This window comes from Medicago truncatula, chromosome 5 (assembly GCF_003473485.1).
Source record: "Medicago truncatula cultivar Jemalong A17 chromosome 5, MtrunA17r5.0-ANR, whole genome shotgun sequence".
NCBI classification, from domain to species: domain Eukaryota; kingdom Viridiplantae; phylum Streptophyta; class Magnoliopsida; order Fabales; family Fabaceae; genus Medicago; species Medicago truncatula.
The window spans coordinates 14,125,193-14,197,281 of record NC_053046.1 but is presented as its reverse complement, the minus strand read 5'-3'; the positions used below and the strand labels follow the sequence as shown (position 1 = coordinate 14,197,281).

The following is a 72,089-nucleotide window of genomic DNA, read 5'->3' as shown; positions in this document are numbered from 1 at the left end:
CAGAAATTGGCATGAGGGATACACACTACATTTTGATGAAAATCGCAAAGAATGACAAAAAATTGCATATCAGATGGAGAAACAAAAAAATATGAAGGAAATAAATTCCTAAATTCACACTATATAGGTCAGAGTACTTTTGTGTAGAGATTGTTGTGGTATGTGAATTGGATGAAAGAGTTATGTTGATCAACATATAAATGAGAATGACCCATAACTTAATGTCTTAAATTTTGGGTGAAGATATGGTGTTCAATCTCAATTGTGTTGTTGATCTTAACTCAATAGAATGATTCAACCTCTTCCATTTTCTTCCAATATTTTAAACCGCAAAAAAAAAGTTTATTAAAAACTCCTTACTCTGTTCCGGGTGCTTCATTTCACATAATCCCAATGTTTATTACCTATGGCTATGGAAATTTGTTGCTAACAAAACGATTTTTTATTAAGATTTTCCTTTTATTAATGAATTTGGGATAATGGGGGCTGAAAATTGTCACCTAAACGTAAAATTGGAGAAAAATATATGTGGATTACAAAATTAGGAAGGGAGTAAATGTGAGGCTAAAATCCCTAAATAAAAATAGGCGACTAAAATTGCACAATTGAAAATCTTAGAAGATAAAAAATGCAATTTAGGTCTAACCTTAATATTTGAACAATATTGGAGAATGTTGAGTAAAGAAAGATAAAAAATAAAAAAAAATAAAAAATAAAAAAGTCTAGCCATGCAAGTCACCCCGTCAAACTATGTCCACTTCAGCAAAAATTCTATTGAGAGACCAAGCTAATGTTTTATTAGGAAACAAGGAACACTAAAGAGTAGCTAAGTAAAACTAAAGCTAAGTAGCTTGGGCAACAAGTAAAGACTTATCCTTAGCACAATTCTCTTCTTTCTCTTGATTATGTAATATGTCCATTTGTAAGACATTTTGCATATTAAAGCCTAAAATAAACTACCACATAAGACATTCAAGTTAAGTACCACATTGTATTAGTTACAAAATAACTCAATAGTAAAATAGAACTCAAATCCAATCAACAGTTATGAAAGACACAACCTTGATGAATCTTTCCTCTATCAACTTCAGAACAAACTTCTCTTCACCTGATTTGTTTCTCTTTGCCTGCATCATGGTAGGGAAACAATTATATCATTTTAACTCAAATATATCATATACACCACAAGTACAAAAAAATAACTGATGCATGTGAAAAATTTACTCTGGTAAGGAACCACTTTCCATACTAATTAACACAATAATAAGGAGCAAGATCAAAGTAGCATACACAGAATAGGACAAACATTCATTAAAATATAAAATGATTAAGTACCAAAAATTCATCATTGACATTTATGCGTGAACTAAAATAAATTTCTAGTTTAAAGGAGTATGCAAAATTCAAAAAGGAAAGAGAACCATTATAGCTTGAAACTTTTTTTTTTTTTTTTGAAGAGGCTAAACTAACTAACCCCCTCAAATTGGCACCAGAGAGAATCGAACCTGAGACCTTGAGGAGGAGCACACTCCCAGGTTCCAAGCCAATTCCACTCGGCCAACCCAAGTGGGTTTCTAGCTTGAAACTTGAAACCAGAAAAGTCTCAATCCAGCACTAGTTTCAGGAACCCAACAAAGAAGAATAGAAAATATGGAGCAATGGTTTCTACTAAGTTAAAGAATATAATTACAAGCTCATATAATAACAAAAGGCAAAAGAGATAAACCCTGCAAACCATGCACAAAGTAGAGAATCAACTATGATATAAATAACTAAACAAATTATTGGTTATTTAGCTGTTAGCACAAATGAAACCTTTGTAATGTATTTTTCCCTTTTTCAATTTATATGTGATTCATATGCATATATGCTTCATGGATAGAATGTGAAGACCAAAGAGAATCACGTATCTCACCCTCAAGTAAATGGCAATAGTAGAAATCATGAAACTAGTGGGAAAGAAGATGAAAAATAAGTAAATAAGCAACAATGCCTCAAAAAAAAGTATACATGCAACAAGATCTTGTCAATTAAAAACTTGTAGACATAACTTACATGGAGTATATGCCGGCAAGGAGAAAGACTCCCATTCATGGGTGACTCTCCGGATCATTAACTGCAGTAGAGATTTTCAATTTTAGCATTAATAAAATATAATGGAAGAGAAGTTATTGGAGCAAACATTATACATAAACAACTACATGTAAAAATAGAGCAAGTATGCCAAAGATTATTCCTTACGCAGCTCTTCATTATATGTCATATGTTAGTGTACTCAGGATCGAGTAATGGTTTGTAGGATCGTACGATCCCACGTCCCACGGCACCTTAATCGTGCTTTGACTTTACTTGGGTTTGTTTCTGCTCTGTTTTCTTCTGTTTTTCCTCTATTTTCTCTGCTTATTTCCTCTGTTTTTCCTCTATTTTCTGTGTTTTTTTTGCTTGGTTCCTATGTTTTTCCACTATTTTTTGTTTTTTTCTCTCAACTCTATCAACCTACCATTCCTACTTCCAAATCGTGTTACAACCCACGTGTTTATGAACTTTGACCAGCCTACCAATCTAACTTAAAAACTCGAACCTGACTACATTGCTAAAATAATAAACAAATTAGGCGTGTTACCATTTCTAAAATTATATAGGTAAAATATAAATGAAAACAAACTCCACTCCAGCTATAGGATGCAAATGTCGTATAAATTCTTCTAGGCTAATTCAGAAAAGTGACAGAGCACAATACTAACAGTGGATACAAACTAATTCCAGAGGACACAATAAACATAATGCAGCATACAAAACGTTTTTAGATATAATTTTACCATAGTGTAATACTTGTTTGAATCATCATGGTATCAACACTTGTGTAAGTTAATAAATAAGCTAAGGAATGAACCATATTCCCGTTTCAAAATGACATTCAATTCCACTGTCTGCTCAACACCTCATGAATTGTCAAAGGTGTCAACCATATTCCTTATTCTTAGTCTTGTTGTTGTTTCCCATTTTCTCTGAACTTATGATGATATTTTCTCTTCACCTCCCAATATAAATACTTACAAGTTTTGAACCTTTTTTTTCATTCATTCATTTCTATTATACATTTGCTCTCTTCTTCACGCAACACAACAGAGATGATTAATTAATACATAGTAACAACAAGAAGCAGGATACAAAAGATTCATAGCATCAAACTAATTTATTTTCATCTTTTTGCATATTGTATAGTGAAGGCTGAACCAAACAACAACAACATTAATACCAACAGCAACAACATTAATACCAACAACAACATAGACAACAACATCATCATCAGTTTAGTTATTTGTTCAAGATCGATAATCAACTCCAGTTAGAAAAATGGCACAGTAAAAGACTCATGCAACAGAGCATTATAATCACACATACAGTGTACCTTTAAGTTATGAACAGCAAAAGGGTACATGTTTATATTGCCATTTTCTAGAATTTCTGGAGTCGAATAACAAGTAATTGAAACACTTCCCTTTTGCAAGTTTTCTTAAAGGGATCCAAACTTTCTTCCTTAAAGGGATCCAAATCTGCACCTCAACGCCACAAAGAAAAGCAATTAAAAAAAACAGGATGTGCAAATACCAGTAGATCCAGTGCTTGAAACGTCAGATGTGCCTTCCTCATTGTGCTCTACTTCCTGCAGTTGGCAGATTCATTGGACAAAACAAAATTCAAAGGGTTACTCAGTACACCAGTCTGTTGAATGACATAAAGTGAAGGTCAATTTGTATAATTGGCACATTCAATGGACAATACTAGATCCAAAAGGTAGAAGAATTACAGACTATATTTGTTTTACTAGGACTTTTCTCATTTCTCTCCTGCAACACTTCACAAAAGGGAAAAATTTGGTGAAACCGGGCTTAATTCCCTTTGCAACATAGTACTTAACTTTAAGGTTTTTTCATGAGAACAAGGGGTCTTTGATTACAATGTTCACAAGTGACCAATGGAAGACCAGCATGTTTACAAGGTCAGGGGAGGGAAAATTGGTTGAGGATGTGGTTTTGGACAAGGATTTATGGAAGGGTATACTGTAATTTGTTTGAAGGGTGCAAGTCAGCTATTCGAAGTGCTTCGAATGGTGATTCATATGAGAAACCAGTCATGGAGTTTATTTATGAATTTATGAGGCCATGAATGGAGCTAAGCAGAATATACAAAAAGAGTTTGACGGGTTCAAAAAGAGGTACCTAACTATCCATGTTTATGGCATCAATCAAATTTTAACTTAAGTTTTAAAATTACACACTAATTCAATTTATCCTATACTTAGTTAGTTGCCTATATGGAATATCATAAAGACTTTGCATGATGCAGGCTATTTTGTTAACCCTGAACTGTATTATGCTCCTAATTTGAAGTTAAAAAGGGTCTAATGGGTTGTATAGAGAGGATGGTGAGTGATCCAAAAGAACAAAATATTATTGATCTTGAACTTGAACATTTCAGGTTGCAACCAAACCAGTACATTACATGGCATTGGTCGCATAGCCACTCAACCACACTTTGTTTCTATAAGCCTGCTATTCAAAACACTTGCTCAAAGAACCAAAATCAAGCCCGTGTTGGTTCAACCACGCATGGCCGCATAGCTTTTGCTCAGGTTTATAGCAACTTAACACGGGTTGGCAAGTCATGAGCTAACAAGCTAGTATTGTAAGGTCGGAAGACCAAATGTATAGTGTTTAGACGTGCACACACATAAAGAGACACTTATCCTCGAAATGTTAAATCAAATTTTATTTATTATGACAAAAAAGGGTAGCACTTGGGTGACATGGTTTTGGTGACATTAGTGACATTGTTCCTATCTTTCTCATAATCAATCATTCTCGTTAATCTAAATAATTTATTTTAATACATTCATCTATCATTCTCTCTCATCTAAAATAGATTAATGTCACCCAAGTAGCTCTGAGCTAACAAGAAGCAGTTTGTTACCTCAAAAGCAACATTGGTAAAGAAGATGACAGCATGTCGGGGATGTCCAGCATGCCGAGAAGATAGCAATCTTCTGTTCCACCCCTAAGACCGAAAAAACAAAGATAATAAAGAAATAACACCGTTAGTTCAGAAAAGAAAAGAAAAAATGTTAACACCAAAATTGTAAGGTGAGAAATGAATGAAAAGGAATAATGTGAAACTCTAATACCCGGTAAATGAAGAAGCAACTTAGGAGTGTGAGGCCAAAGCAACCTAAAAAAAAAAGAGATGAGATGAGATGAGCTTAACAAACATAAAATGGATGAAGAAAGAGCAATGAGTGTGAAGTTACCGGCAAAAAACATGGCCAAGTAAGGAGCGATTTGTTCAGTGATGCCGGCGAAAAGCTCGGAAACGCCGGCGTTGAGGATGCGGTTGATCTCAGGTTCAGGGAGTTGAGAGATGAGGTTATTTATCTCGGCGGTGGTGAGGCGAGCTATCTCGACTTCGGTGAGGGAAGAGGTTTTTGTAGCAATGTAGTTGGCGAGGAAACGGTAGAGTGGGTGAGTTATTTTGTCGGGGTCGGAGAGATAGTCGGTGAGAGGGCGGGAGAGTTCGATGCCGGGCCAGCCGTCGGAGTCGTACGGACGCATTTCGTACTGTATGTATTGCTGTGCTGTGCTGTGCTGTGCTGCTTGCTTTGTTTAGCTTGGGGTGAGTGGTAGCTTTTTCAAATTTGAGTATTGCTGTTCCCACATGTTGTTTGGCTGTGTCACACGAGTAAAATACCAAAATACCCTTCGGCAGTTTGCTACCGAGGTTTTTAGGAAACCGGCGGCAGTTAACTGCCGAGGAAAACCTCGGTAGTTAACGGCCGAGGAAATTTAATTATGCAGACAGCAGGTTCTGCATAATTCTAAGTATTTCCAAGCCATTTTTTCGGCCAGTTTTTACCTGTAATTAAACCAGAGCATTTCCAAATGTAATATAATTCATATGTATGATTGAAACAGACGTTTGAAATTCATCAAAACATTACAAAGTGTCCATAATTAAACTACTCATTACACATCATTAAATTAAATCCCTACTTACATTCAATGCAATTACATATGGAACGAACATACATATATAATATATTGTCTTCCACCATATTCCGAAACATAAATCCGACGTCGCCGTCGTCGCGAATAAGCAAAGGCATATAGCTTGCCGTTTTCCATGCGTATTCATCTCTATCTTCTCCTAGGTCTATGCATGGCATTTGACCAAACAAGTGACGTGTATATTGATTTTCACCAAGATGCTCAAAATAAGTGTTAAGTTGTGCTTTCGAATTGTCAAGAGAGTCCGTCGGCGTTATCATAACCTTAACCGTCTTTTTAAACGCGGAGTACCTAACCCGCCCTTCAATTTGTGCAACCTCAGACATGTCTCACTTGAAAAATTTTGTAACAAAAGAATCATATATTAGAACAAAATTAAATGGAATGTAATAACGAATAAATGAAATGCGGAAAACATTAAAAAGCTATAAATTAGTATTGCATTATTTTCTCCACATAAAAATCATATTATCATATATATATATATATATATATATATATATCAATATAAATTACATAATGTTAGTTATATATTGGCCACCAAAAAATTGACGTTACAATTTCGACCCAAAAAAATACATCGGTGTAATTTCTACCAAAAAAAAAAGAACTAGTGTGTTGATACCTCCTATGCTTGATGCTTGAATGATTTTGGATCAAAAATTGATTATAGAAAAAATGGATTTTGGGATTGAAATGAGGTTGGAAATGAAGGTGATGAAAAATAGTGTGTAGGGGGAGCAGGTAGCTGTTTCATCGGATGAAACATTTTCCTCGGGAGTTAACTGCCGCCGGTTTCCTAAAAACCTCGGTAGTTAACTGCCGAGAGGGTATTTGCGTAAATTACTGGTGTGGCACAGCCATACTATATGTGGGAACAGCAAAACTCTTCAAATTTAGATATCCAACATTTGACTATTTGACCCTAATATTTTGGATTATGTAAGAGACTAAGAGTAGAGTAGTATACTTAATTCTTAGGAGAGTGAATTGGCGAAATCCTCAAAATCGTAACTTTCGTAAAAAATCTTATGATATTTAAGAAACTTCAAACGTTAGACCATGTGCAATGGGATAGTTGACAACCATGCTATACATGTTGAATCATTGTAGGAGGGTGTTGAAAATGATAGAAAAATGATGTGAATGTGAGAGGAGATGAAAGAAGTAAACATGTTGAAGTCTGACACGCAGAGGACACGTGGCGCGTTGCAATTTGCTGAAGCTGGTGCGTGAGACGCACTCGCCAACAGGGCGTGTGTGGTGACAAAAACTCGGAGAGAGAAAGATAATTAAATAAAGAGGGGACACTTAGTAGATTTCGATTAGCTGTTTGAATTTTTATCATCTTAATAATTTGAACTCAATTATTTCATTGCAAATAATTTTTTTTAACACAAATTAATGATTTTTTTTGTCTATAAATAGAGACTTGGTTCATTTGATTTGGACACAGAAAAAAAAACCAAATTTTTCACTATCTTAATATTATTATTAGCTTTCTATTGTTGTCTTGCATTATAAGTTACTTGTGTGTTGCGTGCTTGGTTTGTTGTATTGCATTTTAAGTTAAGAAAATAAAAATAAATTATTTAAATAATTTTTGTTTTTACTAAAAACAAAAATAAATTGTTATATGTTTTTTATTTTAATTTAATTATAATCGATAATTGTAATTTTATGTAATTATAAAAACAAAAATACAAAATTAAATATGAATAAGAAATAAAAGGTGATGGGGTAGAGTGTTGAATGAAAAACCATTGGAGAGGGTAAAAGTTGAATGAATGTTGAATAAGAGAGAGAAAATGATGTGGAGTGTTGGGAATTGAAAAAATGGGTGTTGAGTGTTGTTGAATGTTTTTCACCATTGTAAATGGTCTTACTCTTAGTCAATTACTCATCTCTATTTGTTTTGATCGTTAAACTCTATGATGTTGCAATTAACGATACATATGACACCTCCACATGGATTGAAACTTATGCCACATCATAGGGGTAGATGACTTTCCACTTCTTCATCATCTCCAACACCACCTTCATCAATATTAATAAAAAATCCAAAAAATAATTTAAGAAACAACAATCATCAACAACATCATCATCATCTCATTACTACACTTCCACCATCATCAACAATAACACCGCCTAAGCTAATCAACAAAAATCCATAAACCCATAAACAACAAAATTACACACCACCTAAGCTAATCAACAAAAATTCATCATCTCATTAATGTTAGAGAGACTACATAGTCAAAAAGTCTTGTTCATACAAAAAGGGTCATTGGCACAACAAATCAATAAGTGAAAGAAAAAAAAAACATCACATCAATAAAAACTTGAAAAGGGTCATTGTAAAGTTTCTGTTTATAATATTATAACAGAAATTTACATATTTGTTATAAATTGATTTTGATGTTAGAGATTTTGTTGTGTTATTGGTTGATGAATTTTTGTTGATTAGTTTGAGTGGTGTTATTGTTGTTGATGGAGGTGTAGTAATGACATGATGATGATGATGTTGTTGTTGATTGTTGTTGTTTCTTACATTATTTTCTGGATTTTTATGAATATTGATGAAGGTGGTGTTGAAGAAGTGGAAGGAAGAAGATGAAGAAAACAAAATAAAAAAATAAAGTCATTTACCCCCTGTGACGTGGCATAAGGTTCAACCCATATGGAGGCGTCACGTGTACATTTAATTGTCATGTCACAGAGTTTAAAATGCAAAACAAACGAAGGGGGATAATTGACTAACTTTTGGTGATTTAGGGGGGGTTTGAAATTTCTTAAATATCTAAGGCTTTTTGGCGAAAGTTACAATTTCAAAAGGGTTTTTGCCAATTCACTCATACTTAGGAGTATAGGTATGTTATTTCAACAACAACTATTTGTATGATAACTACATATTTACAAAGAAAAATAAGTATTAGCATGTAAACCAAAGCAACAGAGAGAATGTAAAAATATAATACGAGTATGAGAGAGAAAGTTGTCAATCTTGGAGTGCTTGTTCCCTATCTCGAGCTGGGAAAAAAGTTTTGATTAAATCGGTTGCCCAAGCCATTCCAACTTATTGTATGGGGACCCTTCTCATTCTTAGTTCATTATGTGAGGAATTAGAGAGGATGATGAATTCTTTATATAAGGGGCTCTAAGAAGAATGGTATGTGGTATTAACTAGATGAGATAGGAAAAGTTAACCCTCCACAAAAGTCTTAGAGGCCTAGGCTTTCGCAATACGGAAGTTTTCAACCTCTCAATGCTCGGTAAGCAAAGCTGGAAATTCATGACAGACTCTAACTCCTTACTCGCTTGTATTCTCAAAGCCAAATACTTCCCTTGTCGGGACTTCTTGGATGTCCCTCTTGGTCATAATCCAAGCTACATCCGGAGGAGTCTTTGGAGTACTCAATCTCTGTATACATTGGGTCATAGATGGAAGATTGGAGGCGGTTCAAAAATAAATTTATGGTATATGCCATGGATTCAAAGCCTTCCCCATCTTCAAGAGCTTACAGTTAGTCAACTCTTGAATACAGACTCCCTCTCATGGAATTACATGCTGATTCTATCTATTTTTAATCCCCAAGATGTTGTTATCGTGAATTTTATTCCCTTACATGTCTGCTAAATGGAAGATACTTGTTTGTGGAATGCTTCGATTGACGTAAACTATACAGTAAAGTCAGCCTACCGCATACGCCTCGATCTCCTTCATTCAACTATTAATAGCAATCGGTTACCTCCTTTATTCCATTCATTCACCACTTTACTGATACACTTTGAAGAAAATGGAGAGAAACTTAGAGAGATATAGAATCTTAGAGGAAATCTTGAAGAGAAAAGGAGAAAGAACAAACCATCAACTTAGGTAAGCAAGTAAGAATCTTATTTTTACTTCTATGTATTCATGAACAATCAAAAGTCTCTCGGGATTTTCAATGTTATTATTTTATTAATCGGTAGTTCTGTGTTTATATTGCTGAGACTTTTGAACATTGTTTAGGTGTTATTGTCTTTTAAAATAGTTATAAAAAAAATTGGAGAAAAAAAAAAAGGGGTTAATCAATCAGTGTTGTCTTTTTCATGCGTTATTCCAATTTCTTTTAGTTTTAAAGTTATGCTTGGATCTTTCCCTATATTCTATGGGATATATACTCCTTTTAACAGGACATACTTTTATATGAGTTTAATCATGAGCAACACTAGTCCATTGTTGTTGTAATATTGAGTAAGTTCGAATGGTTATTGAAATTGACTAGTTTATGTATTGAGCAACACTAGGACATATATAAACATGTTAGAATGCTTGGATCTTTCCCTATGTATTTACTTGTTGTTAAAATGATGATGTTTTTAACATGTTTATGTATTGTACCATGCTTACATACTATGTGAACTTGCTTTTGTATTGGCTGTGAGCATAATTTGTTGTTTTCATATCTGAATTGCGGACTTGCATATTTGTAAGTCAGAGTTATTGTCGATGTAATCTGTGTCTCTGGCAGGTGGTTAAGACAATGATTAATTTGGTTGGTCGGATACTCATTGTGTGTGATCTATTTTTTGGAGTTAATAATCATGTGTCGCATGCATACATTCATTGTCGCGTGGTGCCTATAATTGGTTGGGACCTGAAGTCTTGAGTGCCCATAATTGGTTGGGGCTTATCGTTTCTTGGTTGAGTGCTCATAATTGGTTGAGGCTCGTTGTTTTCTTTTGGTGCCCATAATTAGTTGGGACCCGTGGGGTATGTGGTGTCCCTAATTGGTTGGAGCCACAGTGGAGTGTTCATAATTGGTTGAAACCCACACATATCTACGAAGAACTTTTTGTTGCCCTATAAGGGAGGTGATATCCAAATCATTTGTGTCGCATATAGGTCAATCCTTAGGGTGTCGTGCATTTGTCGAGTCCACTGGTGTTTGGGGTGTTGATATTTTATGTACCTTATATTAATAATTATACTATTTTAATGGTTTAAAATACATGTTAAATATCAATGTGTAACTTGTATGTTTGTTGTTGTTTGGGAGTTGACCCTTTTTCCGTATTTGAAAATCAGATAATGATATCAATTTACAGTTAGAAGCTTCGAGAAATGTGGACCTTCGGTGCGCCTTAGCGAGAGTTCTCGCAAGCGTCCAAAGTTTTGACCAACTAGGATGTGTACTTGGGTAGTAAAAGGCTGAAAGCCTTGTTCTTAGGAATTTTATATTTGATGTAAAACAACTCTGATTTACTATTTTGAAAATTTAAGAGAAACCTGTTTATTCGTGTATTTTGAAGCCTATGAGTTTTCAGTTTCTCCTATTATTTATAAGAAGAAAAAAAAATATTCATCTTTTTCACTAAGAAATATATAAGTTAATGTCTCAAAAATTTGGGTCGTTACAAAAACCCTATGTTCTGAATGTGGAGTATCCTACCTCTTGGTTAACACCATCAGCTGGTGTGATCAAATGTAATGTAGACACCATAATATTCCACAATAACACATTAGGATATGGAATGTGCTTCTGGAACTCTGTGGGCCACTTCTTGATGGGAAAATCTGCCCACCTACACACCTATATATTTGTCCTAGAAGCATAAGCTATCACATTTTTTTGAAGCAATCAACACGGTTATTTCACGATCGGTTTCCACAATGTTATGTTTGAAAAGGACAACAAGTCGCTTGCAGAAGCCATAAGCTCTTCTTCAACAATCCACAATGAGCTCGGGGGCCTGATAGCTCAGTGTAGGGGTCTCTTGGCAACCAATTTCGACTTTGTAGTGTCGTTCATTCGAAAGCAAGCAAATAGAGTTGCACATAGGATAGTTAGAGCATCCTTATCTCATCCTAGTTCTCATATCTATTATATTGTACCACATGATTTGTACTCTATAATTATTAATGAAATGTATTAATTTTAATTTTACTCAAAAAATATTTAATAGAAAAGTATCAAGGATGATATGTGCAGGGCTATGTTACAAAGTCCAAACACTCCACTTATTTTCAAAGACAATTTGACAAAATTTAAAAAGTGATGGTGAAATAACTTCATTCTTCAAAAGCAAAAATAATACATTTGATCAAGAGTTGTGACATTCCCCACACCCACGATTTGAGGTCAAGAATAACAATGAAGATAGTCAAATACATCCAAACGATACATATATAAAGTTTAGAAAGCAAATGGGCGAGAACATAAAATGTCTGTACAAAAAAAATCAAAAACTCCAAAAAAATTCATCAAACTCATAAACAAACTCAAATCTTCATCATACAAACCTTAAAAACTCAAATTTCGTTGAAAAATCTCATAAAAAATAATAAGATATTGTCATTTTATAACATAAAGGACTAAATCAAGACAAAAAAAATAAAGGACGAAAGTGTTACTCTCTCCGTTTTAAAATATAAGCAAAATTCACTTTTTAGGTTCATTCATTTAATGATGTATGTAGTTTATAATATGGACCACATACATCATTAAATGAATGAATTTAAAATGTAAATTTTGCTTATATTTTCAAACGGAAGGAGTATATGAAATTGAGATAAATGACTAATTGTGTAATTTTGTATAGAAAGGTAGTCAAAAACAATAAATGTAAACTACTTTTTATTACAAAATTTTTTGACCAAAATTAATGTTATATATATATATATATATATATTTTTTTTTTTGGTACAAATCTTTTAGCTATCACTTTATAGTAAATTGTGGAAATGACCGTCTTTTAGCTATTACCGATAATGGCAATGGTTTTGCTTTAGGAAATTACAAAGGTAAAACATATGTACAAGGGTTTGGAACAGGTCAGATTTGTTTAGGTTTGGTCTATTTATTAAAAAGTTTATTTAAATAAATAGGTTAAATTTAGACAATCAAAAAAAGCCTACAAATTAGTTTGATAGACTGATATGTTTATGCATATTATTAAAAAAAAAATTATTTATATTAAACATACCAATCAAGAAGCAAACTCTTCCTTAAAAAGAAAAAAGAAACAGCTAAAATAATTGACTTTTTAAATTGGCTTTAAGACCTTATAATGAAATAGACTTTTAAGGCCTTATAGTGATAGACAAGTCTTGCAGTGAAATATTTTTTAAGGTCGATATAGCTTGTTTATAAGTAAATAATATAGATTATTTAATGATTTTAATATGTAGTAGGTCTATAATAAGCTTTCATGTGAGGCCAACCTTTTAAATAAGCCAAATAAAAAAAAAAGCTTACAAAAGGTCATAAACCAGACCAAGACTTGCAAATTTTTAAGTATTGGGGTCGCAGTACCATGTGACCTTATTTTATACTTTAATGCTATTAACTAATAATGTACCATGTGACCTTATTTTATATTGAACGCTGGTAACATTTATTAACAAAAGTTTGCTTTTCTTAAATAAAATAAAAAAGTTTTGCTAAGAATCCCACGTCATTAGATTCTAAAATTATACTCGTAAAAAAATATGCTTCCTAAGAAAAAGTTTTTTTATTTAATTAAAACTAGTTTTTTAATGTCATTTTCTCGTTAATTTCTGTGACAATTTTATTAATATCATTTTCTTATAATTTTTATGACAATTTTCTCTCACATACGCACATTATATTTTTACTTTCTCTTAATTTCCCTGTAACATACATATGTAATATATATGCACTGCAATCTATTCTACATTTCTACCAAGTTTTTATAAGCACCAAACTCTCTTCCTTCTTGTGCAACATTCATGGACGACTCAACACAGCCACTGCTCACACCTAAACCAAAAGAACAACGCCATGGAATCAACACAAACTTTCCCTCACCACCATCTAACACCGCAATATTCACGGCTGCAGCCCCCGACATGGACTTGATCACAAGCCCCAAAGACTTCTTCAAACAATTCATCGTTGAGTCGAAGAAGCTGTGGTACCTTGCTGGGCCTGCCATCTTCTCCTTCGTCTCCAAATATTCCCTTGGAGCTGTCACTCAAATCTTCGCCGGTCATGTTAGTACCATCGATCTCGCTGCTGTCTCCGTCGAAAACTCCCTCATCGCTGGCTTCTCCTTTGGCTTGATGGTAAAATAATAAAATCCAAACGCAAAACCGCTAATAGTTTTTTTACATTGAGTATATATATTCTCTTCTTCATCGTTTGAGTTTTTCAAGAAAAAATGTTTATTGCGAGAAAGCGTCAATATATGATTGTTTCTAGCATGTAGTATCATAGAAGAGAAAATAGGAAAAGATTAGAAGAAGAAAAATTAGCAAAGAAAATTTGAAGAAAAAAGTTCCTCAATCATTTTTTTTGTCACTACTTTGGAAAAGGATTTCATAATTTTTCTCTCAATTATTCTCGTTCTTTTGCTGTGTTTGTTGGAATTGAAAAAAAAAGCCGTTTGCACATAAGCTACAATCTCTAGAATTTAGCTTTTGCGCTAAAATTTGTATTGGAAGATGTGTTTAAACGTGATTCTTGAGTGCAAACTGTATACCAAACACATACTTTTTTAACTTTTTTATAGTAGTGTTTTGTAGCCAATCAAGTAAAAATAAAGTTATTTGATTTCGGTCAAAGATAGTATTCAATGATGATTCTCTCTATAAAAATTGTATAGCTATTGCTTTGTGGACTTTGTGATTAAATTTCTTTGTATCAAATAACATAATTTTTTTTAATCGCAAATGTTAGTAATAATAATGTAAAATTCGAGCTCGCTTCACCTTCCTTGATTTGATTTTCAAACAGCTTGGGATGGGAAGCGCGCTCGAAACACTATGTGGACAAGCAGTAGGAGCAGGAAAACTCGACATGTTAGGAATATACATGCAAAGATCATGGGTGATACTATTTTCCATGGCATTTCCACTATGCCTTTTATACATCTTCGCCGGATCCATTCTAAAATTCATAGGACAAACAACTGAAATATCCGAGGCCGCAGGAACATTCGCTTTATATATGATTCCACAATTATTTGCTTACGCGCTGAATTTTCCTGTCGCGAAATTTCTACAAGCGCAAAGCATGGTGATTGTCATCGCGGTTATATCGGGAGTGGCAATGGTGTTGCATCCGGTGTTTAGTTGGTTGCTGATGGTTAAATTTGGGTGGGGATTGGTGGGTGCTGCGGTGAGTCTTAATGGCTCATGGTGGTTCATTGTGGTGGCTCAATTGGGGTATGTGTTTAGTGGGAAATGTGGTATAGCTTGGAATGGATTTTCTTTTGAAGCGTTTAGGAACCTTTGGGGATTCTTTCGTCTTTCTTTGGCTTCTGCTGTGATGCTATGGTTAGTTAACTCCAAAACTTGAAACTCCTTTTTTTTTTCTTTTGAATTTTTTTATAATTTTTCATGAGTTTAATTAAAATGTCGGTATAGAATTATAAGTTTTATTTGTATCTAATAAAAAAAATGTTATGCTTGACCAAAAAAAATTGTTATGACAATTAATATGATGGAGATTGGAGACATCGATTCAGGTTCAAAGCTCTTCATTTCCCGGTATTTATTGTGCATGAATTTGCATTTAATTTTTTAGAACAAAAAAAGTACAATTTTTTTAATTATATTATCAATATTAAAAGGTAGTAGATGATTAAACTGATTTGAGTGAGTTGTAAGTTGTAAAAAAAAAACTGATTTGAGTTCAGTATCAAAAGGGATAAAAATTCTAAATCAAACTCTAATGAGAGAAAAAATATTAAACTAACAAATAATTATCAACATTGACGGTTTAAAAAATGTAGTATTAAAGTATTTTAAAAAAATAAAGTGATGTGACAAGGATTTGGATCCTCTCCAACCATTTCTTTCATGTTGTTTGTCCTGCCATAATCTAAGCTATTTATTCACCTATTTTCTCTCTCTTTAATGCTGTTTTTTGTTCATTTATGAACCAATCAACCATTGGATCCGTAAAGGAGAGGGGGCTGCACAAAAAAGGCAGGAGATGATCCAAATCTAAAATCATAAACTAAAATTATTTTATTCTAACCATAGATATCATGGAAATCCGTCTTTTTTTGTCTTAGATGAAGTGATAATCCACTGAAAATAAACTTAAACACAACTATGAGATCTCGGGTTGGAATACGGGTCACGACGTCCGATTTTTCAATTTCGGCATTTGTCAGTTGAGCTAGAAAATCTGTATTTTATTCTAGTGTTATTATGTTTTTCAAATCATACTACTTATCTTTTTTTGGTCAAAACCATACTACTTATTTGGAATTATAAAATGAATGAAAAGAATAAATAATTGTGTCTCTCTTAGGAAAATAAAATATAATACCTAACTATCATGTACTTTATTCTTGTAAAACAAAATCATTTACTTTATTGAATGGGTTGGTGGGTGAGAAAAAACAATTATAAAATTTCACCTAATCCCGTAGATAGATCATAGATGTTCGTGCAACTTCTTTTTCTTGAATATATAATGGAGTAGTTTTATGGTTTGAATAGTGACAGTGAGAACGTGAGTTTTGAACTTAACTCAATTTTTATGGATAATGTATAATATAGGTAAGGTTTAAAATTCAAATTCCGACCACCAAAAAAAAGTGAGGACGTGAGTTGTTATCAACGTATATTTTCCTAATAGGTTTTTTATTTTTTATTTTTATTTTTTATCTTGTACTATGGTTTAGAGTCACAGTTGTTTCTGGTGTGGTATTTGTAATTGTTATCCTTGTATTTTTCCGATCCTTGTGTTTTTTAATTTATTATCTTTTTGTCTTTAAAAAAATAAAATAGTGTTATTTTTTGTCTTTTTGTAATCTAATTTCAATACGTACCGACAAATTTTTGTTTTGATACTCTTAGCATTTAAGATTCTCTCACTTTTAATTCTTAGATGAAATCTGATACCTTTTTAGAATTTTTTTTAGTTATCAAACATGTTTTATGTTTATCATTTTTGCTTTCATATTGAAGATCGATAGTGTTGTTGTAAGCTATTCAATCGAGTTTTTACTTTTTAGATTTGGATAATTTTTGCAGAAAAATATGTTTTTTAGATAAATAAAATGACAATTGACAACCATCACTAAAAACTTACAATAAATAGAAGATTTGTGGTTTGAACTTTAGTTACAATATGCGGTCTAGTAATTTTGACAATTTTTACTAGTTTTATGTCTTTTGGTTCTATCTTTTCATTTTTTTTAATTTAATTATTTTGAAAGATTATATGTTCCATGCAACTTGGAGAGGACAAAAGGCTAATAAAATATGTTGAATTGTGGATCTTGAACTAATTAGTTATGGGTTAGTAATTTTGGAGTCTCGAATTTGTGAGTTGGAGAGGGAAACACTCTAGAGTCGAATTATGATTTGATTGTTGTAAGTTTATGTGAGGATAATGATCTCAGAGTTGATGAATGAACATAAAGGGGAAATGAAGTGATTATTTTTTTTTACATGAAATGAATCATTTTATTTAATTAATGATGATATTATTTAAAACCATCATATAATCAAAAAAATTAATCTTGTCAATTATTTAGACACATCAACATTTCACATCATTGGTTCTTAAATTAAAGGTGGGAGAACCTCATTCAAAAAAAGCGTGGAAGAACCTTAAATGTGAGAACCTCATTCAAACAAGTGGAAGACCCTCTTTCAAAAAAAGTGGGAGAACCATAAATGATAGGGGTGAATCCTAAGAAGAAAAAAAATTATGCAAGGATTATAATCATATTGTTTCAATTTTATAGAAACAAAAAACACTAACATATTTTTTTTTTCACTAATTAAAATAAGTAACGTTACAACGTGAATCATAAACTTTACTCTTAAATTGTTTATCAGACGAAATTTAGGCTTTCTAAAGTCTTGAGATGCCCAATTTATACCGACCACTAGTTGGGATAAGGTAACAGCATCTAACTAAATATAGTTTATTTCCCCTCAAATTCTATTAACATGTCACAATCCTTAAAAAATAGATAAATTAACATGTCACAAATTAACTATATTTTAAATTACTAGATTTGATTGCCAACTAATTTAATATCTAATATCATCATAATGCACCGACAATTAACAAACACAAACATTAATAATTAATATAGTGTGAAATTGAAGAGTTTGGATTTGCCGAGTAAATGGAGCAAAACTGAACTGAAAATTAAAAGGTTTTTGTATTATTTTGTATAATGTTCAGACATGTTTGATATGTTAAACAATAAATATTAGACAAAACAAACACGCGATAGAATAACACATGACAAATTTTTATATAATTTTTAGTGGACAAATAACTATTTTAATATTTTAGATAATTTATATTTAAGACAAAAAATTGTGACGTGATTTAATAAGAGACAAAAATTTCAATACATCCAAAATTATCATGTCTTGTCATTAATTTTTTAACACATCAAACATACCCTATATTAATTAGGTGTTTCTTTATACCCAAAAAGTAGTTAGGTGTTTCTATCATTTTTAAATTAGTTTTGATTTTGCACATCCATTTTCTATCTATTTATATCTCTTAGGAATATTTTACTTATCGATCAATTATTGTTTGTTAGGTTTTTTTTTTTTTTTACAAGATTGTTAGTGAGGTTATATGTAACTACTTAAGAATATTTCAACTACTCATACAAATAATTGAGACTTTTTCCTCCGAGCATAACTCAGTTGATAAGGATAATATATTAGACAATAAAGAGGTTATGTTCTATATCAAATTCTTCATTTATTCATCTTAAGATGAAATTCTAACCACTAAACAATCTGACTAAAGAAAATATTTAAAATTAATTTTGATAACCGTTAGTGCAAAACTGTTTACACAATCAACCAGTAACACATTATCATTTCTATGACTATTAAAATAGATATGATTACAATTTCTTGATCATGTAAGAAAACTTTACATTGTGAATTATATCCTAAGTATATTGCGCATATTCTCACTGTATGTAGGGAATTCATAACTCTTTTATTTATTTATTTTAAAGAAAAATTTAGATTAATCAAGTCACACTCTCATACAAGTAAGCATGGCAAAATAATTTGCATCCGCTCGAACCCATTCGACTCCGTCCCAACTTTAACATAGAAATTCCGCTTTGATCGATTGTTAGCGAGTTTTCTCTAATATTCAAAGTCGGAGTTAGAACGGGGTTCAAATTTCAACACTGATTGGAAACAAGTGTTTTTCGTGAGGATCCAAAGGTGAGGATAAGAGAGGAAAAACTTGTCTTCACACCGTTGCCATACTTACATACATACAGGATCATAGAGAGTCATTCACCTCATTTTGGGTTTATAGTATAAATTTATGCATAACTTGTTACATGGAAAAGTTGTGATGCCTTTCGATCTCTCTTTTAATTTTCACATGTGTAATAATATATTCTTAACATTTACGATGAGATATTTTGATAATAAATATTAGTGTTAGTTTGTCAGTGATGAGAGTTAAACTCACAACCTCTTTTACCACTTCAATCCTTAATATATCCCTCTCCCAAAGCACCAATTCACCTAACTATATAAGTCCATATTCGGGCCTAATAATTTTCAATAAATTAGGAAAAATACTTAGTTAGGTACAACTATTTAGGCATTTCTCTTTTGACACACACATATAGTATTTGATAAATTATAGATTTTTTTTAAAAACAATATGTATTTTTCAAATAATTAATTGATATGTGTTTTTATGTGTAAGTGTAAAGTGATGTGCTAAATACTTGTGACAATGTAAGATTTTCTGAATAAAGTATGGTAAAGAATAATGAGTGTTTAACACTAAAACATTCATCACTCTTAATTTTTTCGTTGATATCTTTCTTTATGATGCTATAGTCAAGTTTGAGTATTTGAGTCAATAACTCCTGCAATCTATTTTAAAGTTTATAAAGTCAAGTTCTTGCCACTAAAATTTCATGAACACATTCCGTTGTATTCGATGCTAAAACGAAGAAATATTTCTACATTTTATTTCATGCAGCTTGGAAACATGGTACTTTATGGCATTGATTCTGTTTGCTGGATATCTCAAGAATGCAGAAATCTCAGTAGATGCCTTCTCTATCTGGTAAGGTACTTAAATGTGTAAGTAACAACAAAGAAGAATTTGGATTCACTACATTGAAAATTGAGAAAGAAAAAAAAACAAACACATATTCATATTTTTATTAATTTTCTTTGCAGCATGAATATATTGGGTTGGACCGTCATGGTGTCATTAGGAATGAACGTTGCCGTAAGGTTTGCTTCTGCATTATATAAAAGATTCATCTGAAATTTTTTCTAAACCATGCTTATGTTAAATGTTAAATTCGATGGATTAAATTTTTGCAGTGTGAGAGTTTCAAATGAACTAGGAGCAGTTCACCCAAGAACAGCAAGATTTTCATTGGTGGTAGCCGTGATTACGTCAATTTTAATCGGATTATTATTGGCTCTTGTTTTGATTATCTCACGAGACAAGTACCCTGCCTATTTTACCACTGACAAAGAAGTGCAAGATTTAGTCAAGGATCTCACACCTTTGTTGGCATTATGTGTTGTCATTAATAATGTTCAACCTGTTCTTTCAGGTAACACAATTTTGTGTTACCATGATTAAAATATTCAAGTTGATCAATCTAGCTCATCTTCACTAGGAAAATTTGAATTATTGACAAAAATATGAAACTAATTATAATTTCATGCAAATTTTAATTTTATGCAGGGGTGGCCATTGGGGCAGGATGGCAAGCTGCAGTGGCCTATGTTAACATTGCATGCTACTACCTATTTGGAATTCCAGTGGGTCTTATATTAGGTTACAAGGTTAACTTGGGAGTCAAGGTAAGTCATTGTCCCCTTCATGTCTATTTTTTTTTGCTTTTTTTGAAGGGTCTTATAAATTTATAATATCTCTTACTTCTTAGAAATTTACTACAATGATGAAAATGAGATAACCCCGTCATAATTCTAAATTGTTGAAAGCAATTGTCATTGTTATATTTTTCAGGGAATTTGGTGTGGAATGATGTCAGGGACTATATTGCAGACATGTGTTCTTTTGATAATGGTTTACAAAACTAACTGGAACAAAGAGGTAAAAAGATTATTTAATATATTCATTCATTTTTATTCACAAAATTCAAGTCAATGTATTTTTCAAACATGCATAAAATTCTATTATGTGATGCTTGACATTTCACATAATTGCAGGCCTCCCTAGCTGAAGATAGAATAAGGAATTGGGGTGGACCCCGACAAGTGGTTGAAGCCAAAGAAGAAAACATACAAGAGACATGAAATTAAAGTAGAAGAAAATAGAAACATCTCTTGACAAAAAAAAATAAAAAATCGTGATATTTGAATTGTGGAAAAATATACTCTGTTCTTTTAAGAGACATTTTTGTGGGAAATTGAGCCTTAAAATTGAAATTGCATATTGTAATTTGCATTATGTTGATTAGCATCAATTATCATTATTGAAATTCAGATTGAGGCAAATTAATTATGATATGATTAATTTTATGAGTTTTTTGATGGATCTTCTTCATGACTAAACAACTGGTCCACCGTAATTTAGTAATTCAAACTATTAAAAATTTCAACGATGGTAGACAATATTATTCAAGCTAAACATTTGAACCATGATTTTTACTTTTAGCTCTAGGAATTTAGTCAAGAGTTATCAGTAGATTGTTCTGTAAGCAAATGAAGATACTAGGGAGTTCCTTATGGCAAATGTAACTTCTAGAGGTCACCATGTATGTAAGGACATGCTTTGTCAAATAAAAAACATAACATATAATCTCACATAGTAAACACCGCCCTGAGAATACAGTACTGCTCTTCTCATTCACTTTAGTTGAGCAAATGACCTAAGTTAGAAACATATATGTTGGTGAATCCTACCATTCACGAAATTAAGCGATTAAACATTCTCAAAACAAAAACAATTCTTTTCCACTCCTTTTATTTTCTAAGCTCTATTGATTGTGTTGAGCACAAGATCAACAAAGAGATTAGTAAATTTTGTTGAATATATAGGCTTTTGTGCACTGGACACAACATAAATTGTCCAAGCTAATTCAAGAAAGGAAAAAAAAATCACCCTAAATATATGTTGACTTGGATCATGACTATCTTTTAGCACTTGTTTATCACATAAAGAATTTGTGACAAGGGGTTGAAAGTTATCTAAGGCAACCATTAGGTCGTGACTGCTAAGCATGAGTTCCTAGCTTAGACTTCATGTTGCTCTATCCAAATTGGGTCGATGACGATGACCTGTGAAAGGTCAAGTTGGAGCCAATCAACCATAAGGGGTTAATAACTTCCACAAACAACTTTGAAAACAGTTAGTGGCCAACATAAAACATTATAACTGGGAAAATCTTATCAGGGAACACGGCTGCTAAAAATACCAACATCAAAGACATATGAGCAAATACCAGGTCTAGTTTGAATATGATGTTATTCATATTGTTTGATTTTGCGTTCATTTGATTATTCTGACATTCCAAACTCGCTTACTATGCAATATGCACTATATTAAACCTACATTCTCTCTTCCACGATAGACCGTTCCTTTCATCTCCCTCAGTATTTCTTATTCTTTGCTCAAGACCGCCACCATTGAGAATTTCTGGTCACAATTTTCACGCCACCAACACCCTTGAACTCATTTCTTTCTCCTATACGAAATCAATTAATTTAATTTACCCAAAGAACAGTTTGAAATTTTTAGACAATGGTCTTCAAAGGCCAGTTTCCAGCCATCTTGAACTTACACAAGGAAAACAAACGTTGAATCTTGTTCCTCATCACAAGATCTCTCTGTCGTTCTACTACTTCATACATTCTGGGCACTTTACATATGCTAAATTAGTTACTTAATGAAGGGAGTTTATATATGAAAAATTTCGAGTTGGACCTCCACTGGCTGTTAACATTGGCACTCTTCTCATTCGCTTGAGTAAAACAAATAAACATATATGTCAATGACTCTTATTATTATGAAATTAAGTGATAAAAAATTCTCAAAACAAACACAATTTTTTCAAATCCCTTTTATTTTCTAAGTTCTATTATTGAGCACAACAACAATCGTTTTATTCTCTAAGCTCAATTGAGTGTGTTGAGCACAACAACAAAGACCATTAGTAAATTTTGGTGATTATATAGGCTTTTGGGCACGAGTATTACTAACTAGCAACATAAATTGTTAGATAAGTCAAGCATAAAAAATAAAGAATCACACTAAAATATTTGGGACAAGGCCAACCATTAGCTCCGGATTGCTAAGCGTGAGTTCCTAGTTTAGACTTCATGTTGCTCCATCCCAATTAGGTCGTTGAACCGATGAAATGAAGGTAAAGTTGGAGTCTATCAGAGCAAATGGAGTACAACAGTAGGGTCAAGGTCATGAACAAACGTTCATATTGACATGGCACTTCTTTTGTTTATGCAGCTAACAACAATGTCACTACTATTTGGTGCTCTAGAAAGCACGTACAGTGCAAACATGAGATCAAGAGTGGCCATAACACCCGTAAACAAACATGACATTGGCTACTCTTTGCCAGTAGTAAAATGCAACATGAAAAACAGACACCCACAAATCTAAAAGGGAGGAGACCTCACTACTGTCTTATTCAAGGAGGTAAGTAAACTCAACCTTTGACATACAACATTGACAATTGAACTACCTCGGTCATAGTTGAGCTCTTTTAATAGAAGTATAAAAATTATAACATTGAAAATCATATCAGGTAACAATATTGGTAAAAACACCAGCATCAAGGACAAAACCTCAATATTATGTTCCAGTGACCCAAGTCTAGTAAAAATGTTCTTTATATTTTAATATTTTAATTGGAGCATAAATGACAAGCCTCTTGCTGAATTTTACAAGCCTCTTTTGCTGAAGAAAAGGCAAAGAAGTGGTGCGGATGTAAAGATTCTGAAGTGAGTTGAAGATAATGATCAAGAAACATGAAAATGCTTATAACTCAAGAATGAAATTTATGCATGATATGCTTTCTACAAATATTAAATTTCTTATAAATTCAATAAAACAATAAAATTAATAGTTCAAAACTTAAACTTCATTTTGCTCCATCCCAAAAAGGTTGTTGTATCTCAAAAATAGGTGAGATTGAAGCCTGACAACAGGCAAATGGAGTGCCACACATGGTAAAAGACATGAACCAAAATGCTGAGACTAAATTGAACCTACCAACCTATCACAGCTCAACAAAAATTGGCAAGGAGAATAGCATCACATCATAAAACCAAACATGACACTAGTTTCTCTTTGCCCATGATGACATGCAACAAAACACTAACTACATTATTGAACCTAAAGGAGGACTTTAAACAGTATTGACAATTGAAACCCCACACTCAACATTGAACTCTGTTAATAGGCAATATAAAACATTATAACAGTGAAAATCATATCAGGGATCAAGGCTGCTAAAATCAACAGCATCAAAGACAAACACATCAGTATTATTTTTCCGATGCCAAGGCAAACAATAGTGTAATTCCACATCAATCAGTATAGCGTGAAACAATAGTGTAATCCCATATCAATCAGTATAGCATGAAACAGAGTAAAATGCAATGATACAAACACATTGTTTGAAATCTGACCAACCTATCACATTTGATTTAACTATATTCCACTCCCTACCTTCAATAATTTTTTTATTATCATAAAACACATGTTTTCCCAAAAATATTGATAAAACTAAAAGCATAATGGTTATCTAAGGACATAACTCAAGATTATTTTCCAAGGCCACTGGTAACAATTATTTAATCCCCCACCAAAGTAGATGGTATAGTATGAAACAAATTAAAATAAAATGAAATAACAATATTCTATTCAATTTCATTTCAACCTATACCATCATCTCTTATCCAAAAATAAAAAACCTATACCATCAATCCAAACATATCCTAAAGACATATGTTCCCAACACTAACAACACACATTGCACAAATCATAAAAACTAAAACAGGACAAAAAAATTTGATACCAAAAAACAATACCATAAACAAACACCTGGACAACAAAAGCATATAACAACAATTCAGCATTTCAACCAAAACAAAATCAACATGCTCTAAAACACGTAATTTCCCAACACTTAATCTCACAATGCATAATTGTTAAACTAGGATCAAAAGCATAATATATCATTATCACTGGAATATGTAGTTTTTCATAATTAAACCAAAACAAAACCAACATAATCTCAAGTTCAAATCTAGGAAAACAAATAACATAAAATTGTTCAAAAGCAACAAAACAAAAAACCTAAGCAGTAAGAACAACAGCACCACCAGCTTCCTTAATCTTCTTCTCCGCAATCTTCGAAATCAGCTTCGTCTTCACAACAAAAGGCTGATTCTGCGGCAAAACACCTTTCCCTAAAAGCTTAAAAAACCCAAACTGAGTAACATCAATCACCGGCGCTTTGTTCTCCTTCAAAGCTTTCTCCTTAACATCTTGAGGAATCAAAGAAGCGATCTTGTCGATGTTGACAATGGGGTTATAGAATTTGTTACGGAGCTTGTGAAAGTAACGCATACCAACTTTACCGAAGTAACCTGGATGGTACTTGTCGAAGAGGATGCGATGGTGATGCATACCTCCGGCGTTACCACGACCTCCGGGATGCTTGCGGTGTTTTCCGATACGACCGTGACCGGCACTGACGTGGCCGCGCTTCTTCCTGTTCTTCTTGAATCGGGTTGTCATTGTTGTGTGTTGGGTTGTGATCTCTTTCTGGTTTCGCCGCAGAAACGAGAAATGAAAATTAGGGTTTTGGTGTATTTGTAGGTGATGATGTGAATAAGTTTACGTTTTTGTCCTTAGGGTTTGGGGTTTTCAGAAATGGAGGTGAGGGTATTTATGGGAAAATGGATTTTATTTGGGCTTTTTGTGTGTTTGAAAACCAAATGGGTATGCTATTGATTCTATGGGCTATGACAAAGGGAATGAGTCAGTTGATAATTTCTCTTCCAACCCCGCACTTAACAATGTTTTCTTATTTGTTCTAACTTTCCATTTTAACCGACAAAACTTGCACAATGTGTGTCAAGAATAGCCATGTTAAAAAATAACTTCAATCATTGTAAAAACAAAACTACCATCAATAAATAAAGTCGAGCACAAAAACATTAAAACCAGGAACAAAGTCCAATTGTTAAACAGTAGCAAGACAATAAAAGGGTTGTTCTGCCATTGCTTTAAACCACATCCAAAATATTTGGTATTCACCTTTAAATCACAACGATGCAACGAACCCTATCAAAAATGCTATTATTGCACACTTTCCGAATGCTCTAGTCTAGAGATGCAAGCCGGTCATGTGACATGAAGTTTTCCTCTTAACTTATCTGTCAAATGACGACCACTAAAATATAAAACCTGATCCACATATGAAAAATAGTGCACTATAAAGATCCAACCACTAAAAAAAACTCACCATAAAATAATGAACGGTGTAAATTTTCCATTACTTTCAAATATTTTCATCGTAAATTTTCCATCACTTATATTGGAAATGTAGAATGAAGAGACACTTGATTATAAATTATCAAATAATTTTATCATCAATTTATACTAAAATATTTTCATCGTCAAGAAGGTAAAGCGCTGCAAACCGCCGCAGGTTAAGACAAACATTAAAGTAGGAAAACACAATTTTGCTGCGTAGAAACAGTTCACATAGCACAACCAGTTAATCACCACCAAAAAAAAAACAACCAGTTATGGAAGCATTTAGCCCTTTGCCATGTTCAATCAAGTAATGTAACATAACATAAATCTTGAACCCTCTTACCACCGGAATATAGTGTAAATAAGTTCACTTTGCATAAAAATACTAGATGATATAAATAGTACTTCCTCCTTTCCGGATTTTAAGTGCTTTTGTTAAATACATATGCATTCTACACTGTTATAAATGCAAAGTATAATATGTTAAATTGGGAGTAATGAAATTAATATTAATTAGAATTATAAAAGGAAAAAAGTAATTAATATTATATTGAAAAATGAAATGAATCAGTTATTTTGAAATATTTTTTTTTATTCAAATGACTCAGTTATTATGAGACATATGTAGTACCATACAAGTGGACACAAAAGTAAAATGATTGGTCAAACAAGCTATTACAAGGGTAATTTTGAGGTGAATAAGTGGCGAATTTAAAGTCCGAACTTCGATATTTGCATACATTATACAATGTTCATATTAATTGAGTTATGTTCACGAATGTATTTTACAAATTTTATATTCTTCATGGTTTATATTATTCCTCTCATTGTTGCTTTAACTTGTGTGAAAAATACTCTCCCACACATACTCAAATTGAGAAAAAATGAAAAAGAAAATAATTAAATAATTACAATTTTTTAAATAATTAAATGTAATTTTGTGTGTAAGGTTAAATGAAGTGTTCAAATGATTATTAAAATAATGGTGCATTTGTTCAAATGTAAAAAGAAATTGTGTTAATTTTTTTTTATAGATTTTTAAAAAAAATCTAAAGCTGTTTGTTGTTTATAAAAATCACTTTAGAGAAAAGGATTTTCATCAGGTTTATATAGGTTCTCTGAAGGATTTTTAACATGTGATATTTATCTCATCCGTTATGTAATCAAATTATATTTGTCATTTGAGATAAATTACCCTCGATTCATCTAGGAATAACGTAGGTCTTACCATTTTAATTTTTTATTATAATTATTTATCATTTTCATCTCAAAAACATCAAACTTTTTCACTTTTTTCATTCAACATGAATGAATAATGTAAGCCACACCTTACAAGAGGTAGGCTTTTCATTTTAAAAACAAAAAATAGATTATAGGGAAAACAAATCATCATAACTTTTTCCTTTTAAAAAAAATCATTATAGCTTTTCATTTTAAAATCAATGAGTTTTTTCTTATAAACAAACATGATAAATGTGATTTTTTTTCTTCTTCTAAGAAACTCTAAAACAAACACATCCCCAATGTAATGAAAAGAAATCCAACCAAAACTCAAAATGCACATGTGATGTAATAATTGTGTGGTAGGAGAAAGAACAAGAGTACAAACAGGGTAGCACTTCCATTGCCGCTTCTAATACACATGAACCACATAACACTCTTCTCTAACTCCCACCTCAAAAACCCATCATCATCATCATCATCTTCTTCGTTACTTCGCCACAACCACCATGCCTCCACTACTCACAAACACACATCACTATCATTACTTACTTCCTCCTTCAACCTCTCACAACCGCCATCACCACCGTCACCGCCACTGCCACCAACCTCTTATCACATTCTCCTCCGTCAACCGCCACCATTTCACCCTCTCTTCTTCCAAACGCATTCTCTTATCCTCTTCAATAAAATCATCTTCCATCAATGAAGTTTCAATCCACAACAATTCAGAATCAGCTTCCAATGCTTCTGACGAGTTTCTTGACAGAATACGCAAATTGGTTTCTTTCCTTCCTTCTATTTTCCCTGGAGGAACATGGTGGAACTTCTCCGATGATGTCGAGGTTTCCATGTTCAATCAACCCGTTACCGTTTGGTATGCTTTGGGTAAAATGTGGAACCTTGTGGCGAAAGATAGATGGGTTATTTTCGCTGCTTTTTCTGCTCTTATCATTGCAGCAGTATGTAGCATAACTATTTTTTCTTGGATTTGTTTGGTGCCCATTTTGTGGTTTTTGATGATGAGATTAAAGTTGTGTGTTTTTGTTTGTTCAGGTTTCGGAGATTTCTATACCACATTTTTTGACAGCATCGATATTCTCGGCGCAAGGTGGTGATATTAAAGTTTTTCATGGGAATGTGCGTTTGCTGATTCTCATGTGTGTTACTTCTGGAATTTGCAGGTCAAAATCTTGTATGGTCAATTCTCCCTTCTACTTCTTCAAACTTATATTTTTCTCAATTTCTTAATTGTTGTTTGGTTTAGGCCTCTTTTTTAGTTTTTGATGTGGCATTTGCTTTACCTTAAGTAGATAGCTCTCGTTGCGTTTTTGACGGTGTTTGGTAGATAATATATTATGTTTATGATATGTTTGGATTGACTTATTTGAACTTATCTACTAACATTTTGTGAGAGCTTATGGAAACCGCTTATGACATGCCCACAATATGTTTTAAGCTTTTTTCCACAAGCTCTCCAAGATAGTTTATGAAAACACCTTATAACTTATATGGAAACATTTTGAATTTATTTTGTCTTTCGACATAGAAATATCTTATGCTCAAGCACTTATATGTTTAGTGCTTATGTTATAAGTGCTTAATTAAGTTGTTTATCCAAACAAAGTATGTCCTATATGTAGAATAGACGAGACATAAAGGAAATAATTGATACATTTTGGTTGAACTAATAAATGATGTCACAACATTTTGTCAAAAAAAAAAATGATGTCACAACATGTCCAAACACTAATTTGGGCTCCCTGCACCTGGAAAATGATTTGCAACTGTCATCCAACTTGGGATTGGACGACTCATGTTTCAACTCGGTGAATTGGATTCAAAATATGCAGTTGAAACACGAGCCTTCTAATCTTGATGGGACGGTACAAGATGCATGACTGTGGAAAATTAGGGATTTGTCAACTTCAGAGGAAAATATGCAGTTGAAACACGAGCCTTCTAATCTTGTCCACTTTTTTCCTTACCTTTCTGTTTTCCCTCTGTTAAGAGTCTCACATTGATTGAGATATGACCTGAAAATGTGTTTATAAGTGAGAGAAATCTCTAAATTTACAAGTCTGTTTTGTAGGGATGAATTAGGCCAAATTCAATTTTTCCTGTCAATCCCTATTGCATTCAATTACATCAACCATATTTAGAATTTTATATGCTTTGCGGTTTTTCTCTTAATATACACGTTAGTAATTGATGACTTTTGAAACGGATATGTGCATTAACTTCAAAAATCTTACAATGGATCTCCACAGTTAGTGGTCTGAACAACAACTTCAGAAATATAGTAGGTCAGAATTATTTGAAAAATAATTAAACAGTGAAGAGGAATTTAATCTGTATGAACTGTAAGTCAGTAATTTTTTATTCTTCTCTATTTTTCTACAATTATCATCAATTTTTAGAAGTCTTTTGAGGATGTGATTTTGCTATCTTTCATTCTATAATTTTGTTAATAGAAATTAGTGGTATGAAGCAAAATCACCAATGGTTCTGCTTTATTTCTCCACTTCATGAATTGTCTGTTATCCAAAAGGTTTTCCTCAAGCAATAAGTATGAAATCCAAATCTGTTCAAACACTTAATTTGTGTGTTTTTCCTGTTGCAAATAATGTGTTATGGTTTATGAGATTCTAAGGATATCTAGTAGTATTTATTTGGCTAAAACCAATCATATAGAAGTTACTTGGCCTGCTTAGTTCTTTTAGTTTGAAACCTTTTTTTTCATGATTCATGCACATGAAATGCGAGGTTTCCTGACAAGTGTTTTCCTGTGCTTCAGTGGGATACGAGGTTGCTTTTTTGGCATTGCAAACATGATTCTGGTGAGTGTTCTGCCGATATTTGTTGTTGTTAATTTAGATGGTTCATAATCAAATCAAATGGACTCGATTACCATAAGGAATTAAGAATTATAGTTATCAAATTAAGACTATTGTACTTGAGCAAATGCCATTCTATAGACCCCTGTCCCCAATGCTCGTTGAACTTGACTAAAATAATTTATATGTGCAGGTTAAGAGAATGAGAGAAACATTATACTCTTCCCTTCTTCTTCAGGTTCAACTTCACTTAATAACTGATTTCTCTTGTTGCATTTATTATTTTATTTTCTTCTTTTGGTGTATGGTTTAACTCATTTGCTAGTGCCCTTATTGTAGGATATATCATTTTTTGACAATGAAACAGTAGGTGATTTGACAAGTAGACTTGGGGCAGATTGTCAGCAAGTTTCAAGAGTTATTGGAAATGATCTTAATTTGATACTGCGCAATGTCCTTCAGGTTGATTTATTTACAGAAGACATAATAATGCTAATAGAAGTTATCCCACACAATGGAGACTTTAACTGGAGTGTTTTTTTCGTCTTCTTAGGGGGGAGGTTCATTAATCTACTTGTTGATTTTGTCTTGGCCACTTGGTTTATGTACGCTGGTGATATGCTCCATATTAGCAGCGGTCATGTTACGTTATGGATGGTACTTCTTTGTTGATTTTCTTCAAATCTGTCATTTAACAATTTGATATTGCATTTCTAGTTGCTTACAGTTGCCTAGTGTAAAGCTTTGTCCTATACAATGTGTTTTCGAAATGTTCATATATTGCATACTGAAAATGAAAAGTTGTTGTTTTTAAGTTCCTTTCCTGGCTTCTACCTCTTTTCCTGTCACCGGTGTTAATTTGATTATATCTTTCTGCATAGGTACCAGAAGAAGGCAGCAAGGTTGATCCAAGAAGTCACTGCTTCTGCTAATAATGTAGAATAAGATGCCTTATACTATAATAATTTGTTTTATTTTTTTCCCAATTGTCATGATAATAACAATTTTCTCAATATTAAATCATAGGTAGCTCAAGAGACATTCTCTCTTATTAGAACTGTTCGAGTTTATGGAACTGAAGAAGAAGAACACGGAAGGTAATAATATAATACTATTACAATTATAACATTTGTTATCCATTTGTTCCCATTGTTTATGTTGTATTCACATGTCTTGTCCATCTCTATCTACAGGTACAAATGGTGGCTTGAAAAATTAGCTGACATAAGCTTGCGACAAAGCGCTGCATATGGATTTTGGAATTTCAGCTTCAACACTCTTTATCATTCAACTCAGGTATGGCTAAGGGTTTCAAAAGTCATGACGTTTTCTGTTGTTGATTTACTTTTTCCTTTTAAACCTATGATCTTACATATTTAATAAAAAAATTCTAGAATTAAAGTCAATAATTTTTTCAGTTCTTTTAAACCTTTGTACTTGACTTTTGCTTTTATTGAAACATTTGATGATATAGATTATTGCTGTGCTGTTTGGAGGAATGTCTATTCTATCGGGTCATATTACAGCAGAGAAACTTACTAAGTTTATACTATATAGTGAATGGTTAATTTATTCAACCTGGTGGGTGGGGGATAATGTATCCAATTTAATGCAATCAGTTGGAGCTAGTGAAAAGGTGTTCAACTTGATGGATCTCTCACCTAGCAACCAATTTATAACAGAAGGTAAGCATTTTTAAGAGCTATGTTCAATTCAGCTATTTCATTAGTAAACAACATGTTGATTTAATCCTTTTCATGTTTCATTTGATTTTACTAAGTTACCACCTATATACAAACTAGGATTTGCTTCTATTCTCCCTCGTCCACCTGTAGTATCATATAATATAACTTAATAAATAATAGAAAAGATAAAGTTCATATGACAGACAAGACGAATTACCACATAACGTTTTGTATGTGTTGTATTTCAAATATATTTGAAGGTTGGATGTAATTTTTGTTACAGGAGTGAAGTTGCAGAGTTTAACAGGGCATATTGAGTTTGTAAATGTATCTTTTCACTATCCTTCAAGACCAACGGTAAACCTTGTAAAACTAATATCTTCACTTGACTCATAGTGTTGAAAGCTTGTATATCTGATACTCTTTTTTTAAATCATTGTCTTTTATAGAAGCTCAATTAATGACCCATTCAATTGTAACAGGTACATGTAGTGCAGCATGTAAACTTTGTTGTCAATCCTAGTGAGGTGGTTGCCATTGTAAGCAATTGCTTCTAGTCTCTTCAATTCCATCCTTCCTTCCCTGCATTATGCTTAATAGGCTGATCTGCTGAATCTTTTTATTTGCATAGGTTGGTCTTAGTGGTAGCGGGAAAAGCACTTTGGTGAATCTATTACTCCGTCTCTACGAGCCTACAAGTGGTCAGGTAGAGTTTGTTTATTTCGTTAAAACTGATATTGGACTAAGATAATTTTAGTTAAACATATTGAATTTTAATGAAAAGTCTAAGTGGGGAATAAAGCAACGTTTTTTTGATGTATGTTATTGTTATGGGAGGAGGGGTTCTCTGGTTTTACCAAATCTATGCAAGCGGTCAAAAGGAATTATCCTCTATCTTTTGCAAAAATGACCGTTCTCTCTTCCATTGGATGTTTCATATCTCATGAGAGTGTTAACCTCTATAGTTGAACTAGAAGTGCAGAGATATGAGATTATTTTTATCTTTGCTTCTTTTTAATAGTCTTAATTACACTTTTGATCCCTCTAGTTGAGTTATGTAATATTTTGATCCTTGAATAATTTTTTTGGCGACCTTAGTCTCAATTTTTCTATTGTTACAAACTTACAATTAAGTTCCCCCATCCCTTTCTATTTATTCAAAACTGTTAAACTTCTCGTAATATATTAAAATTTTCATAAAGTTAAATTGATTACATGGCTCTAAACATTCTTTCACTTAATTATTTGAAATCTTAAATCCATCAACAAGCCTCAATTATTTTATTGAAAAATTAGACTTCTAGTGTTTAGGTGAAACAAAATTGACAGCAGGACAATTCCTAAACGAGATATTGAAAAATCAATATATGCTTAATTTTAAAAATTGAGATATTGAAATAGCTCAAAAAATGAATGAAGGACCAAAATCACAAATATCCTAAACGAGAGACCAAAGATACAATTAAACACTTTTAATGATCAGGTTAGAGAACTTCATGTGTTCTGAATCCAGGTGCTTATACCTTCGATTCTAGATTCTTTACCGGTAAGTTATTGATTTTCTCGTACTTGATTGTATTACTTTCGCCTAAAATCAACTTTGGCTGATTATATTTAGTTTTGTACTATTTGTTTTTGTAATTCGAACTTGTTAAGCTTAAATCAGTGTTTTCCATAATTGCAGACGTTGATCTAAGATTGCTCTCTCATAATTAGATATACAGTACATATGTCATGCGGGTGATAGTTTTAGGGAAGATACCATTTTATCTTGAATATTAATAAATTGTTTTATTGCAGATTTTGATAGACGGTGTCCCTCACAAAGACTTGGATGTCATGTGGTGGAGAGAGAGGATCGGATATGTGGGACAGGTACTTAGGAAAACTAACAGCGACAAAATTCATTGAATCGACATAGCTCCTTTCTTATAACGGAATTTTTTTATTTGTACAGGAACCGAAGTTATTCCGGATGGATATTAGCTCGAACATCAGATATGGATGTACCCGCGATGTAAATCAGGAGGATATTGAGTGGGCTGCAAAGCAGGCCTATGCTCATGACTTTATCTCAGCACTTCCTAGTGGTTATGAGACACTTGTTGATGACGATCTTTTAAGTGGCGGACAAAAGCAACGAATTGCTATCGCTAGGGCCATTCTTAGGGACCCGAAAATATTGATTCTTGATGAAGCCACTAGTGCATTGGATGCTGAAAGTGAACATAATGTGAAGGTATGATTATGGAAGATGATAATTACTAGAAGCCAGATGAAAATTAGAGACACTAAATGTGAAGTGTGATAAACTAAATAATAACACCGACCCTTCCGATTGAAGGTGTGTCCGGTGTTCGACACGAGTCAATGTCTGACTCCGACACAACATTGACTCATGCGATTACATAAAATAAATTCCATTGTTATAAATTATTACCGGTTTCTACATGTCAGTGTCGTGTTTGTGCTTTCATAGGTGATAAATAACAAGTTAGGATATTGATGCTTCAGTTTCCATTACATGTAGGGTGTTCTTCGATCGGTTAGAAGTGATTCTTCAACAAGGAGAAGTGTCATAGTCATTGCACACAGGTGATACTTTTGTTCAGTGTCAATTAAATGGTACTGATATTTTGGTAAAGTTTTGAAATATATGATCTGCTTTACAGGCTTTCTACCATACAAGCCGCTGACAGGATTATTGTGATGGATAAGGGTCAAATAGTTGAGGTTGGTGATTTGATGATTTATTTTGAATGCCCTAATTATTTTTACAAATGTTCCTTTTTAAACGTCAGTATCTTTTATATATTCATCACTTGTTTTTTTATCCATTGACACTGTAAAGTTGAGCTGCAAGGTTTCACATTTCTCTGCATTATTTTAAATACAAACTTGACTCCTTAAATTTCTCTGCTGGATCATGATGGATATACACCATTAAGAGAATAACTATTGACACTTGATTTGGTTGCCCTCAGAACATATGAATAGAATAAGGCATTTTTTTAAATTCGCATTTATTTCTGGAACTATTTGGGTTTCATGTGTTTGAATGAAAAACTACATTCATTCTTTTATTTTTCTATTATCCGTTCTTTGCCTTAACCTGAAACATATTTGTCTGCCTCTCAGAATGGAAGTCACAGGGAACTTCTCTTGAAAGACGGTCTATATGCTCGATTGACTAGAAAGCAGGCTGATACCATGGAATGATTTGTGTTTCCAGAGCAGATATCCAACTTCTCTCCTTCTAACGGCTAGTGGGGCATGCAACAGTTTTTTATTGCTGTCCCATGTATTCATAGTAATTTATACAAAAAGGTTGGTGAAAGTTCAGCAAAGAAGGAAGCTGCATCAGTTTTGGTTCAAAATGCACAGGGAAGATTTCACACTACCAGGTTCTCATCTCATGCAGATGCAAAAGCATAAAAAACTTGTGGATATGTTTGTTTTATTGGCAAAATACGATTTGACAAGAAGGGAAATAAAATCCGCTCAAGAAAACGTTCATTTGGACTCTTTTTGTGTGCATGTGGCAACTTTCACTTGTATTCATAGTCAAAATGCTGATACTTTGTCATCCTGATAGTTGACCGTATATAACTGTTTATTTTATAGCTGTAAATGTAATGTATTTTACGTCAATATATGTATTTGAGTGAAAGAAATACAACTTGCCCATGATTGATGTGGCACTTCATTCTGAAGCTGAATTCTGTACATTTAGTTTTCAGAATTCTCTGATATTTCTTCTCTTATTTCCATGGGTTGAGAGCTTTAATTGTTAAGAGCTATTACATGATGAATGAATAGAAAAATTAAGCTAAATAATCTCAATCTACGACGTTAGTAGAGTAGTTATATTATGAGATTCCAAATTTCTCACACTATCTCAACGAGAGATAGTATGATATGCATCTGTATAGCAATATAGCGTAGCATAATTTGAATAAATTGATATTGGTATGTGATACACTATAGTATAAAGTGTTGTTTATTAGTGGTTATAGTGGCATAGCACTGTATCTTAACATAATTTGAATGAACCATTGTTTTTCACTATTTGCGATTTACAGCAACGGTAATATCGAGTGGATACCATGAAGTCGAAAAAATATTCATTTGCGATTTACAATACATGTGTTGTTTTTGCACTCATTATCATAAGAGTCTTTTGAGGTCAAGCAACGCTCTAGTTTTCAAGGTCAAGCAATACATTTTTCTTCTTTTTCCCCTCCTGATCAAGAGTATTGTATACATGGATGACATGAACCATACAAAATTTTACTGTACAATTCTGTCTGTTTTACCCATAATGTCATGTCTATTTTATCTTCATTTAGATGTGTCAAACAAATTTAAATAGTTGGCACATCATCAAACCATGACGTTAATTTTGAGGAAGAATGGATTCTTTTTTATATCACGTCAAAGAGTACTTTTGTTCTCATCTAGAAAGAAAGAATGAAGTTAAGAAGTGAAGTGATAAAATTAAAGATGTTAAGAGTTTGATCACCACCTCCATAATATTATTAATAACACTAACATTTGCCATAAAGAAACAAAACAAGGTCCTAAGCAAAAAAGAATCATTCATCATTTTCTCATGGGGGGTGAAGATATCAAGACATGTACAGCTGGTTATAAGAAACAAAAATCACATGTATTATATATATAGTTCTTAAGTAGTATTCCAATTTCCTCATGCTCATTTCTTACCAACATAACATTGATTGCTACATACGAGAATGAAACATTGGAGACTATGTTGAAGCGTGTTGTTCATTCTTTAGGTCTAGTGGAACACACTAATGAGAATCCAAGAAGAAAGAACAAGGTGAAGCGTAAGCATCCGCGACAAGAGAAAACCAAAGAGAATAGCAAAACCAGTGTTCCAAATGGAGTAACTGTACCTCCAAATGAATCCATAATCCATGAGAACTGTGAGGTCAATGAAGCAAATTTAGGTGAAGAGAAAGTGAATATTGCAAAGATGAATATGTCTCAAGGTGGAGAAGATGCGGAGGACTCGTATTTCTCTGCAAAGGAGTTTTATGTTACAAAGGGTAAATCAAGTATAAGATATTCAAGAAGAAAAGGAATAAAAGGGAAGAAACCTTTTGTTGCACCACTTCCAAAGGGAAGACTATATAGGGGTTTGGGATGGAAACCTAGCCTTGCCACTGTGGATGATCTCTCTCCATGATTTTTGTCATGTTTTTTCTTTTACAGTTTTAATGTAGGCTTACCATTTATTAATGTTGAGTATAAGAATCATATTTACTTATAATTGAACAAAAACAAAACAATACCTTCATTTTTCTATAAATCACTAGTAATTGAACCAAAGTGAAATCATGACTGTAAAGTATTTAACTTATAATTCAACTTGATTGATTCACTGCAGTATTTAATCATTGTTCGAACTTACAATATAAATATAGAACATAATAAGAACCACAACTTAAACTAAAAATTGAAAAAGAACCAGAACAAATGAATCCCACAATGAACCCTAATTGAAAGTCGATCATGTTCTCAATGAACCCCAGCGAACCTCTGCTAGGAGCTCTCACACTCTCCTAGTGAACCTCTCATCATTTTCTCCATTGGACCATAATCCAAAACCATGAATAACCATTTCATTTCATCAATCTTTGAACTAGAAAACGGTAATGATAGGATCTAATATGTATGCATAAGCCCAAATGTTCAAGGCCCACTTAGAGGGAGTTAGTTACAATAGATAAAGAAAGTGGAGAGGTTATATAAAGGAATGAGAGGATAGAGTTAGGCATCTTTGATCACAATTCAGTTAGGAACCTTATGGTTTAGGCAGAGAGAGAAACATCTCTTCTCTGAGGAGCTTCTGCTCTAGGGTTACAGGATTATCTTCTGTAATACATCTATTTTCAATTCAATAATACAATTTCTTTCTTTCTGTGAATTCGAGTTTCTATCAGGTAATTTGGCAATTATACTCCGAGATCAAAAGGACTTAGGTAAATATATCATGAACATCAGTCCGAGTTCATTGACTGCTTCCCTTTGATTTTCTATAACAATAAGCTCTATTGACTATATTGAGCAGAATATCAACAAAAGACATTGAGTAAATTCTACTGAATTGAATATTCTTGGCTTTGTGCACTCATCGTCACCATCGAACAAAATTTTCCTAGCTAGCTAATTCAAACAATTGGACGTCTTAGAAAGTAGTCTTAATAACATAGAATTTGGGACGAAGGGTTGAAAGTTACTCAACCATTTGCTCATGACTGCTAAGCATGTTGAGTTCCTATCTTAGACTTCATCTTGCTCCATCCCAATAAGGGCGTTGACCTTGGAAAGGTCATTTTGGAGCCTATCAGAGCAAATGGGGCGCAACACTTAGTACAGGACGTGAACCTACCTCCCCAGCCACAAGACTCATCTCAGCATTGAGCACTAAAAATATAACAATATCAGTACACATTGTCACACTACTACTGTTTGGTGCTTTAGAAAATTCATGTTGTGCAAACATGAGACACAAGATTTACTATCAAACCCATAAACAAAAATGACATTAGTGACTCGAATTGCAACAAGAACCACACAGTTTCACAAATTTAAAAGGAAGGAAAGATCATAATTGTCCTATTCAAGGTGGTAAGTAAACTCACCCATAAGGTGTTCATACCTCCCACAAACAACATTGATGATAGAATCGCCACACTCACAATTGAACAAGGCTGCTATTTGGCACCGGAATGGTCTTTGGCTTATTTGGCACGCAGCACTTTAAGTTATTTGGAATGCTAGAAATAGCTTAATCTTTAAGAATGTGGTAAGGAGGGTGGATGAATTGGTGGAGGAAGTGAAGGTACTGTCTTGGAGGTGGGTGTTGGATAGAACTAAAGTGCCAACGTGTTTGTTCTATGAATGGTGTTGGAACCCAAAAGAATGCCTTATGCGATAAGTGGAGGTTTTTCCTCGAGTTTCAGTGAATATTGACAGCGCTGTTGCTGGTGTGTGTCATGGAGGAGTTTTATGTGGGTCCGTGGGTGCTGTCAGCTCCTACTGCTGGTCTTTTGACTGTTTTGCTTATGCTTCCAGCGAGAGTTTCTGTCATTATTGCTTCTGTTTTCAGAGCTGGGGGCAGGGTCTGCGGTTAGTGCCATTTTGGCACGGTTTTGGTGTTTTCCATTTTGGTATGCTTCCGTTTTCTGGAGTTAAGTCTCTCTCTCTCTCTCTCTCTCTCTCTCTCTCAGATACCATCCATTTCTTGAAATATAATTAGCCTATTCTATTTCATTTCACTACATTCCACCCTACACAGCCAACCAATCCAGACATTCCTAAAAGAAATGATTTTCCCAACTCTTGCAACAAACATTGCATAACTGATAAAACAAACAACTAGATACCAGAAGCATATGATATCATTATAACCTGGAATATGTAGTATTGTGAATTTTATACATACTAGAGTGAAGTTAGTTTACTGTATACATAAATATATGTTGCATGCAAGTAGTCAGTTTATATAGTGAGCTGATTAAGGGGGTAAATGTTAAATAAACATGTTCTTTGTATGCTAATTTGGTGCATAAATGGCAAGCCTCTCTTGGAAAGATACGATACAGAAGTGAGGCGGATGTAAAGATTGTGAAGTGAATTGAAGACAGTAGTGGTCAAGAAACATTTAAATGATAATAATTCTCGTAACAGATTTATGCATATAATTTTTCCCAATACATTTGCTGATTTTATTTACAAATATTCTTGTGAATTCAATAAAACAATTTTGCTTCATCCAAGTAAGGTTTGTTGTCTCACAAACAGGCAAATGGAGTGTTACAATTTGTAGAAGTTATGAACCAACGGCAATTTTTTGTGATTCAATGAATCAATTTTTTCACCATGAGGGGCTCATCTCATCACTGCAACACTCGTGATGCAAAGGAGATAGACAACATAGCGCTTGTTTGTGTCGGCAACTATTTGATCTACTTCTATTAATTAGAGTTTTGGAGAATTTACAGCTCAGCGGACATTGGCACACGAAAAATACAATCAACTCACATAACCAAACATGACATTACGTGCTCTTTGCTAGGAGAAATATGCAACAAGAACGACACTGATGCACAAACATAAATGGGGCAAACATCGTAATTGTCGTATTCAAGGTGAGTAAGAAAACTCAACCCATTACGGGTTCATGATTCCCACAAATAGCATTGACAATTGAATCACCAGTCACAATTGAGCTCTGGCGAGAGGTAATGAGTAATATAAAACATCATAAATGTGTAAATCCTACATGGGGACAGGGCTGCAAAAAACCGCCGGAATCAGAGACAAATAACTCAATATTATTTTCCTAAGCAAGGGCTAATAATTGTGTAATCTCACAACCCATTATCAAGACTCAAGAGTATGTTTAAACTGATGGTATAGTGTGAAATTAGTGAAATGAAGTGAGATAATATCCATTTTTCAAATCTAAAAAACATATTCCATTTCATTTCATGCATTCCACCCTACACAACCTGTCCAAACATATCCTAAATGACATAATTTTCCAACACACATTGCATAATTGATAAAACCAGTGACATGACAAAAAAAACTAATAACAAATTCAGTATCATCAACAAACAACTATGCAGCAGATAAGCAGAAGCATAAAATATCATTATAACATGAAGTATGTAGTTTTCCAAATTTATTTTCCTAAGCCAAGGCTAACAATCGTGGATTCCAACATCATAACAGATACAGATTATAATTTTTTTTTCTTTCTGAAATTCAACTTCATTCAATTAAGAAGACAATACAGAAGAAAACAAGGACCATACCATAGGGTCTCCCAAGTACACGACCCCAAAGTTTTGCCAGCCTGAGCTAGCTCACGCGCAACCTCATTGCAGGCACGACTAATGTAAAAAACAGAAACATCAACCATATTGGCATACAACTCATGACAGTCCCAAATATAAGGGGATAAACTAGATAAGACTGACAGCCCTTTGAAACAATTAATCACCACCTGTGCATCCAGTTCAAAGATGACCTTGTTAAGATTAAGTTCCGCAGCCACTTGGAGTCCCCACCTGAAACCCAAAACATCAGCGACTACCGCTTCAGCCACCTCAGTTCTCTTAGGGTGTGTTTGGATTGAGGGTTTAGGAGGGGAAGGGAGGGGAGGGTTTGTTTTTCATTTTTAAATTACGGACACTGTGAAATGTTTTTATCATGTTAATATGTTAACTTTCTAAAAAACATTTCACAGTGTCCGTAATTTAAAAAAGAAAAGTAAATCCTCCCCTCCCTTCCCCTCCTAAACCCTCAATCCAAACACACCCTTAGAGGCTGCATATACCACTTCTGCTCTATGATTTCTAATAACCAGGCCCCAAAACACCTGCCTGTCGCGTCCGTTGCCTGCATCAATGTTCACCTTGAGAAAATTCTCCAGAGGGGCTTCCCAAGAGAGCTGGATTGCACTGTTAGTGAGACTAGCTTTCAAAGGTTGAGCAGAATTAAATTCGTTGAAGAAAGATTGAGCAGACGTCACCACAGTCATTGGGTGAAATGCTAAGCTCTAAAAAACCAAATCTTCCGTAATGAAGTCCAGAACAACAGAGCTGCCAAGCCTTCTTTGCACTCTAGCCAAGTTTGCAACCACTTGATTAAATCAACTTCCGGGGGGGCGAGCCCCAAGGGGTGACATGAACCAAGCCTGATGAACCAGAGGACATTGCATGAAAAGAAGATCAGTTGACTCCATGTCTTGGAAGCAAAGAGGGAAGATTGTGTCAAGTGCTACATCCCTCCTACACAAGTTTCCTCTCGTTGGAATGATTTTTTTTGCCAATCTCCAAATGAAATTTCTAACTCTAGGTAAGTGAATAGACCAAATCTTCTTCCAAATATTACCGAGAGAGGGAGATGAATATTCTGGGAGTTGGGACACCTTTGTCATTAGTCATTACTCAGAAGATGGTAGGCAGATTTTAGTGAAAACTCAATTCTTCTCCACGGGCCACACACACTAGTTTGTCCTCTGGAAGCTTACTGGACAACGACATGCTGGGAAATGATACCGGCTTCATAAGGAAAGAAAACCTGGTGGATTTAGTTCACATTCCATCTCTTCAAATCCTCATCAATTAACTCACTCACAGTAGCTTCCCCAAAGAGGGTGTTCTTCGGGCAACAACTTTTGGGGTTGGATTGACCCAGAAGCCTGTTGTCCTTCCAGATTTTGACTTTTCTTCCATTCCCCACAGCAGCCCACCTGGAACCTCTCTAAACCAATTCTCTAGCTGATAAACTACTCCTCTAGGCGTAGCTTGCTTGGTACCCAAGCGAAGCCTCCATCGAGCAATTTGGGAAGTATCCACCTTTGAAAACATGATCCAACAGATACAAATTATAGATATAGGGTCCGTTTGGATAGACTTATTTTTGAGCTTATGAAAAATAGCTTTTGCAAATAAATAAGTTTTTCAGTTAATTCATAAGTTCTCACTTTCGAAAAATTGTATTTTCATAAGCTGTTTTTTCCATAAACTACCTTAAACAACTTATGAATATTACATAGAAGCTTATTTATTTACATAAGCTGTTTTGCATAATCTCAAAAATAAGTCAATCCAAGTGGGCCATAATGTGAATCACAGTGAAATGAGATGAGACAACATTCATTTTTTTTTAGATCTAACCAACCTATCACATTTCATTCACCCTATTACACACCTTATACCTTCAATACAAAAAATCTATCCTAAAAGACATGATTTTCCCAACAATCCTAACACATTGCATAATTAATAAAACTAATAGCATAACAAAAACACTTTTCATAAACAAACAACAACTCGATAGCAGAAGCATATAATATCATTACAAACAACAACTGTGGAGATGCTCTAACTTGTAGGACAAAATGTACGTGCTTTCTATATGATTTATAACTAAAGATACACTTTTGACTTAAATCACATTTTGGTCCCGTATCTCTCCTTAAGGTTTATACCATTAGTCCTTTTCATCTAAATCGAACTCTTTGTGGGTCCAATAGGTGACGTGCTCCTATTGCTAGGCTTTTTTTTTATGGTGTCTGACTTTGTTAAGTTACAGTTTGGGTTGACTGAGTGAGTTGTTGCTTAATTTGGTTGAGCAGGGCTCTCATTATGCCTAGTTTTGAATAGAAAAGATTAACGTGGCCCATTTAATAATGCATAAACAGAAAGTCAGTGAGAGATTCTTCAAACTTGAAATTGTTTCTGTTATGCATTATCACCATAACAAATAACGTGCCAAAATAAATGCCTAAGATTATGCCATTTACACCTGAATATATATTACTATATATGAATTAATCATCATCATATAATAACTAATTATGAGAATATATTAGTCCAATTTCATACATATCTCCACAACATTAATTTTCAAATACATAAGTTACCCTTCTCTTCATAAAACAACCGAACATTCACAAACAAAAAAAAATCCAATTTTTTATTTTGTCTTCCATTACACTCATGAACCTTGATCCTGTTTTTCTTTCAAAACCCATTTTCCTTCATGGATTATCTACCTTAATTCATGTACTGTTGCTTGTTTCGGTTTTAGTCTCATGGGTTTGGAAAAAAATCACAACTTGTGTTATCAATGAGTGTAAGGAGAGACCAAACAGCACTTGGTTTAATAAAATCACAAAGTTTTGTTCTATTGGTTTCTCTTCTTTCAATTTTGTTCTCTTTCTGTTCAATTATTTTTACTGGTATAGAAATGGTTGGTCAGATGAAAAAGTTGTTACCCTTTTTGATTTAGCTCTCAAAACAGTTACTTGGTTTGTTGTTTTTGTTTGTTTCCACAAAGGGTTCTTCTTTTTCTTGAGCTCAGGTCAAAGAAAAAGAAAGTTTTCATTCTTCTTTAGAGCTTGGTGTGTTTTCTATCTTTTTGTTTCATGTTATTGTTTTGTGGTTGACATTGTTGTTCTTTATGAAAATCACATTGAGTTAACGGTTCAATGCATGGTTTCTGATGTGGTATCATTTTGTGTTGGTTTGTTCTTTTGTTATGTGGGGTATTGTGTGAAAAACGAGAGTGAAGAAAGTGATGAAACTATTCACGAGCCTCTTTTGAATGGTGATACACATGTTGGTAACGATAATGCTTTAGAGTTGAACAAGACTAAAGGGAGTGACACTGTTACTCCTTTTTCAAATGCTGGAATTTGGAGTCTTCTCACCTTCACTTGGGTGAGTCCACTTATAGCATTTGGCAATAAGAAGACGTTAGACCTTGAGGATGTTCCTCAGCTAGATAGTAGAGATAGTGTGGTTGGAGCTTTTCCTATTTTCAGAGACAAACTTGAAGCTGATTGTGGTGCAATCAATAGAGTAACCACACTTAAGTTGGTTAAGTCATTGATAATCTCAGGGTGGAAAGAAATTCTTATCACTGCTTTTCTTGCATTGGTAAACACTTTTTCTACTTATGTTGGTCCTTATCTTATTGATTCTTTTGTTCAATACATTGACGGAAAAAGGTTATATGAGAATCAAGGCTATGTGTTGGTTTCTTCCTTTTTATTTGCAAAGCTTGTAGAGTGCTTAACAGAAAGACATTTGTACTTTAGGTTGCAGCAACTAGGACTTCGAATCCGTGCACTGCTTGTGACGATCATATATAATAAAGCCTTAACACTTTCATGTCAATCAAAGCAGTGTCACAGTTCTGGAGAAATTATCAATTTCATAACTGTTGATGCCGAAAGAGTTGGTACTTTTGGTTGGTACATGCATGATTTGTGGTTACTAGCTTTGAAAGTTACATTGGCATTGTTAATTTTGTATAAGAACATTGGACTCGCTTCAATTGCTACTTTTGTTTCAACCGTTGTGGTTATGTTGGCAAATGTTCCATTGGGATCATTGCAAGAGAAGTTTCAAGATAAGTTGATGGAGTCAAAGGATGCTAGAATGAAAACCACGTCTGAAATTTTAAGGAACATGAGGATCCTTAAACTACAAGGATGGGAAATGAAGTTTCTATCTAAAATAACTGCACTCAGGGATGCCGAACAAGGCTGGTTGAAAAAATATCTTTACACTTCAGCCATGACTACATTTGTCTGTGCACCTACGTTCGTATCTGTGGTTACTTTTGGTACTTGTATGCTCATAGGGGTCCCACTTGAATCAGGGAAGATTTTGTCAGTACTTGCAACATTCAAGATTCTTCAAGAGCCTATTTATAATCTTCCAGATGTAATTTCAATGATAGCACAAACTAAAGTTTCTCTTGATAGGATTGCATCGTTCCTTCGCCTTGATGACTTGCAGTCCGATATTGTCGAAAAGCTTCCTCCTGGTAGTTCTGATACAGCAATTGAAGTGGTTGATGGGAATTTTTCTTGGGATTTATCTTCGCCTAGTCCAACTGTGCAGAACATAAATCTCAAAGTTTTTCATGGCATGAAGGTTGCTGTTTGTGGTACTGTTGGATCAGGAAAGTCTACTTTACTTTCTTGTGTACTGGGAGAAGTACCAAAGATATCAGGCGTTGTTAAGGTTTGTGGAGAAAAGGCCTACGTTGCTCAATCACCATGGATTCAAAGTGGCAAGATAGAGGATAATATATTGTTTGGCAAACAAATGGTTAGGGAAAGGTATGAAAAGGTACTCGAAGCTTGCTACTTAAAGAAGGATCTGGAAATCTTGTCATTTGGTGATCAAACGGTTATAGGCGAGCGCGGAATAAATTTGAGTGGTGGACAGAAACAAAGAATACAAATTGCGCGCGCTCTTTACCAAGATGCTGATATCTATCTATTTGATGATCCTTTTAGTGCTGTGGATGCTCATACAGGATCTCACCTTTTTAAGGTAACCCATTTTCTGTGTTTTGTTTATTATTATGTGAAATATAATCTGGCTATTCTATCTTTTGTGCATAATACAAAATAGTTATCATGATCTTACATACACACGAGTCACATCTTGAATCGATTCTAAATTGAACTCACTCAATACAAATCTCTTATGTGCATCTCTTTAGACACAAATCTCATCTTGAATCCCGATTCACTATGATGAATCCTGATTCAATTGGTGAACCACTGCCTAAACTTAGTGTAGCTAACCACATTTTTTATTGTCAATTTTGTATAACCAAACATTTTTCTCCTGTCAATTGATATATTACTTGAATTATTCTGAGGTTCATATATATGATATACCAGCTTATATAGGGACATAATTTTATTGGCAATGTATTTTACAATTCATAATAAGATTGAATTCACAATTCGGAAAAAATGTGTTCTGGTTCATTATTTGAATCTTTATTTGATAATTTATAGTTCTCGACTGTTTTGAAGTGTAGTTATTTCCAACAGTATTACACTTGTATAATCATTTTAAAAAGTGAGATTGTTTGTTTAATTGTGTTGCAGGAATGCTTGCTGGGTGTTTTAAGCTCAAAAACAGTTGTTTATGTTACTCATCAAGTGGAGTTCTTACCTACTGCTGACCTTATATTGGTGAGTATTTATCATAATTCTATAGTCATTAATTTATAATGATGGATTTTCTTTTAACCTCTTTTTTGGCCCTTGTTCTAGGTCATGAAAGATGGAAAAATTACTCAAAGTGGAAAGTATGCTGATCTGCTTAACATTGGGACTGATTTTATGGAACTTGTCGGTGCACACAGAGAAGCTTTGTCCACACTTGAATCATTGGATGAAGGAAAAACATCTAATGAAATAAGTACATTAGAACAAGAAGAAAATATCTCTGGCACACATGAAGAGGCAAACAAAGATGAGCAAAATGGTAAATCAGGTGATAAAGGCGAACCACAAGGCCAACTCGTTCAAGAAGAAGAAAGGGAAAAAGGTAAAGTTGGATTTTCAGTGTATTGGAAGTATATCACAACTGCATATGGGGGAGTTCTTGTACCATTCATATTATTGGCTCATATTCTTCTTCAAGCTCTTCAAATTGGAAGCAACTATTGGATGGCTTTGGCAACTCCCATCTCAGCCGATGTCAAGCCACCGATTGAAGGAACAACTCTTATGAAAGTCTATGTTGGTTTGGCCATTGGAAGTTCTCTATGCATTCTTGTTAAAGGGTTGTTACTTGTTACAGCTGGTTATAAGACAGCTACTATACTCTTCAATAAAATGCACTTGTGCATTTTCCGTGCCCCGATGTCATTTTTTGATTCTACTCCAAGTGGACGAATCCTCAATAGAGTATGTCATACTGGCATTTTTTCCGTTTCTCGCTCATTTGAATTTCATAGATATGATTTTTGCATCTTCAGTTGCTTGTCTCTTGTTTTTTTTTTTTTTTTTTTTTTTTTTTTTTTATCACTTATTCATCTATGTTGCCTTGCAGGCTTCTACTGACCAAAGTGAAGTGGATACAGGCCTTCCTTATCAAGTAAGCTCATTTGCCTTTTCCATGATCCAGCTTCTTGGAATTATAGCCGTGATGTCTCAGGTTGCATGGCAAGTTTTCATTGTCTTTATACCCGTAATAGTAGTCAGCATTTGGTATCAGGTATTATTTGGACCATCAAGGCTTTACCATCACAGATTATATTCCATTTCTTCTTTTTCGAATTCGAACTCCATTCTATAATATTATATGAATCTTAGCAAACTATGGAACTTGTAATCTGCAGCGATATTATTCACCATCAGCCCGTGAACTGTCGCGTTTGGGTGGAGTATGTGAAGCCCCAATCATTCAACACTTTGTGGAAACAATTTCCGGTACTTCGACCATTAGAAGCTTTGATCAACAGTCAAGATTTCATGAAACAAATATGAAACTGACTGATGGGTATTCTCGGCCAAATTTCAACATTTCTGCTGCTATGGAATGGTTATCTTTACGCTTAGATATGTTGTCTTCCATCATATTTGCCTTTTCCTTGGCATTCTTGATATCGATTCCACCTGGAATCATGAATCCAGGTACATAATTCATGTCCGGTATCGTATATCAATAAATATTTACTCTGCTTGTGTAATCAGAAGTTGAGCATAATTTTTTCTCTTTTGTTTCATTTTGCTGATTTTTTAAGGCATTGCTGGTCTAGCTGTTACCTATGGTCTAAGTTTAAACATGATACAAGCTTGGGCGATATGGATTCTTTGCAACTTGGAGAACAAAATTATATCGGTTGAAAGGATAGTTCAGTATACAACCATTCCTAGTGAGCCTCCCCTTGTTTCAGAAGAAGAAAATAGGCCAGATCCTTCCTGGCCTGCATATGGCGAGGTTGATATACTGAACTTGCAGGTAGCTGGAATTTTTTCTCCCTGTTGCTTCCTTTTAAATATGTTTTTGGTTTCGTTTTCCTTAATTTTGTGGCCAATTGATTTTTGAAATTCATGCTAAGGTTCTCTTTTCCTAAATGGTTTTAAATTGGCTTATGAATTGTCCTTTGGATACACCATACTTCATAGCATTTATAAGATGTTTGTGCTCCGTTTCACCATTTGTAATGTTTTGTTGTCCATGATGAAGGTTCGATATGCTCCACATCTTCCGCTCGTGTTGCGTGGCCTGACATGCATGTTTCGTGGAGGATTGAAAACTGGCATTGTTGGTAGAACAGGTAGCGGCAAATCAACTCTTATACAAACACTTTTCCGTCTCGTTGAACCTACTGCTGGGGAAATTATCATTGACGGCATCAACATCTCTACAATCGGACTGCATGATTTAAGGTCAAGACTAAGCATTATTCCGCAAGATCCAACAATGTTTGAGGGGACAGTGAGAACTAATCTGGACCCCCTTGAAGAGTACACCGATGAACAAATATGGGAGGTGTGTTTGTGTTTTTTTATTTGTTGAAAAGAAAAATGCAATAACAGTGACACTTGGTTTTGAGCAAAATTTTATACTTGTAACTGTTCTTCAAATACTGGTTTACATTCTGTAAAATAGGCGTTGGATAAGTGCCAACTGGGAGATGAAGTTAGAAAGAAAGAAGGAAAGCTTGACTCTTCAGGTTTGTTTTCTAATTTTATTGAACATAAATACTCCTTGAAGACTTTAATATAAGCAAAAAGGTACATCTATTCGGCCCAAATATAGTATATAGTATTTACGTCCAGAGGGAGTATGTAGTAAATTTAGACCAACTGATGTACATTATTGCTATATTCAAGTTCATATGGATTATATAGTAGTTCTACTCACGAACATATTGCTAATGTGGAAGTTGATGATTTATAGTTAGTGAGAATGGTGAGAATTGGAGCATGGGTCAGAGGCAGTTGGTTTGCCTTGGTAGGGTTCTGCTTAAGAAGAGCAAGATTTTGGTGCTTGATGAAGCAACTGCTTCGGTTGATACAGCTACAGATAATTTGATTCAGCAAACTCTTAGGAAGCATTTCACTGACTCCACGGTCATTACCATTGCGCATCGAATAACTTCTGTTCTTGACAGTGATATGGTTCTACTTCTTAGTCAAGGTTAGTAAAAAACTTTTATTCGTCATTGAACTTTCACTTGTTTCGTTTTCTGAATTTTTTGTCTATTGCTGTAGGACTTATTGAGGAGTATGACTCCCCAAACACATTGCTAGAGGATAACTCATCATCTTTTGCTAAGCTTGTTGCAGAGTATACCATGAGGTCCAACTCCAATTTATGAGAATTTTGTCGAGGATAAGTTATCATTAGGGTTTTGTAATTCTTTTCTGTTGAGCATGTTTGATAGAAAAATGTAATATATAGATACAAGAATAAGGCTATGAATGGTCCAACTTCACCTTTTTTCCAAGGTTGAAGAAACTTTACTAGAGGGTAGAATTACAAAATGAAACAAAATCTAATTACTTTGAATGATTAATGGTATCACGGAGCTATGATTACTCAAATCATGCGAACAATTGCATTAGTACTGTTTTATAATGAATTTCTGCAATTATTTATATTCAAGAGAAATATAGCTTTTTTTTTTTAAGGAAGGAGAAATATAGTTGGAAACCCTTCAAAACCTATAATAACATATGTAGTTAATATAAAAACATATATTGAGCTAAAACCAATTGAGTGTACAAAAAGTGACATTCTATAAATTTCGCTATGCCGCAATCCTATGGTGCCACTATAGCAGAAATTTGACAGAACTTAATAAGTATCACGGAACAGTAGCGGTTTTTTAAAATTGTGCTATTCTCAAAATGCTATAGCTGGTACAACAGTCATTTGACAAAATTGAATGAGAGGGATACCAACATACACCAGGATATGTTGATATTTGCCCTAGTTTGAGAACATTGTAACACAAACTATATTTGAGCCATGGACAACCTGTGTAAGAGTGACAACAAGAGTCAATAAAACTGAATCTTATTGACTATTCTCAAGCGTAGAGAAATAAACTGAAATATAACAAACACCATATAGAATACGAGGTAAACAAGTCCTGCATATGAAACATACCCCTTTCTATCAAACTCCCTTCTTACCTCAGCTTGTGCTTCTTCCATCACCCTAGGGTTCTTTACAATCTCAGACATCCCCAATAACACAATCCCTCACCCTGACGATGTTTGCTACAGTAGTAAACAAGTCCTGCATATGAATTATCATAGTCTATTACAATATATGGAAATCAACTTGCATGACTCTAAGCATGAGTCGGATTAGTCACCCACCTTTGGTGGGTCAGAAACCGATGCAAAAGCAAAAAAAAAAAAAAGGTTAATAGTATTTGAAACTTGTGAAACAAAGGACTAACTTGAGAATTCTGTCAAACTAAAAGGACCTAATTAAAACTTTTAGAACTTAAAGGACTAACTTAAAAATTATTTCAAACTAAAAGGACCAAAAATGATATTTGGCCTTGATCGTCTGTTGACTCTATAGTGGATATGGCATAGCCGTATTACATTTTTCTCAAAAATAATTTTCCTTTTTTACATTTATAAAAGCAATTATTTATACATGCTCAGCACAATCATAATTTTTCAGTGAGTGGCATTGGAAGAGAAGTCTTGTATGATCTCAAATATCAAATGTGTTTAAACACACGTAAAATGACATTTTTTTTTAAATAATGAAATTAAATTCATAAAACTTTGATTTAATAATGCTAGGGATAAGTGTCCTTCGTGCTTGCGTTCTTTTAAAAAAATGTCACTTTGTGTGTGACTACACAATTTTGTGACAATACACTCTCTTTACATTGAGAAACTAGAGAACTCGTCAAATTATTTCCCACTCCATCTTCTCAACCCATCTTCTCAAGAGCAACTGTCCAGGATATGTTGTTTTCAAAAATTTAATGACAAACTTCAATCCGACTCGGACCCGACCCAAAATACACTAAAGCAGCCTGACTAGCACTCCAAGTAGAGGTGTCTAGATGGCAAACAACATCGGAGGTAACAGCGCCGCCAACTACAGTTTCTCAGGTTACGGCGTTTCAAAGATCAAAAAGTACCTCATCATCTTTTCCATTCGACCTCAGTAGTGTTTTCTACTTCAAAGATCGATGAAATGAAACCATTATGCAAGGCTTCGGATAATGGTTCAATAGAGAAAATGATGAGGTGTATTCTTTGTGAGAGTTTGAGGGAGTTCCTAGCTTTAGATTCCATGGTGTTGTTTGTCATTTGGATACATGTACTTGGAGTGTTGATTGTCATATAGAAAAGTTAAGGTATTTGGAACTTGAAAAGGTAAGGTATTATAAGATTATTAATACCTGCTTGTGTTTTTTATTTTGTGTGAAAAGCTTTATACTATGATATAATTTTACTCAAATTATTACTTTAAAGCTCTAAAGGGGAAGCCATACATGCTAGTTGCTGGACATTATTCTTCACGCCATTGATAGGAAGGGAAACTGGAAATAAATTTGTGCGCACATATTGTTGTGTTGATGGTAGGACATATCACTTGAACATCGTCTCCATCAAAAATGATTCCATATTCCTACCTCAATTGCATTGGGAATGTTTCATTTGTATTTCTTAAGAGCTCCTGTTTTGTTTTGTAATTTTCCTTTTGGAAACTTGAAGATTGGAAATTATGATACTCACATAAGTTGGCATGGTAACATATGTTAGAACAGAAACTGTGTTCTTATGCGCAGGAAAAGTGCTTTTTCAAATAAGATGTTTTAGCAAGATGAGAAAAATAGCAAAATAAACTGTAAAAACTGAAAGAGAAGAATAGAGACATTATGCTTGCAATTTGAATCTCATTAAGAAGTGAATGTACACATTACAAAGCCTTTATAAACTAACACTTGCTTGTTGAACAAGCTAATTCCCTAACTAACTAGTTTTGTAACAAATTCTTAACTAACTAGCTTAGGTGGCAGTTATGAATTATTTCTTAACACTCCCCTTTAATTCTTAACTGCTGAACATTGAAAAACACCAAGTTTCTTCCTAAAAAATTCAAATCTGTCAAGTTTTACTGCCTTAGTAAAACCATCTGCAAGTTGCAGCTCAGTGGGACAATATTGCACCTCAATCATTCCATTAGTCACCTGCTCCCTAATGAAATGGAATCTGGTCTCAATGTGCTTGCTTCTACCATGTGAGATAGGATTCTTAGCAAGGCTTATGGAAGATTTGTTGTCAATTCTGAGGGTTAGAGGCTTCACTACTTCACATTTAAGCTCCTTCATCACTGAATCTAACCACATAGCTTGACAAGTAGCAAATGTTCTTGCAATATGCTCAGCTTCACAGAATGAGAGTGCAGTAATTGGTTGCTTCTTGATGCACCAGGATATGGAAGCATCATTGAACTTGAAAACATAGCCTGGGATGCTTCTTCTGTCAATCAAATCTCCACACCAGTCACTATTTGAGTAAACTATAAGCTCATTCACTTCAATAACAAACCAAATTTCACATATTACCCTTGATGTAACTAAGGATTCTCTTAGCAACTATAAAATGAGATTTCCTTGGATCATGCATAAATTTTCTAATTACACTAACTGAATAGGAAATATTAGGCCTGCTATTTCATAGGTACCTCAGTGATCCAATCATTTGTCTAAAGTTTGTTGAATCCACTTTCTCTTCTTCACTGTACTCATCTAGCTTTGAGTTTGTTTATGATGGATTTGAGACTGAATTGCAGCTTTTTATCTCAAATTTATCTAGCAATTCACCAATATACTTTTGTTGATGCATTACCATTCGAATGTACAAAATGGTAATATAAAATTTTGACACTAAACATGAAAGGCAAGAGATGTAAAATGCACTTGTTTAATAATAGGCTTAAATGCTATTTTGGTCTCTTAAGTATTTAATTGGTATCGCTTTGGTCTCTTAACTAAAAAAAAGATTGTTTGAGTACTTTAAGTTTTTTTTACTCTCGTTTTGATCCCTTCTGTTAGATTTCCGTTAGGTTTAATATAAAACGCTAAGTGTGGACCACGTGTCACTGAACATGAAAGGCAAGAGATGTATAATGCACTTGTTTTTTTTTTTTCTTTTTGTGGTGGACGAGGTTTGAATCGTATATATTATACATTGTCCCTATATCAATTGAGCTAAGCTCACGAGGAATAGGACAAAAAAATGCACTTATTTAATAAATAATAATAATAAGTCTTTTGTTGATTAGAGTAAAAATAGCCAACACACAGTTAATTTAAGTAATTATTAAGCTTGTATTGGCTGACATAATTATGTTCCCTCTCCCTACTATATAAACACTACTAATGTATGTGATCTATTCAATATGGGACTTTCATTTTTTTTCAATTCACACAATACTAGTGCTACCCAATGTGGAAATTTGTGTTTAGTTTTTTAACTCAATTTCCACATTTGTTCCAATAGTTCCTAGCAGAGGTGAAACCAAAAGATCCGTTACTTGTCATCAGACCTTGTTTCCTTGCTTTATCTCTGTCACTCAGTTCCTAGATTCGGGTTTATGAAGCGGATCACTTGTACTTGGAGTGTTGTTTGTCATATAGAAAAGTTAAAGTATTTGGAATGAAAAGGTAAGGTATTATAAGATTATTAATTGCAAGTCTTTATGGTTTGCTTGCTTACCTAATGACTGTAAGCAATGAATGTGTTGTGTATGGCTCACATGGATTGAATATTCTATGTTCTATATTTTTAGTCTCACAGATTGTGGTGTGTATGCCTCTGCCTAGATGTTGGTGGTTGATCTTGTCTGGTATGCTCTTACACATGACCTCCCTGCTTGTGTAATCTGGAGTGGACGTCTTAGTTGTGAAGAATGAATTCACTAAGATGTGTGTAGTGGTGAATATATAGTGATCAAGAATTAATTAATTTTTTGTTGTTGGCATATTGACATGCAAGTTAATTTATGGTTAAACGTGAATTTTTTGCTGTTGGAGTTTGAGAACTCATATCTCTGCAATTGAGGTATGAATATGGAAACATTTTTTAGTTGTCTACACTGATGATTATATGTAAACTAAATGTTGATTTCAGTATTGAACTGTCAATATTAATTAGTAACAAACAAGAGTACAAAGTATTAATTAGACTAGATAGATGCATGTTTTTTATGTTGTATGAAAAACTTTAAACTATGATATAATTTTCTCAAATCATCATTTTAAAGCTCTAAAGGGGAAGCCATAGTTGCTAGACATTATTCTTCACGCCATTGATAGGAATGATCCATTTGTAATTTCTTAAGAACTCCTGTTTTCTTTCTTAATAATGTTATATGGCAATGGTAACATATAACATTGAGACCTACCATAAAATTTTAAACCATATAAAATAATTCACATTATTGATGACATCCGAAAATTTTGGCATTGTTAAACTTACAGGATTTCAAATTTCCCACGTGTATGTTATATTTGCAAATTTGATGCAACAAGCAAAGTTTCACATTCCTTAAAAAAAAAAAAGCAAAGTTTCACCAAAACAATCTGCAAATGTTGCTCCAAACAAAAGTGTCAACTTTGTTCAGTTGATTTAGAAATGGCTGAACAAAATGAAATGATCTGCCTCACTAGATGAATTTATTCACTTAAATTCTCTGTCCCCTACTGTCACCAACACCGCTTTTCTTAATTATCCAATTTCACAATTTCCATGTTGTAACACAAAAAATCATATTTTAAAAATAATAAATTCTAAAAACACGTAACACTCAATTGAAATGTTAGAAGAACAAACAAGCATCACAACTGCATTTAACAGTGTTATTGTTATCCTCAAATTTTTTCCCAATTTTCATACCATTCAATTCAATTTCGTTTATTTTTGTTGCATAAGTGACTATTGTTCACCGTTGATTTTCTCAAATTCGGATTCCTACTTCTAACAATAGTAATCTACTAACTCTGCAAATAATTCTGGATTGCAAACGAATACCCATATTAATTATGATGAAATATTCTGGATTGATTTGAATTCAAGAGAAGAGACGGAAATAATGCAAATTTATATAAGAAGATGTGTGCAGTGGATGGATGTGTGAAAAAATTATTTTGGAGCATAATTTGGCGAGTGATGACTAAAGTTTGACAAGTCACTCAAACTTAGTCCCACATTGCCGGTATGAGGTATAATATGAGGTTGAATCGTATATAATAACAGGCGTAGCTGTTGTTTACGATAAAGTAGCAGCTGCCTAAATTGGTTGGGGTTTGGATCATCCAAGCTCCATTGCAATAGTTATAAGGAATTTTTTTTCCACCCCTTATCTTTTTCTGTTTTTCCAAAAGAATTTTGGAGAAGATAAGATAAGAATTGAAAAAAATAATTTGAGTGTTTAAATAGAGTTCTTAACTGAATACCATATGATAGATAGATGGAATGAATCCTAATAACAATGGCAGCAACCAATAGAATAATTTTGCATTATAAAATTATTTCAAATTGTCCCATGAACATAGCTTAGTTGGTAGGAATATTGGAGTTTGGGGTTCGAACTCCGGACACCCCACTTATTCTCCTTAAATTGTCAAGTGGAGTAAGATCAGTTTTGCATCATGAAACGGTGAAGCATTTTGGAGGTCTCATCAAGGATGGCAGAGTATTTTAGGGTTGAATCAAAGTGATTTGGTGGATTGTTGAATCAAAGTGAAACATATCTGTACTACACGAGAAAGTTGAAGCAAACCTATTGCAAGTATCTTTATGTAAAATCTTTGGATCAAGCGTGGCGTATCAGAAGGAAAGGCAGCAGTTCTGATGGTTTGCTGATGCAAGGTGTTTATTGGGGATATGGAGCATCAGTCAGTCTAGACAGGGAGTATTCGAGTAATGTGGATCAGTAATTTTTTTTTATCAAAGGAAAGGAACTCATGTCAGCAAATGTTACATGGTCACCTGATATGTAATCAAATTAACTTGGCAAAGAGCTGAAGTGGAGAATTGAAGAGGCAGCAGGGTTTTTGTTTCAGAGCTTGGCGTGAGGAATGTCTTTAGGATGTCGTCGGAGGATTGCATAAGATCTCAGTTTAATGAATCTGTTGATAGTAAGTAGGTTAGTCAAAGTTTTGATCGTTTGCAGTAGCTGGAAGTTGATCTCTTGTTTGTCAACAGCTCTCATTGGCACAAGAAACATCACCAATAAACATCATGCTTTGGTTCTGATTGGAAGTTTGTGTCATTGATGTTTTATTCGGGTCTGCTTCGTACTTACAGAAGTTTATAAATTCAACAAATCACATTGCAATTCTGGTCCAGAGCAAAGTCTTGGTTGATTCATATAAATTGGTATGGCTCTTAATTTAGTGATAGGTGTGGTTTGGTGTATGTTTAGGTAGCAGGTATTGTGTCTGTCGAGAAAGCTGAATTGGTTTGCATTTATCTCCTATTGTCTAGCACAAGATGATGAAGGATGCATTTGTTTTATTGTCTGTAGTTTTGAGGTGTTTGGGGCTGACTTCCTAGTTCATAGACCTTTATTCTTGTAATTATCGGCTCCTCAACGTACTTCTTGTACATTGTGCAGTGGATGTGTGTAACAATGATTTTGGAACTCAATTTGGCGAGTGGTGACTAAACTTTCACAAGTCACTCATATTTAGTCCCACATCGCTAGTATGAGAGATGAGATGAGGCTCAAGGCTATATATAAACATGCATAGTTGTTGTTCATTCGATCTCGTGTGTGATAGCTGAAAATATAATTTATATATTTCAGTGTCAAATTGGGTAATTGTCTGCCCCGGTAGCGCTTATTTAAGTCTTTGGAGAGTTAGTTATGTAGTTTTGTCACCGTATTTGTGAGAAGAGACACAAATGTTTCTTTACTCTTGTTTCTTCTCATAATAGGTGACAATACACATAACAAATTTTTCTTATGAGTTGAGATCCTCACCAATAAAAAATATATGGAAAGTGACATTATTAAAGATATAGATATAAAAAATAGGTTGTGGGTTTGATAAATGGGTTTTATTATGATTAATTATTTTTAATATCTCTCTATTTATAACTTTTTCTATTTGTTTTATTTAGAGAGATAAAGATATTCACTAAGTGATAGGATGGCAGATATTTTTTGTGTCTATCTTTTTTCAAATTGTAACTTTCATTTATTTTTATAAATTGAGAGGATTTTTACCCGAATTTTTGATGGAAATCTTCACTTTAAATTATTGCAAATTGTTAAGAAGCAAGTTTCTACTCATCAAACATAAAAAATTAGGTAACGTAGCATCCAAACTCGTTTGACTTTGTTGGTTTTTGGGCTTGGTTCGTTAGATTGGGAAGTAGGTTGAACGTGAGTTAGCTGGACCAAAGTGAATTAACTCACGCAGGGGTAAGTCCCTAGTGACTTAAGTCACAAAGGTCTAACGTCCAACTTTTGAAATTTTACGTTTTGTTTTTTTTTTTTAGCTTGTTGCACAAGTTTTGAATTGGGGTCTCAAACCAATGAATTGAAATACTAATGTATGAACACTAAGAAGTGGAGAAAAAAATATGAGTGTTAATAGGTAGGTTTTTGACTGGGCTTCCCACCGGAAGCACAGTGGTTGTGTACATGTTCATGTGAATGAAATATATTACATATTAAATTTTAATTAGTTACTCTCTAGGTTGTAAAGGTTTCTAAAGATAATAGATACTTTGACTAAATAAAATATGATATGTTTGAAACTTTATTAAGTTAAACAAATTTCTGGTACAAAAAATGTTTAGTGAACAAAGAATACGCTCCAACCGAATTTAAATTCTACTTGTCAACCAAACAATTTTTTCTTTGATCAAAGATTAAAGAGTCGTAGTTCTCTCTATGGAGAGCTCTTAAATTTCTTCAAACGAATTTCAATTAATTATAATTATAATTAGTTTTTTAAGTTTTTAAATAGACTATGTAACTGAAAAAGAAAAGAAAAAATCATATCGATAATTCAAAAGAAGAAGAAAAATCATATCATCACCTGTCAATAGCTGTTGGTTGAGTCCTCCGTAACATTACCTACAATTCAGAGTTTTGATCGTTTTACTAACTTTGAAGTTTCTTTGTTTAATATTTAATGTTTTTTATGACAATGAATATTAGTACTCCAAAGTTAGCAATGGAGATTGAATACATTAATATTAAACACTGAACTTCAAAGTAATGGAGATATACCTAGGATTAAAGCAAAGAAATTCGTTCTAGAATTGATATAAATCAACGTACTTTTAGAATTTATGACATTAATTTGACATTTATACAATAAAACTATAGTAACGACCATGTCAAGTTCTTTTAAAAAATGAAGATCTCTACTCTACATAGATAGAGAGAGCATGAATTAATGGTCTTTTTCATGTTAGGAGTTTTTAGACTTACTTTGCACATAAGAAAAGAATAGGATTTGGTGCTATATAGATAGAGAAAGCATGAAAGAATTCAGGTTACATTCAAAGAAGGATCACTACAATAGTACAACCTCCACAGATAAAGTCTAAAATTGACCTATCAGAAAAAATAGAACATTCCTGTCCCAAATCTTAGCCTAGGGCTCTACTAAAATCTCTTGGTCCTCTGGAGAATACTAATGATTGTAAGTGAACACGTGGTATCTCCCGCACAAGCTTTAGTAGAATCATTTCATACATTCTTAGTTCTAAGGATGGTTACAATTTCAGTTCATCTAATTGACTTAGCAGCATTGGTTTTTACAGCATCTGCATGACACCAAATTTTTTGCAACAAATCAAACATTTTACTTGAGTTTAGACATCACAGCCATTGTTCTATTGGCAAATTTGATGCAACAAGAAAAGTTTCAGCAGAACAATCATGGACTGCAAATGTTGCTTAAAATAAAACTGTCAATTTTGTTCACTTGATTAAAAAATGGCTTAACAAAATGAAGTGGTCTGCTTCACTAGATGACTCTATTCACTTGAATAAAGCTCCAATCCCTACTGTCACGACCACCCTGCTTTTCATAATTTCTACGCTGTAACACAAAAAATCATTTTTTAAAAACAATAAATCCTCAAAACACGTAACACTGAATTTGAAATGTTAGAAAAACAAACACGCAGTACATGAACCGCATTTAACAGTGTTATCTTTATCCTCAAATTTCTTCCCAATTTCCATACTATTCAATTTCCTTTGTTTTTGGTGCATAAGTGATTATTATTCACCTTTTATTTTCTCAAATTCTGATTCGTTCATCTAACAATAGTAATCTACTAACTTTACAAATAAAGCAGAAAAAATGTAAGTTTCACACAATCAATATGATCAACTCTGAATTGATTTGAATTCAAGAGAAGACACAGAAAGAATGCAAATATATATAAGAAGATGTGTGCAGTGGATGTGTATAACAATGATTTTTGAGCTGAATTTGGCGAGTGGTGACTAAAGTTTCAAAAGTCACTCATAATTAGTCCCACATCGCCAATATGAGAGATGAGATGAGGCTGAAGCCTGTATATAAACAAAACAAGCGCTGTTATTGTGTAAGAAAAATTGGTACCGTTCCTTTTAATGATTTGAGAGCTTGGATCCTGTGATCCCGACTCAAGTCTAATAGTTATAAATATAAGGGAAGAAATTTCTCACCCTTTTTTTTTTTGTGCACCTTCTAAAGGAATTTTGAATTTTGGAGTGAGCATGAGAGAAGTGAGGGTGGAAAAAGATTTTCCCTATAAATACAAAAATTTTAGATCCCAAAGAATTTGAGTAGCATGTCCTCACAAGGCCCTGATTCAAGTCTTTCGAGAGCTAGTCATGTTGATGCATCTTCGAATAACAAATAGCAGCATGACTAGTACTTAAATATAAGTATCCAAGTGACAAGGAGCAAAACCTCTAATTTTTACTTTTTGGTCAAGGTCTGATGACAAGTAAACGGATCAGGTCATTTTCCCACCGTTTGGAAAGATGTTCTACACAAATTGGGTGCTCAACGGATGTAGAGTTCGGAGGAAAATACTTTAACACTTGTTTTTTTAATGCTCATTAACTAATTTTGTGTGGTTTAAGAATTTATTGTGGCAAAATTTATCTTCTACTTTGCATAATATTGCCTTGATAAATCTTAACCAGTTTGCGGGTCTAATAGGCTGTGGTAGGGTCTAAATAGAGAGCTTTAGTGTTATTTGGTTCACGTGTATTTTGGGTTCTTTGAAAAGGGTGTACGGAGAAGAATGAAGATCTTTAAGAACAAAGAGGGTTGGTGGAGAAGATCTTTAAGAACAAAGTTGAGGAACAAATTGCAACATATTAGTAAATTCTAGTTCTAATTGTTTTATCTTTCTGGTGTGTACTACTTCACATGATGGTTAAATTGTACATATAGGTGACAAATTAATGAGTACCGGAGGAGTTATTTTAAAGAAAGAAGTTTGGATCATGCATTGCAGGCTGGTTTTTTGGTTGCCGTAGGTGCCTTATGCTGCAATTGTTAGAATTCTGTCAAAGCAAAGGGTAATGGGGAAGCAACAATGCACAGACCGTATGTAAATAGGCTTGGTCGCTTGGTTTTGTGAACTCTCAAGAGAAACCTAGTAAAAAGTCGGTCTTGCTGGATTGAAACTATGTTTTAAAAATTGCAGGAGTCCTTGTATATTAGTTTTTTTAATGGTTGTTGTGTCATATATTGTTAAGGAGTGGTCTAAATAATCTTATGTTTAGATAAATTATTGGCATTCTGAGATTGTATTCCTTCATAGAATGTATTATGGATGTACTCTTTTTGGTCCATTCTCTTGCACAACTTGTTTAATCAATTTTACTTTTTTAAAAGCAAAATAATTGATTCCGGTTCTTTTTCAATTTTTAGTTCGACATATAGAAAAGTTAAGGTATTATTCTTTGGTTTTATACTTATACACTTTGAAATCAATAAATTCATATATCCGTTCTGAATAGAAAGTTTGTTTTTTCTGTTGTCTTGTCTTTTATGCAGATAACTCGAAGTGGTTATACAATAAGTTTCAATCATTTAAAAAGCTCTTACATGTTACAAGCCAGTCATAACCTTATATGATGAAGACACATATGGCGGGAGTATGGACTCCAGTAAAGAAGGTGGCAATCAAAGAAGCTAGTTTTAGCTTCTTCATTTTCTAATTCTTTCACCACTTAGATATGCAAACATATGTTGATCTTGGGTGCTTTGGGTGATGGAGAGGAAACAAAACAAGTTCCGCTTTTCACAGTTCCATTTTGGGTTCAAGTACATAATTTACGATGGGTTAAATGTCCAAACATAACTGTTGTTCTTTACAGTTTAATGCAACCTTCGGTCCAGACTCAATTGTGTTTTTTTAACATTCATTGTTCCTTGTTGTCTTTGCCATTCTACAACAATTACGTCACTCGCGTATAGATTTTTGTTGTCTTTTTTCTTTCTTTTTTTCTGCGATCAATAATGTTCCGTTCAGATCACCATAAACCGTGACTCATCTCAAATCGCCGACCACACCATCAAATTCTGAGTCGGACGCCAAAATAACTGTTGTCATCTGACACTGGACACTCCTCGAAGCGCTGTTTCTTTCCTGGCGCTTGACCACCACCCACAATCGTAACTCCTGTGTGTGACATCCACGTGCCACACTCTGGGCTCGAAATCATCCAAGCCATTTTTTGCCAGACCATCATCCAAGCCTCCTTGTTTAGTTTGAGGAGATCAAAATCACGATTTGAGGTACTTTTATCGTATTTATTCTTAAGGCATTCAAGTATTTTATGGCAATTTTTTTGTTTGCACTTCTTTGGCCACCTTGTTATTGGCTACTTCTGCACACCTTTGGCCCCTTTTGTTTTTCGTTGTTACTGCACTTTGTTAGCCTATTGACATCAATATGTCATTGTTGTAGCCTCTTTATTGTTATCTGTTCGTTATTTTTGTTGCTCCAGTATTGATTTATTCTCATTGCAATTTTTTGTCGAAGTGTCTTCGTATTTTTTATGCAAAAAGTTAATGGTAACAATTTTAGTGTCAAAGAAGAAATTCACATTGTAAATAAGTTAGAGCTGCTACAAAAGGTATTAAGAGACCGGGCGAAAAAACTCTTATCACTCATTCTCATATTAATTTTGAAACTGAATTTGGCGAGTGGTGACTAAAGTTTCACAATTCACTTATATTTAGTCCCACATTGCTAGTATGAGAGATGAGATGAGGCTTAAGGCTATATATAAACATGCATAGTTGTTTTTCACACCATCTCAATTGTAATAAGTGAAAATTTTACATATTTCAGTGTCAAAGAATTGGGTAGCTCTGTCTGAACAGGGCAGCCTTTATTAAGTTTTGGAGAGCTAGTCATGCTTATACCTTTGTTATGATCATTATTTTGAAGTTGAAAATGTCATATAGGGATTAAAAATTTAATTAGAATGCTCATACGTCGTGTCGTTTTGGTGTCGAACTTATAACCGAACCCAATCAAGTTTAATGAGTTTGAGTTGAGTCAAAATAAGTATTTTTTATGTCATATCCAAACTAATCCAACTTCGATGGTGAATGGATTGATTTTGGAGAGTCCATGGGAAATAATTGTTTAAGAAATTCTAGAAAAGAATACAATTTTTTGACAGAAAAAAAAGAGCATTGAATAACTATTTTTTCATGAAAATTTTAATATGTTAACTAGATTTAACATCTATCTTAGCTTTGGACAACTAAGGTCACCTTATCATCAATTAAGAAACAACAATTAATATACATGTTCATCATGCTCAGCTCAATCATAATTTTTCATTGGTGGCATTGCTAAAGTAGTTTTGTGATCTCAAATATCAAATAAGTTTTTAAACACACATAAAATGACATTTTTAAATAATGAAATTAAATTAATAAAACTTTGATTTAATAATGTTAGGGAAAGTGTAACTTTGTGTGACTACACAATTTTGTGACAATACACTCTCTTTACATCGAGAAACTATAGAGAACTCGTCAAATTAGTTGTAAGGGCTATAAATAACTTTCTATTACAAAAAATTGAAATAGAACCAGAACAGGTTTTTATTTCCTACTCCATCTTCTCAACCTATCTTCTCATGCAGTAACTGTCAATGATTTGTTTTCATAAATTTAATGACAAACTTCACCGGATCGGACCCGACCCAAGGTACACAAAAGTGTGTCTAAATGGCAAACAACATCGAAGGTAACAGCGCCGCCAACGGCAGTTTCTCAGGTTACGGCGTTTCATAAATCAAAGAGTACCTCATCATCTTTTCCATTTGTAAGAGTGTGAGGGAGTTCCTAGCAAAGGTGAAACCAAAAGATCCGTTACTTCTCATCAGACCTTGTTCCCTTCCTTTATCTCTGTCACTAGGTTCTTAAGACCTCCACATAGAAGTTTTTAGCAGCCTATTTGTTGGTTTTGGTGACTTATTTAAAGGTATCTTGTGTGTGTTTTTAGGTAGTTCAGGAGAGAATATGTTATGATTCAAAATAGCATAGGAGAGAATACACTTGGATTGTGCATGAATAGAGAAATGACGATCACTAAGGACTAAAGTCTCTCCTCTCTCTTTGATACTCTCTAGAAGACTAATTGATTCTGCAGTAATTTTCTTAGGAATCTCTTTTATTGTTGTATTTGGATTTTTAGTCTCTGTCTAGCTCATGATAATATCAAGGCCCTCGAAAACCCTTCAAAGAAGATGGTTTAATTTCACATTAACGAATACAGGATGAATTATTTTAAACAAGATGTTTGGATCATGCATTGCTGGCTGGTTTTTTTTGTTGTTGTCGTAAGTGCCTTATGCTGCAATTGTAAGTTACTATGGAAAAACATAAGTTTCACATAATCAATATGATCAATTCTGGATTGCAAACGAATACCGATAATAACTATGATGAATTCTAGATTGATTTGAATTCAAGAAGTTGTGTGCAGTGGATGTGTAAAACAAAAGATTTTGTAGTTGAATTTGGCAAGTGGTGATTAAAGTTTTACAAGTCACTCATACAAATTAGTCCCACATCTTCAATATGAGAGATGAGATGAGGTTAAGCCTATATATAAACAACCGTAGTTGTTTCTCATTATATCTCAAGCGTAATAGCTACAAATATAAATCAAATATATCATTTATGCAATTAATCAAAAAAGTCAAATGTTTCTTATGCAATTAATAGTGAAAAGGTCAGTTTTGTACCATACACAAAAATATTAATTTTTAAATCCTAAACACCACCGAATGATGTTCACTCGATAAATCTTAAACATATCAAATAAAAGATAAAATAAATAGTACAACAAAAAGTCAAAAACTACCGAACATCCTTAAAAAAATTCCATGGGTATGTTTGTTTTATGGCTTGAAATGACATTTATTCATGTGTTTGGTAAAAAAAATAAAAAATTCTCAAAAATGTTTTTAAAATTTGTTTCATTTAAAAAATATAAACAAACAAATAAAAATGAATGTGAGTGGTAGTGGAAAGTTATAATTAGTTAATACTTAATGTTTATTCTGACTCTTAAGCAATGGAATAAAAAGTGAAGAAATCATGTGCAGCTAACTATTAAATAACATTCCTTGGAATAAGAATACTTGGGAATGTCCCCGTGAGCTTAGGAATGACATTCCTACTCACTGCTAAACAAAATGAAGTGGTCTGCCTCACTGCTTTGGAAAAATGTATGTTTCACAAAATCAATATGATCAATTCTATATTGATTTGAATTCCGGAGAAGAGACAGAACGAATGTGTGCATTGGATGTGTGTAACAATGATTTTGGAACTGAATTTGGCGAGTGGTGACAAAAGTTTCACACGTCACTCGTCTTTAGTCCCACATCGCCAGTTTGCAGATTTTATTGTGGCCTTGATAAATCATAACCAGTTTGCAGGTCTTATAGGATGTGGTAGGGTCTGAATAAGAGATTTAGCGTTATTTGGTTCGCATATATTTGGGTTATTTGCAACAGTGATGGATATTTCATTGTTGGTTTACTGCACTGTTGGGACAAGAAGTTTGGATAATGCATTGCAGGCTATTGTTAGAATTTTGTCAAAGCAAAGTGTAATGGGAAGCAATGACTCACATAATGTATGTAAATAGGCATGAGTTAAATTGATGAATATCAGCATTAGAAGTGACGTGATTCTCAAAATCCAGGCAGCATAATATATGCATACCGTGGAAGTTTCTGCGATATAACACCACCACAGTTGATGAAACTTGGTTTAGCATTAGAAGCAACAAAAAGACCTTACTTAAGTTGTTGTGTTTACCCTGTATAATCAGTAAGAGCTGAACATTTTAGAGTTTTATAGCCTTTTTCCCCTAGAGGTGATAATATATTTGTCAAAACTAGCGCGCTTATAATATACTTGTCAAAACTAGCGCGCTTATAAAGTGCTTATGTCGGGAATTTCCAATATGTCGAACACAAAGATTGCAAAAGCTTGGCATAAAGATATACTTCCAAAAGTTGCAATTTTCGTTTGGATGTTATTCCAAAACAAAATTGCAATGAAGGAAAACCTTTGCAAAAGATGAGTCCTTGATCAAAATTTGAGCCGATGTGATGTGGCATGTAACGCAGAGGAATCGGTGTCTCATTGATTATTTGAGTGTCTGGTGTTCGCTAGTGTATGATATGCAATATGCAGTACGATTGGAGTCAGATAAGTTTTGCATCATGAGGGGGCGAAGCATTTTGGAGGTCTCATTGAGGGTGGCAGAGTTTTTTAGCGTCGAGTCAAAGTGATTTGGTGGATTGTTGAATTGTTCAATGTGGTGGGTTTTTTATTATCTGGTATAGTCTTGTCGCTGACAGTATCTTCGGATCAGGAGTGGTAGCACTTCTGATGGTTTGCTGATGGGGGTGTTTATTGGGGATATTATTATGTAGCATCTCTCAGTCTAGCTAGGGAGTATTCGAGTAACGTGGATCGGTATGTTTTTTGATCAAAGGAAAGGAACTCAAGTAAGCAAATGGTACATAGTCATCTGATATGTAATCAAATTAACTCAGCAATGAGCTCATCGTCGGAGGCTTGCATAAGATCTCAGTTTAATGCATCTGTTGATAATTAGCAGGTTAGTCCATGTTTAGATCGCTTGCAGTTGCTGGAAGGTGATCTCTTGTTTGTCAACCGCTCTCAATGGCAAAAGAAACATCATGCTTTGGTGCTGATTGGAAGTTTGTGTCATCGATATTTTATAAAGTCATTGTTGATTCATTTTTTTTTTTTTTGAAGGAAAGTCTTGGTTGATTCATATAAATTGGTATGGTTCTTAATTTAGTTATAGGTGTGGTTGGGTGATATTTAGGTAGTAGCAGGTTTTGTGTGTGTCTCTAGAAAGCTATATTGGCTTGCATTTATCTCCATTTGTATAGCACAAGAGGATGCATTTTATTTGTTGTCTGTAGCTTTGAGGTGTTTGGGGCTGATTCCTAGTCCATAGACGTTTATTCTTGTAATCATTGGCTTCTTTGGCCTATTTTTTTTATATAAAAAAAAAAAAAAACTCTTATTAAGTTAGAAAATCATAAAGTTGTGATTGGATTGATGCTGCCTAAAAATAACTGAATATTAACGGTGTATACCCTTTAGTCTCGTGCAATAAATATTGCCAAACTAAAATTGATGCAAATTACGAATACTGATAAGAGTTTCACAAGTCACTCATATTTAGTCCCACATCGCTAGTATGAGATATGAGATGAGACTTAAGGCTATATATAAACATGCATAGCTGTTGGTCGTAAACCATCTCATGTGTAAAAGCTGAAGGTATAATATATATAATTCAGTGTCAGTAAATTGGGTAGCTCTGTCTGTACAAAAAGCTTCATATGTGAAGAGATGTAAATGTAAATGTAAACGTTCTTTACTATGTTTCTTTTTGGATAATAAAACAATGACTATCACTTTAAATTAAATATAAAATATTTGCTCTTTTCGCAACAAATATTGCTCACATCCAACTGATATGATAAAAGTATTCATGTATCTTACTGTGATTTAACTCCGTGTGAGTTAACTCACGTGGATGTACTGTTTTGGAATACAAAACTTGTCCCAAAATCGCTCATTAAACATAAAAATTTAGGTAATGACATTGGGCCACCATGAGTTAATTCACATATGTGTAACGCTTAGTTTTTGAAATTTTGCATGCTTGTTACACAAACTATTTATATATTTTTCCTTATTATTTTGTTATTCAATAGACATATTGGTGGTTGAAAATGTGGTGATGATGGCGTTGAGCTGAAACCGGCCATAATTAAAGCTTCTGACGATGTCAAACCAATTGTTAATGTAAAGTTTAAAGTCAAAATTCTCTTTCAAGCCAGCAAATACGAGGAAGAAACCGAAGCTTGAAGGCACGGGCTCAAGGAAATGTGATTGACTGCTTAGGTTGCGTGGTTTCTTTGATAAGGATACAAATGATGGGTGGTTAGCAATGCTTAGTGGAATTCACAACCATGAGTTGACACCAAAGTTAGCCGGCCACCTTCTCGTAGAATTAAAGAGTTATCGACGAGACAAAGAGTTTGGTGTTACCTAGGAATATTCTCACGAATTTGAAGCAAAAAACAAAGAAAGTTTGACGAATATCAAACGAGTGTACAATTCGCGAACTAGATGACGCAAGGGGTAAGAGGTGACAAGACGGAGATGCAACACCTGATTTCGAAGTTGGAGGAGCATAAAAACGTCTATTTCACCCGAGGAAATAGTGATAAAACCACTCTTAAAGACATATTTTTTGCTCATCCGGAGGCAATTAATATGCTTAATAGTTAACACTTTTCCGACCGTTTTGGTCATGGACTCCACTTACAAAACCAATTTCTACCGAATGTCGTTATTTGAGATTGTTGGTGTCATCTCTACCAACATGACATATTCCGTTGGTTTTGCCTTTCTTTCCTTTGAACAAGAGGATAACTTTACTTGGGCACTTGGGATGTTGGTTGGTCTTTTGTTCTCATAACTCAACATGCCTAATGTGGTTATCATCAACAAGAACAATGCTATGATGAATGTCGTTGCCAAAGTTCTCCCTAAAACAGACGCTATACTTTGTTATTTTCATATTGGTAAGAATGTAAAAGTTAAGTGCATCACGGATTGTAGAGTCAAAGTGAAGTCTAAGAATGTAAAAGTTGACGAGAAGAAAGTGAAGGAAGCGAAGGAGGAGAAGCAAAGTGGTGATGTTGAGAAAATCATGAGGGCTTGGAAAGATTTGGTTGAATCTCCTACGGAGGATTCATATGCAAGTGCCTTATTGCGATCCAAAGATGTATGCAAACCATTTCCAAAGTTCCTTGCATATGTTGAAACCACAATATTGAACATCGTTAAGGAAAACTTTGTGAGGGTATGAACGGATAAAGTCTTGCATCTAGGGTGTAGAACCACCACCATTGTTGAATCGGCTCATGGAAAGTTAAAAAAAAAAATTGAGTAGTGTGGGAGATTTGACATCATATTGGGATGAAATAGACAAAATGTTGGTTATCCGGCTTGGTGAAATAGACAAGTTTTGGGATGAACAAAACTGTCTTAGAACACAGATACCAAAGACACCTTTTGTACTGAGTTGGAAAATTATATATCTAGACCCGCATTGGGTTTTATCTATGACGAAGTAACACACTCCATGACATTCGACTTTGTTAAGGAAGATTGCAATTGTGTGCAAAAGACATCGTACGAGTTACCTTGTGCATGTATTATTGCCATTGCCACCGCCTTGTGGGGGAGTGAAAGAATCACAATATTGGTGAGGAGGAGCAATGAGAGTTTGCATTTATGGATAGACAAGCCTTGTTCAAAGATCTCATGTTTTAGGAGCCAAAGTCGCCGAAAAAACCAACAAATCAACTCAATCCAATTTATTGCGACACTCCCACTCCAGAAAAATCAAAAGGAGAATTTGAAGTCATTGAAGAAGATGAAGATGATGCACTATCACTAGCTAGTTAGATAGGCAATGATACTTTTTTGTCAGTGTTCGTCCTTTTTTTGTCGATATTACACCGACATCTTTTTTGGTGGCCAGTTATGTAACGCCGATATTTATGGCCAATATATAACTAACATTATATATATATATATATATATATATATATATATATATATATATATATATATATATATATATGTGAAGCGTATCTGATGGGAACCAATATCTTATATAAGAAACGAGAATTATCTATATCAATCATCATATTTAATTAACGCGTAAGATTTAATTATTTTATTAAAATCTCCCGTGTAATTGATATACAAAATCACAAATTAACAAAATGAGCTGCAATTTGGCCACAATTTACTCTACGCATAAGATTTAATTATTTCATTAATACTCTTAACTTTTGAAGTATGAATGCTCATACGTCGAGTTGTTTTCGGCGAACTTATAACCGAACTCAATCAATTTTAATGAGTTTGAATTGTGTCAAAATTCCGTATTATTTTCCAACTCAATGGTGATTGATTAATTTTGGAGAGTCCATGATAAATAATTGTTTTAAAAATTCTAGAAAAAGTATAATTTTTTTTACAGAAAAAAAAAAAGATAATTGAATACATTATTTTTTTATGAAATTTTTTATATGTTAACTAGATTTGCTCCATACATCTGCGTACATGACAAAAAGAGTACCTGCCCAATGATCAAATTTAGATAGAGTAACACTGCTGCTAAGTTTGGATGATGATAATCTTTTATTTCTACATTGCAATTGCATGATGATTGATGAAGTAATGCATCAGACCAAGGAGAAGAAGCTGGTTGTGGTCAGTCTTTATAAAATGGAACAAGAATAATAACAAAATCATATTATATTATTATATTCGATTAAATAGTAGCCTTGTATTTGTATATTTATATTTATATTTATATTTATTGTTTTTAGATTATCTTCAAAACCTTTTTTTGAGCTTTTATCTTGAAAACATTATCTTAGCTTTTTGAACAAATTAAAAGACGGAGAGCAAACGTAAGATGAGGGCCCTGTGTGTATGTAGTGGGAGTTTACAAGATGAACATCTATCTTAGCTTTGGATAACAAAGGTCACCTCATCTTCATCATAATCAATTAATCATTAATTAAGAAACACCAATTAATGAATTAATTGGTGGAGCATAGCTCCAATGAGACAGACGTGTCGTTTTGATTTTTATTCAATGTGGTTATAGATCTCTACATCTCTGTTTTTTCTTAGGCTTAATTACAATTTTGGTCCTCGTGTTTTGACCTACTCACGAAACTGATCCTGCCCTTTTAAAACAGAACAAAACGGTCCTTCAAGTATCATTTTTGTTGCATTTTTCGTCTTAACCCCCATTTTATTCTCCAAAAACGTAGAGAAATGACAGTTTTAGACCTACCCCCTAAGCTCAACCATGAAATAAACAAGGAATAAAGCATGGGTACAAAGAATCCACTTTATTCAACACACTAACAAAAAAAAACCTAATTTAATTTCTAAGATATGTTTCAAATTAGGTTTTTTTGGTTAGTGTGCTAAACAGAATAGATTCCTTGTGCCCACATGTTTTATTCCTTGTTGATTTCATGGTTGACCATAGGGGTAGGTCTAAAACCGCCTAAAACTGTCATTTCTCTGCGTTTCTGGAGTTTGAAAATAGGAGGTAGGACGAAAAATGCAACAAAAATGATAACTGAAGGACCTTTTTGTTCTGTTTTAAAAGGGTATAACCAGTTTCGTGAGTAAGCCAAAACACGAGGACCAAAAGTGTAATTAAGTTTTTTTTTTTAATATCTCTTATTATGGAGTAAGATCTTTTAACCGCTACTTATGATCTTCTCACTCCATGTAAATTTATGTCTTCTGTAGAATTTGAACCATGTATATGGAACTTCGGTGATGGGTAACCCTAATATGCTTCCTTTAAAAATAAAAAATAAAAACTCTATTATGATATCCAAAAATATCTAATGACGTTCTGCCTAATTGTATTTTTTTTAGAGTAAGAGTTTCTAAAAAAATATCTAATGGTATTTAAAAAATATTATTCGAATGATACAATTATTTTCCACATACATCTAAGATGGACATAAAGTAGCAAGGTTTTTATTGATGAATTTAAAAAATATCTAATGTCTAAAATATCTAATGGTAAGCAAACTGATAAATTTTTATTGATGACAGAAAATCATACAAGGTTTTTGGCTCCTTTATATAGTCATTTTAGACTTAAAGTAGCAAGTTTGGTATTGTATTTAGTTGAGTTTTGTAAAAAATTTTGATAAAAACTGATGAAAGAGCAAAAACATAAATAAAATAAAAAAATCTTGAAATCATGGAAATCCATTCAAATGTTTTGGTGAGAAAATGGGGCAAGGA

At 33.6% G+C, this 72,089-nt stretch overlaps 5 protein-coding genes across 7 annotated transcripts in view; 3 read left to right on the top strand and 2 right to left on the bottom strand.

Moving 5' to 3' along the window:
* The window catches only part of LOC11409436 (uncharacterized), a 6,076-nt gene extending 407 nt beyond the window's left edge, over positions 1 to 5,669 (bottom strand). The window contains exons 1-6 of one of the 2 annotated variants that reach the window (XR_003012143.2): positions 5,309 to 5,669; positions 5,186 to 5,229; positions 4,975 to 5,058; positions 3,613 to 3,667; positions 2,056 to 2,116; positions 1,062 to 1,127 (exon numbers count right to left, since the gene is read on the bottom strand). Coding sequence is in view for 1 of the 2 variants with exons in the window: in XM_024783718.2 (XP_024639486.1) it covers positions 2,091 to 2,116; positions 3,613 to 3,667; positions 4,975 to 5,058; positions 5,186 to 5,229; positions 5,309 to 5,609 (510 nt within the window). In the remaining variant the exon portion in view is untranslated. Of the gene's footprint in view, positions 1 to 743; positions 1,128 to 2,055; positions 2,117 to 3,612; positions 3,668 to 4,974; positions 5,059 to 5,185; positions 5,230 to 5,308 lie in introns of those variants that run through there. The other variant, XM_024783718.2, reaches the window with a different exon arrangement.
* An 8,073-nt stretch (positions 5,670 to 13,742) lies between these two features.
* LOC11407876 (protein DETOXIFICATION 29) lies at positions 13,743 to 21,541 on the top strand. The gene is made up of 8 exons (XM_003613080.4): positions 13,743 to 14,133; positions 14,804 to 15,345; positions 20,030 to 20,116; positions 20,233 to 20,289; positions 20,383 to 20,621; positions 20,756 to 20,874; positions 21,041 to 21,127; positions 21,244 to 21,541. Exons 1-8 carry the CDS (start codon positions 13,798 to 13,800, stop codon positions 21,328 to 21,330), a joined length of 1,554 nt encoding a protein of 517 aa, XP_003613128.1. The 5' UTR covers positions 13,743 to 13,797; the 3' UTR covers positions 21,331 to 21,541.
* Positions 21,542 to 25,203: 3,662 nt separating this feature from the next.
* LOC11407392 (60S ribosomal protein L27a-3) lies at positions 25,204 to 25,861 on the bottom strand. Its single transcript, XM_003613079.4, has one exon. It carries the CDS (start codon positions 25,796 to 25,798, stop codon positions 25,355 to 25,357), a length of 444 nt encoding a protein of 147 aa, XP_003613127.2. The 5' UTR covers positions 25,799 to 25,861; the 3' UTR covers positions 25,204 to 25,354.
* Positions 25,862 to 28,098: 2,237 nt separating this feature from the next.
* On the top strand, positions 28,099 to 36,049 carry LOC11407391 (ABC transporter B family member 26, chloroplastic). 2 transcript variants are annotated; one of them, XM_003613077.4, is made up of 18 exons: positions 28,099 to 28,725; positions 28,820 to 28,947; positions 30,561 to 30,603; positions 30,794 to 30,838; positions 30,940 to 31,062; positions 31,154 to 31,257; positions 31,482 to 31,536; positions 31,627 to 31,697; positions 31,794 to 31,896; positions 32,075 to 32,285; positions 32,569 to 32,642; positions 32,768 to 32,824; positions 32,917 to 32,991; positions 34,086 to 34,160; positions 34,243 to 34,524; positions 34,816 to 34,880; positions 34,958 to 35,018; positions 35,424 to 36,049. In XM_003613077.4, the coding sequence occupies exons 1-18, from the start codon at positions 28,273 to 28,275 to the stop codon at positions 35,502 to 35,504; spliced, it is 2,106 nt and encodes a 701-aa protein (XP_003613125.2). In that variant the 5' UTR covers positions 28,099 to 28,272; the 3' UTR covers positions 35,505 to 36,049. The 2 variants fall into 2 exon arrangements, with proteins under 2 accessions (XP_003613125.2, XP_024639122.1); XM_024783354.2 differs by lacking the exon at positions 28,099 to 28,725 and having other exon boundaries at positions 28,820 to 28,958.
* Positions 36,050 to 43,751: 7,702 nt separating this feature from the next.
* Positions 43,752 to 50,176, top strand: LOC11406315 (ABC transporter C family member 3). Its single transcript, XM_003613074.3, has 10 exons — positions 43,752 to 46,183; positions 46,753 to 46,839; positions 46,921 to 47,559; positions 47,705 to 47,869; positions 47,994 to 48,288; positions 48,399 to 48,616; positions 48,845 to 49,150; positions 49,271 to 49,334; positions 49,562 to 49,801; positions 49,876 to 50,176. The coding sequence occupies exons 1-10, from the start codon at positions 43,832 to 43,834 to the stop codon at positions 49,980 to 49,982; spliced, it is 4,473 nt and encodes a 1,490-aa protein (XP_003613122.1). The 5' UTR covers positions 43,752 to 43,831; the 3' UTR covers positions 49,983 to 50,176.
* The last annotated feature ends 21,913 nt before the right edge of the window (positions 50,177 to 72,089 follow it).

Bases quoted from the DNA above. Each gene is read 5' to 3' on its own strand.
- LOC11407876 (XM_003613080.4), top strand. From the start codon at position 13,798: ATGGACGACTCAACACAGCCACTGCTCACACCTAAACCAAAAGAACAA. The intron at 15,346-20,029 runs GTTAGTTAACTC...TATTTCATGCAG, and splicing joins GCTTCTGCTGTGATGCTATG to CTTGGAAACATGGTACTTTA. The intron at 20,875-21,040 runs GTAAGTCATTGT...TATATTTTTCAG, and splicing joins AGGTTAACTTGGGAGTCAAG to GGAATTTGGTGTGGAATGAT.
- LOC11407391 (XM_003613077.4), top strand. From the start codon at position 28,273: ATGCCTCCACTACTCACAAACACACATCACTATCATTACTTACTTCCT. The intron at 32,992-34,085 runs GTAGAGTTTGTT...GTTTTATTGCAG, and splicing joins ACGAGCCTACAAGTGGTCAG to ATTTTGATAGACGGTGTCCC. The intron at 35,019-35,423 runs GTTGGTGATTTG...TCTGCCTCTCAG, and splicing joins ATAAGGGTCAAATAGTTGAG to AATGGAAGTCACAGGGAACT.
- LOC11407392 (XM_003613079.4), bottom strand. From the start codon at position 25,798: ATGACAACCCGATTCAAGAAGAACAGGAAGAAGCGCGGCCACGTCAGT.
- LOC11406315 (XM_003613074.3), top strand. From the start codon at position 43,832: ATGAACCTTGATCCTGTTTTTCTTTCAAAACCCATTTTCCTTCATGGA. The intron at 48,289-48,398 runs GTACATAATTCA...TGATTTTTTAAG, and splicing joins ACCTGGAATCATGAATCCAG to GCATTGCTGGTCTAGCTGTT. The intron at 48,617-48,844 runs GTAGCTGGAATT...TCCATGATGAAG, and splicing joins TTGATATACTGAACTTGCAG to GTTCGATATGCTCCACATCT.